Below are 67,591 nucleotides of genomic sequence, written 5' to 3'. Positions count from 1 at the left end.
TTACCCCTATGATCTATTTTTAGCCATGATGGCCATCTTGGTTGGTTGGCTGGGTCACTGAAGTTTGGTTTAATTTGACCCAGTAGTTTCAGAGGAGAAGATTTTTGTAAAAGTTAACGACAACGTACACAAAGTGATGGGAAAAGCTCACTTGGCCCTTTGGGCCAGGTGAGCTAATAAACAATCAAAAACAACAAAATTTCCTTAAAAATTCTAGTTCAGAGGAAGCAACCTAATAAGTTTGTTAGAATGATTTAAGGATACATATATCTTAGCTTAATGAACATTTCTGCCTATGTCAAATATGCTCTTAATGCTTTAGTTTCAGAGATATAAGCCTAAATTTACATTTTACCCCTATTTTCCTAAGGTGGCCATCTTGGTTGGTTAGCCAGGTCATTGGACACACTTTTTAAATTAATACCCAAATGATAATTGTGGCCAAGTTTGGTTAAATTTGGCTAATTAGTTTCAGTGGAGAAGATATTTGTAAAAGTTAAAAGACAACGAAAACAGACAAGTGATGAGAAAAGCTTTAGGGCCATGTGAGCTAAAAAAGTAAAAAAAGAGTTGCAGTGCATGATGTGCTGTTTGCACTATCATATCAAGGGTTCAGTTTAAAGTTTGATATTGAGACAGATAGTAATATTATATAAGGAAATTATGCACTAAATTTCAAACTATTCTGACTTTTTACTATGACCAAAACCTTTACCCTGAAAAATAACTGTTTTAACATTGATTAGTTTTTTATGATATGGTCCTAATCTGGCATACAATTTGATTTTTGTAAAAAATTGTGCAAGAAAAAAAATTGAATCATAATTTTCTGTTGATATGCACATCTGCATAGTATGTCCTTATTATCTACAAAGTTTCATGCAGATCTGTTGTGTAGTTTCAGAGGAGTTGCAAAGACACTTTTGCAGAAGTACATTAAAGCAAATAATTTCAAAGGGGTGTAACTCATAGAAAAAAAATGAATCTTAATTTCCTGTTGACACATGGTTGATATGCACATCTACATAGTATGTCCTTATTATCTACCGAGTATCATAAAATCATATTGAATATATATCAATATATGTTCTATGAATTAACTATATAATTATAGTATCACAAGTACGTCTGAGTCAGTGACAACCCTACAACAGATGTATCCATCGGATCGCCATCAATGATGGTGATACATGGCTGTGTACATAATTTATATACAACTCGTCTAAACATCAACCCAACAATGTTAGATCTGTAAATTTGCTTTCGCAAATTTTTGGTTCTTCCCTCGCCGGGATTCGAACCCATGCTACTGTGATATCGTGACACCAAATCGCCTGCACTACAGCCAGCTACCGAAAGCTCTTTTTTTGAGAGCCCAGTTGGTCGTGTGGTCTAGCGGGACGCTAGACCACACGACCAACTGGGCTCTCAAAAAAAGAGCTTTCGGTGGGCATGTGTTACCTTTCCACGTCAGTTTTAATCTAGCGGCGTACTACAGTACATGATATATAAGGCATGAAGATGTTATTGTTACAGATCAGCTAAATTATCTATAGTAAAGGATCCTACAAATTAATGTAAGATACAGTCACAGAAAATAATTATATTCATAAGTACGTCTGAGTCAGTGACAACCCTACAACAGATGTATCCATCGGATCGCCATCAATGATGGTGATACATGGCTGTGTACATAATGTATATACAACTCGATATTATAGTATCACAATATATACTTGAGGGGGGAGGGGGGGAGGTTCTGGGGTTGGAAGCCTCCTTTTTTTTTTGCCGATCAATACATTTGAATGAGGACATATAGTTGGGACCTCAGCCCCCTTATTGTCCTGGTTTGGAACCCCCCTTTTTAAAATGGCTGGATCTACCCCTGATGTGTATGTGAGCCTCAGCCTGTGACTCAAGTCTAACATTTTGAAATTATCATGTCAGATTTATTTGTGAAATGAAATTTACTTCTGAGATTCAGACTGTCTCTGAAATTGTGTATAGAACCAGATTTGCTTATTTTAACAGGGCACATTTAGTTCACAGTGGGTTTGTGTTGTACTTATGTTTACCTGTTCTAGAGTGAAGGGCAGTTTTCATATCAGCTGCTGTTACAATGTTTTTTCCAACTTGCAACCCAACTTTTCATCTTTTTGCGCATATTTGCCATCTTTGAATCACTGCATGGGCTTCAGACTTTCAATACCCCTGAATATTGATCCCTATAAAATATAAGATATGCATTACTCTGCAATTTAAAAATACAAAAAATAACTAAAAAGTATTGTGTATAAGTTTTATTACATTAGATTAAGGCAAACTACAGAAAGAGGAAGAAAACTAAAAATTTAGCAATTTTACCATTTGTAAAGGGGCATAACTTTAGAAAGGCTAAAGTGACGCCCCCAAAATTCAAACTTGATTGTGTTAAGTGGTAATACGCATTGTATTAAAGTTTACTAACATTTGGTTAAGGCAAACTGAAGGTTATCTATAGTTGTTAATTTCTGTGTCATTTTGGTCTCTTGTGGTAAGTTATCTCTGACATTGGCAATCATACCACATCTTCTTTTTTGTATAAATAGTTAGAGTACAGACATATAGTGGTTGTCGTTTGATTATGTGTTCCATATTTGTTTTTCGTTCCTTATTAGTTCATTTATCAGGCTATTAGTTTTCTCTTTTGAATTGATTTACATCGCCATTTCGAGGCTTTTTATAGGTGACTGTGCAGTTTGGGCCTTTGCTCATTGCTGTGACCTACAGTTGTTACTTTACGTGTCATTTGGTCCCTTGTTTAGAGTTGTCTTATTGGCAATCATACCACATCTTCTTTTTATGCAGGGGGCATAAAATAAGTTTATGAGTAACATTTGTACATCTAAAATAATATCAAGGTTATAACAAAATGCACTCAAATTTCCTTTCGAAAAAGGGCAATAACCCTTCAAATGTTGTCTGATTCATCAGAAAGTTTCTTGTTAGATAGCTTTTGACATGGTGAAAAATTTTACTACTTTAGTTTTCCCAAAATTATAATTTTATTATTTTATAGATATAAATTAAATGATATCTCTAGGTTTTTCTTTCCAAAGCAATGTCTCAAGAAACATATATGTGCTTTAATAAAAATAAAGATTATAGCTAATTTCCTAATGCATGTAGAGCAAGACTTTTTTTTACTTTGTTTGTATATTGTACATGTTGTACAATAGGAATTTAGATAACATTCAATTGCTTTAAACTATTATATTTACAGGTTTAAGGTTGCCTATATTTATTGTTTGAAGATTTCAGTCTTAATTACAAAGCTTGGGTAAACGTTTAAAATCAAAATGTTACTCTACAAGCATAAAGAAATAAGCTGTAAGATGAACATTAAACAACTGTCACTTAGGGAAAACATAAAAAAATCAATGAAGGATAATAAACTTAATTCAAATAGTTTGGGGTGGGGGTAAAGTTGCTGCAAGTTTTCTTTAATTGAAATGATTTTATACTTTCAATTTTCACCAAATTACGTTAAGAGGAGAGTAAGGGGGTCAGTGAACAAAAAATATGTACTAGTACATATATAAATAATTGTTTTTTATCCTACATTGAACTTTTGATGTTGTCCCTAATTCTGATATTGTTGTCTTCTGTTTTTACTTTATATTTACTTAGCCCAACTTTTTTTGTAATATACATTGTATCTTACCTGTTCTTTTACTTATTTCTTGTAAGCATAACCAGATATGTCCACAGTGGTACATGTCATTAGTCATTATAAAATTCTGAAGAAGTGAAGCCACACAAAACCAATTCAGCTTCACAGATTCTAAAACATTGGTGAAAATTCTATGCTGAAAAAGAAATGCACAAGACAATTTTTATAGATGTTGATACTGAATTCATTCCAAATAAAACACTACATGTACATTTATTTATATTTATTTCATCATGTTTATAAGAATCTATTCCATTAGGACATGTAGGAGCTTAAATCAAGGATTTTTTTGTTTGTTTATAGTCAGTGTGATACATGTAATTATAAGTACACAATGAAAAATTATATAAACAGTCTCAAACTCAGAACAACCTTATACATATTTTACAAATAAGCATATTTTGGTTTTCACGTTTGAATGTTTTTACACTAGTAATTTTGGGGCCCTTTATAGTTTGTTGTTCGGTGTGAGCCAAGGCTCCGTGTTGAAGGCCGTACATTTACCTATAATGGTTTACTTTTTTAAATTGTTATTTGGATGGAGAGTTGTCTCATTGACACTCACACCACATTTTCCTATATCTAAAGATTATATGTGGTATGATTGCAAATGAAGTAACTCAGGGTTCTCATTACAGACTTTTCAAATTCCCATGAGTCCAAAACTCACAGACAACTGAGAGTTACATGTATGAAATTTTCCAAAAGAGAGCAAATCTCTTAGAGGTTAATTATAGGTCAGGGATGAATAAATAAGCTTTATTTAGAGTCGGCAAGGTACATGTATATAAATATAGGGATCTCAGAATCAAGGATTTTGTACCTAATTTTAAAAATTATTAGGGGGGGCTTACCCTAGACCCCCTTTGAATGTTGCACAAGCTGATGTAACAATGTACAGTGTGCCCTTTGAATAACCAAATTAATATAGTTTCCTCAAAGCCAATTGCAACATTTCACAATTTAACTTTATTTCCAATTACATGGGCCCCTTCACCTAAACTCAAGGAAAATCACTGAATAGGTAAAGGGCGGTTAGTAATGAGCAAAAGATTTACTGCATCTATATAGTCAGAAATAAATGACCCTGAAATACTGACTGTGATATTTTCCATATCCTGAATCATATTTATCTTTTTAAAATTTATCAAAAAAATCTATACATGCTATACACTTATATCCAGATATAATTACTTGCCTTTTATTGTTGTATTCAATACATTGATACAAAATTTAAGAATAAAATATAATGGACAGAACCAGCCAATTCTAAAACATTTGGTGAATGAGCGATACAACAAAAGGTTGAACAGTTTCATGGTCTTAACATCTCTTAAGTACAACAAATTGTTGTATAAATTATATATACATTTTATATACTACAAATGTATAATACAAAAAGTAAAATTGCAAAGTAAATCTTTAAAGGTTTCTTATCCATTGTGGAAATTTGTCCCAAACTAGTTTTGACAGTGTTTGTTAGCCTAAGAGGACTCAGAACATATGGTACTACATGTACTTTGTGGATGGATGCAGTTTCTATAGTTTGAAGTTAGTTTCAGGTTTGTGTTCACTCACAATGTGGTCATGTCTTTTTTTTTAAAGTTTTTTTAGCTGGATAATTAGTTGTAAATCACTATCTATATTGTTCCTAATGTTTCATAGGAGCTACCATTTGATTTTTATTAGGGGCTAGGATGATATTTAAAAAAGGCAGGACAGGAGTTTTGATTATAAAAAAAATGCCAAAAATAAAGGCAGGATGACAATTTAAGTAAAAAAAAGATAACCCAATTAATATTGGCAAGACCTGTTGATGATAGAGTTGGGAAAAAAATGCAAGACAGAGATTACAAAAAAAACTAGAGGCTCTAAAGAGCCTGTGTCGCTCACCTTGGTCTATGTGCATATTAAACAAAGGACACAAATGGATTCATGACAAAATTGTATTTTGGTGATGGTGATGTGTTTGAAGTTCTTACTTTACTGAATGATTTTGCTTCTTACAATTATATCTATCATGAACTTTGCCCATTAGTAACAGAGAACTATATTTGGTAAAAATTTACATAAATTTACCAAATTAATGAAAATTGTTAAAAATTGACTATAAAGGGCAATAACTCCTTAAGGGGTCAATTGACCATTTAGGTCATGGTAACTTATTTGTAGATCTTACTTTGCTGAACATTATTGCTGTTTACAGTTTATCGCTATCTATAATAGTATTCAAGATAACCAAAAACGGCAAAATTTCTTTAAAAATTACCAATTGGAGGGCAGCAACCCAACAACCAGTTGTCCAATTCATCTGAAAAATTCAGGGCAGATAGATATTGACTTGATTAACAATTTAACTTCTTGTCAGATTTGCTCTAGATGCTTTGGTTTCATAGTTATAAGCAAAAAACTGCATTTTACCCCTATGTTCTATTTTTAGCCGTGGCGGCCATCTTGGTTGAATGGCCAGGTCATCGGACACATTTTTCAAACTAGATACCCCAAAGATGATTGTGGCCTAGTAGTTTCAGTGGAGATTTTGTAAAAGATTACTTAGATTTATGAAAAATGGTTAAAGATTGACTATAAAGGGCAATAACTCCTAAAGGGGTCAACTGACCATTTTGGTCATGTTGACTTATTTGTAGATCTTACTTTGCTGAACATTATTGCTGTTTACAATTTATCTCTATCTATAATAATATTCAAGATAATAACCCAAAACAGCAAAATTTCCTCAAAATTACCAATTCAGGGGCAGCAACCCAACAACCGATTGACCGATTCATCTGAAAATTTCAGGGCAGATAGTTCTTGACCTGATAAACATTTTTATCCCATGTCAGATTTCCTCAAAATGCTTTAGTTTTTGAGTTATAAGCCAAAAACTGCATTTTACCCCTATGTTCTATTTTTAGTGGTGGTGGCCATCTTGGTTGGTTGACCAGGTCACGCCACACATTTTTTAAACTAGATACCCCAAAGATGATTGTGGCCAAGTTTGGATTAATTTGGCCAAGTAGTTTCAGAGGAGAAGATTTTTGTAAAAGATTACTTTAATTTACGAAAAATGGTTAAAAATTGACTATAAAGGGCAATAACTCCTAAACGGGTCAACTGACCATTTTGGTTATGTTGACTTATTTGTAGATCTTACTTTGTTGAACATTATTGCTGTTTACAGTTTATCTCTATCTATAATAATATTCAAGATAATAACCAAAAACAGCAAAATTTCCTCAAAATTACCAATTCAGGGGCAGCAACCCAACAACCGATTGACCGATTCATCTGAAAATTTTAGGGCAGATAGATCTTGACCTGATAAACATTTTTATCCCATGTCAGATTTCCTCAAAATGCTTTGGTTTTTGAGTTATAAGCCAAAAACTGCATTTTACCCCTTTGTTCTATTTTTAGCCGTGGCGGCCATCTTGGTTGGTTGACCAGGTCACGCCACACATTTTTTAAACTAGATACCCCAAAGATGATTGTGGCCAAGTTTGGATTAATTTGGCCAAGTAGTTTCAGAGGAGAAGATTTTTGTAAAAGATTACTTTAATTAACGAAAAATGGTTAAAAATTGACTATAAAGGGCAATAACTCCTAAACGGGTCAACTGACCATTTTGGTCATGTTGACTTATTTGTAGATCTTACTTTGCTGAACATTATTGCTGTTTACAGTTTATCTCTAACTATAATAATATTCAAGATAATAACCAAAAACGGCAAAATTTCTTCAAAATTACCAATTCAGGGGCAGCAACCCAACAACCGATTGACCGATTCATCTGAAAATTTCAGGGCAGATAGATCTTGACGTGATAAACATTTTTACCCCCATGTCAGATTTGCTCTAAATGCTTTGGTTTTTGAGTTATAAGCCCAAAACTGCATTTTACCCCTATGTTCTATTTTTAGCCGTGGCGGCCATCTTGGTTGGGTCACGCCACACATTTTTTAAACTAGATACCCCAATGATGATTGTGGCCAAGTTTGGTTTGATTTGGCCCAGTAGTTTATGAGGAGAAGATTTTTGTAAAAGTTAATGACGACGGACGACGACGGACGACGGACGACGACGGACGACGGACGCCAAGTGATGAGAAAAACTCACTTGGCCCTTCGGGCAAGGTGAGCTAAAAATGCAGGGCAAAATTGATCATCCTTCCGCCCCCCCCCCCCCCCCCCCCCCCCTAAAAAAATTAAATGGTTAGCTCCCTTAACAGCTTGATGGATGGGTGGACTGCCTTTTTAGCAATAAGACTCCAGCTAAGAAACCCTGTAACTGTAGTTAGTCCTGTGGAACTGGAAACCTAACAAAATATACCACAAATAAAAGATATTCTATACCGGGCATACGAACATGATGTAATGTGTATCATGGGTGTTATCACTTGTTCTATCTTTGTTTGTATTAATGGTATTACTTATTGTGCAAACAGAGTGTTGGGACAGAGGCAGAATATTGATTTACCTGAAAATACCACATCTTAGTGCTATCAACTCTCCTTCATCATGTTCATTGGCATTGTCCACGGCTGGTTCGTATATTTAAAGCAAATTTTGGTTGTGAAAAATATCTTGATATTATTAAAAAATTTGAAGATAGACGTAGTCTAACAAGATTTCGCATATCTGCTCACCATTTACTTATAGAGAGAGGTAGATATAGTAATACTCCCCGACACAATAGAATATGTAAGAGATGTTGTAGTAATGAGGTCGAAGATGAAACACATTTTCTTTTTAACTGTGATAGTTTATCAGATCAAAGGAAAGACATGATAACAATGATAAATAATTGCTGCAAGAATTTTCAATATCTTGACCCTAAACAAAAACTGATATGGTTAATGGAATAATGAAGATGAAAATTTATTATCAAAATTATGCATGTTCATTAAGAAATATGAAAAGTTTTAATGGAATTTATTTCCCTCTACTACTTGTAATTTGAACTTTATATTTTTTCCATAGTGAGTTCTAGAGCACCGTCCCTTGATGAATATTGTCCAGTAGCAATGTTAACCCTTGCTATTGTGCATTAGTCATGAGGAGAATCACTATTGGAGTAATCTCATGTATCTGTAGCTAGTTCTGAAGGATCCCCCCTTGATGACCTTTGCATTGTTGTGATGAAGTCCCTCACTACTGTGCACTGGTCATGAGGAGAACTACTGCAGATTTAGATACTATATTCCCGGTTCTATTTTTGCTATTTTTTTAGTTTCCGTATTTTAAAATTAACTTAATATCATATCCTTTTAATATTAAATCGGCCTCATTGCACTCAATGTCTCTTACTATAATTATATCCTACATTGCTCATATTATCAATTTATTATTTGTGTATTACTTATTTTGTATTTCACTAATGTTTATATAATCATTGTATTATGATGTTTTTGTATCTTGCCTGACAAGGGCCCATGATTGGAAAAATAAAATAATGTCTAATGTCTAATGTCTAATGTCTATAGTCGGGCAACCTCCACGCAGTCTGAGATCTGTCAATGCCGCGGCGTTATGTCTTAATTCATTCAGCGAGCTTTCGTACACTTTTATCCTGATTACATACAGGATTAAACCCCACATTAATGGGTTAAAACAGACTTATACTGCCCTTCATGTCCGGCGGGACCATCTCGTCTGCCATTTGTTATTGTTGTTGTGCAGATTACGCGCCTGTTTTTAAAAGAGGTAACCAAGTGTAAAGATTGTTGCCAATCTTTAATTTCAAAACAATATCTTTGGTTTCTGGATATTAAATAATGACTAAACAACTTTTAAAAGTATAAGAGATTATCATTATCAATAATAATAAATACAGGTTAATGCAATACAATAGATCAAAACGTTTGAATGAGTTTTTTGTGTATGCAAAATTACCTCTTGGAATCTTTGAAGATCTGTTTAAATTCGTTTCGTTATAAGAAAGATCCGGTTTTTATGGACCTAAGCACGCCTTATCCTTGCGTGTAATAATATAGTCCGTTGCCGGTCAAGGTTAAATGTGTTTATAAAAGTTATCGAGAATGTAAACATAGAATTATACTGAAGGAATGGACAATTTCATCCGACTTTACGCCAAATTACGAATATAAAGCAGGTAAAATACAGTAACTAATGAAATGTAGTATTAATAACAACTGGAAAACAATTGATGTTTCCCGAATGCCACATGTTGGCGGAATTTCGTAACGCAAAATAGGAAACTGTCAATTTTGCCGGGAACAATATTTTCGGCTAAACAAAACTAGGAAACTATAATTAACGTTCATAACACTGCCCTCCGTCAAATTAAATTTCGTCTCGAAATTACAAAAAATATTAAAAGTGATATTTTCTCAAATTAAAATAAAGCGATTTTTACAAGCACCTGCCGTGGAGCTTATGAAAACATGTATACAAGTAAATTGCAAATTTTATATATGCATATAAATATTTCCGGTCATGTCTCGATTGATTGGATATCAGGATATCACGACACGTATTATTGGTTATGTTAACAATTATATCAATGAAAATAAACACAATTTATATACAAATAAATGTCAAGTATGAAGAAAATTAAAAATGTTCACATTTTCTTTTTGGTACCACAACCACACTTCGTATCCTTTTGTTAGGTTCCTGGTAACTCCTCTTTCTATCCTTTCTTCTTTCCTCCTTCTCGCTCGTCTGGTTTTCTTTATTTTTCTGGTTTTGTACATGTAGTTCTGCTTTAGTTTGGTTAAGTTCAGATTTTAAATTCTTTTTGGTTTCTTCCATCTTATTTAAATAATTTTCAAATTGATTTCTTTCTTTGACTAAAGTGTCTGTTAGATTTAAGATCTCTTCTTTAAGAGTAAAAATAGTTTTATCTTCTTCTGTACATGTCATTTCAACAATCACCACTTCCTCTGAATATTCAGGTACAGCTGGTTCAATATTCTCTTCTAAAGGTATGTCACTGGGTTGAACAGAAGTATATTCTATTGGTATGAGTTGACCATTGGGACTTATGTCCAACTCAAATTTCTTATCGGACTCTATACAATAAGCTTTATCGGATAAAATTGTATGACAGGAATTAACAGCACTAATATGCTTAGGGAAAGAGCTTAAATGTTTCTCCCATTTAAATTTGTTGATGGCTCTAAATTTACATAAAACACAAAAATATGGTACATCATTCTCTGGTAAATGTCTTTTTAAAAAATGATCCACAGCATTTTTCCTTTTTCCTTTAAATTTACAAAGGGAACACTGTAGGAAAACCATTTTACTGAAAATACATAAAACTAACAAAATTTTTATAAATCTTAAGCTATATTTCTATTATCATATTAACTTATAGTACATGAACATGTACAAGCTGATTAGTATTTTATGAAACTCTTGTCAATCAGAAGTACAGGAATTAAGTCTGTCAAAATGAACTATTTCAATTTTATTCTTATAAGATATTTCATATACCACAGGACTTAAAACTTTTGTAACCTTATATGGACCAACCCAAGGTGACTTAAATTTTTTATTAATGTTTTTATCAAATTTATAGACAAGGGACCCAACTTTATATTGACTGTGGAAAATCCTAGTATCGTGATCACGCTTCTGTCGTTCTGCATATGATTTCAAGTGATTGCGTGCAATACTGTAAACTTCCATCATCTTAGCTCGTAATCTGGTGATATACTGATCCTCGTTGTCGTAATCTTTTTCCTTTGGAAAAGGAAATAAAATGGAACTGGAAATGTTGATTTCCCTTCCCAGCATCATGAAATTAGGTGTGTGTCCAGTTGCAGGATGTGGACTACTTCTATAGGCTGATAAAAGAAGATTTATATACAAATCCCAATTATTAGCATTAGAATTTATGAAAATTTTTATCATTCCAGCTAATGTTCTATTAAATCTTTCTATCATTCCATTTGATGATGGATGATAGGCTGTGGTCCTAGTCTTGGAGATTTCTAGTAGTTTACATACTTCTGCAAATAACTGGCTCTCAAAATTCCTTCCCTGGTCAGTATGGATCTCCAGTGGTGCTCCAAATCTGGCTATAAATTCCTGAACTAATTTCTCTGCTATAATGTCAGCATTTTGATGAGGAATTGGGTAGACTTCCATCCATCTAGTAAAATAGTCGCCTATGACTAAAAGATATCTATTCTTGTTTTTGGTAATAGGCAAAGGTCCCATGGTATCAATTGCTATGCGATCCATTGGATTACCTACTCTGTAATCCACCAGAGGTGCAGTTGGCTTTCTTGAAGAATTTTTCAATCTGTTACAAATCTGGCACATTTTAATGTGAGATGTTACATCTTTTCCAATTCCATACCAGGTGAAATTTTGCCTCATCTTGTCTTTTGTCTTTGCAACTCCTAGATGTCCAGAAAATGGTGTATCATGACAATTTATCATGATTTCCTTTTGAAGAATGGCTGGAACTATTAGCTGTAAATTGTATTTGCCATCTTCGTCTAAAATCCATTTTTGGAATATTACACCCTCTACAAGTACTACATTCTGCCAATTCAACCAGTAACGCCGTACAGCAGGGTTCAAACTTGCCGTCTTATCTCTATCTGGTATAGAACCACTAATCATCCATTGGTGAAGAATTTTTAGATTTTCGTCCTCTTTTTGAAATACAGACATCTCCTGATTATTATACTTGGCTAACCACGTTCTGTTTGTACCTGGATTTTTGTAATGTTGTTGTCTGGTTGTGACCCTTATTTTACTCTCTGTGTCTTTACGATGATCTATCTTGCTGCTTAATTCTTTGATGTTGTCAATTTCCAACTTAAATTTCTGCCAGTCCTCCATTAGGCCTTTGCAACATTTGCAGTCTTCCTTATATTCATCTCTCTTCTGGTGTTCACATAGCTGATCATTGTAGTCTAACCTTGACAGTGCATCAGCGTTGCTATGTTTGATACCAGGGCGGACAGCAATATCAAAATCATACTGTGCCAAGGACTCAATCCACCTTGCTAATTGACCTTGAGGGTCCTTAAATGAATACAACCATTTTAGTGCAGCATGATCAGTTCTAATGGTAAACTTATTGCCTAACAAATAATGTTTGAAATGGTGTATAAAAGTCACCATTGCCAAAAGCTCCCTTCTTGTCACACTATATCTCTGTTGGGTTTGGTCTAACTTTTTAGAGGCATAAGCTATGACTTTTTCTTTTCCATCTTGTATCTGCTGAAGGACACCACCTATACCAATGTTTGAAGCATCTGTGTCCAAAATGAATTTTCCATCTGGCTTTGGATATGCAAGTATAGGGGCTGTGCATAGTGCTGTCCGAAGTAGGTCAAAACTCTTTTGTACTGCATCTGTCCATTCAAAAATTGAATCTTTCCTAGTCAAATGACTCAATGGGGCTGCAATATTACTGAATCCTCTGATAAATTGTCTATAATAATTACAGAGTCCCAGAAATTGTTGTATTTCTTTGGTGTTGCTAGGGGTTTTCCAATTTTGAACTATTTCTATTATCTGTGGGTTAGGTTTCACTCCATGCTTACCAACTATATGCCCTAAATACAAAATTTCATCCTTAATCAAATCACATTTGGATGGTTTTAACTTTAGTCCTGCTTTCTTCAATCTAGTCAGAACTTCCCCTAGGTGTTGAAAATGTTCATCTATATCAGAACTAAAGATAATGATGTCATCTAGATAAATCAATAAGGTTTGCCATTGTAATCCACGGAAAATGAGTTTCATGCACCGTTGGAATGCAGCTGGCGCATTACATAATCCAAATGGCATCTTGGTATACTCGAACAACCCATATTTGGTGATGAATGCTGTTTTTGGAATATCATTTTCTTCAACCTGCAGCTGCCAGTAACCACTCTGTAAATCGAAACAGGAGAATACGGAAGCTGAGTGAAGACAATCGATGCACATATCTATTCTCGGAATCGGGTAGGCGCATTTAATTGTTAGATCGTTCAAAAATCTGTAATCAAGACACCACCTAACAGTTTGATCTTTCTTCCGTACCAGGACAACATTTGATGCCCAAGGTGATGTGGAAGGTCTGATGACTCCGTTATCCAACTGGTCTTTTATATTTTTCATCTCTTCACCTTCAAATCTAATGGGAGTACGTCGTAATGGCTGTCTTATTGGTGCTGCTCCAGCAGTATCAATTTTATGCTTTACAAGGGTACATGTACCTAATTCTGTTCTATTCGAAGCAAATGCGTCCTTATTTGTCAGCAATAAATCTCTTAATTTCTGACGATTAACTTCATCTGTAAGATTCTTTGAGCTCCTTTCATACAGATCCTGCAAAAAGTCTGGCATCATTTGAATATCGACCTTATTCATCTGGTTACCATCATTTTCTGCACCACTGATCTTCCGTATATCTGAGCTTTCAGTCCATGACTCTGGAATTTTAACTGCTTCCTTATTTCCTTGATCTGTCAAAAAATCTTGAAGAGTTACACTGTGTTTACTATGTATACTGCAACTATTGGTTGATGTACCACATCTATTACTCTTCTTTTCTTCAAGGTCAATGACTTCTGATATATCTTGAACAGGATGAAGCTCCCCTAGCAGATATTTTTTTCTCAATTTGACAGGGTGTTCATCAAGGTTGATTAATCTAACAGGTACTTTACAACTGTGAGCATCGACTAATGTCCTTGCTACCATATTTTTTCTACTATCTTCAACAACTGGTTCCAGTATAGAATACCGGCTGGACAATCCTTCTGTATCATAACCCTCTCCAGCAATAATTATCTCAGAATTGGCTGGTATGGTAATTGCTTCTTTTATCCTAACTCTGGCTATACCATCTATTTGTCTTGTGGTTTGGCATTCTATCCATTCACCATTTAATTTGAGTCCCCTCTTGCAGTTGATAGTTATGTCCTTTTCATCAATCAGGTCACATCCTAACAATACATTATCTCCAATTGGGGCTACATACATGGGCCATGTGAAAATCTCATTTCCTAGTTTCATCTCTATCTGTGCTATTCCCCTTGTTGTCATATGCTTCCCAGTCTCTGCAACCACTAAATTCCTTGTTGCCTTCTTCAGTTCTGGTCGCATGTCTTTTGGAATTTTCGAATACAGTTCCTCACTCAAAACTGTCACCTCCGCTCCAGTGTCAATAACTGCCTTGGTTTCAACCTTGTTAATGACCAAAGGAACAGTAATGGTAGCTGCCCTCACCCGATCAATGACGATATTTTTCTCTATTGCCTGACTCGGTTCAGCACTGCCAATTACATCACTAGGTGTACTCTTCTGTAATTCATCAAATCCCTCAAACAACAAATTCAAGCTCAGATCATGAGTCAATGCATCAAATTCATCTCCACATGGTCCATTCCTGGTAGTTATATCCTTAACTTCAATAATTTTATCAATGGCTGATACTTGGTCGACAGTCTCAGCCCTTATTAGTTTAAAGAATCATCTTGTGTCTCATTGCTGTTGGAAAAATCTCTGTTTTCTGTACTGCTTTTACTTTTCTTTGTTTTTTTACAGTCTTTGATGTAATGTCCTTCTTCATTGCAATTAAAACATCTTGTGGTTCTTGTTTTTGTTCTATTGTCTTTGTTATACGGCTGGTTTTGCCTATAACCTTGGTTAACATTTGGTTTGTTAAATTTTGTCATTTCCTTCTGAATTATCTCCCCTAATGACTGCGTGATCCCTCTTTCAAATTGTGTAAGCCTCTCCTCAGTTACATATCTTTTCCCACCAACTTTCCTTATTTCGTTATCATCTTCACCTTCATCAAAATTAACAGTTTCCTGCATACTCAGCTGACGGATGTTTCTATCTTTATTTCCTCTTTTATATGTTTCATATAAAGTCACCTGATGGATAGCTTCAGTCATACTGGTAATTCTCTTTGTCAGTAACTCTACAGCAATGCTCTGGTCGGGTAATCCCCTTAGCATGTACTCTACACTCAATGTACTGTGAGTGGCTACGTCAATAGTTGGAAATGACCGTCTGACTAGCATTTCTACTCTGGAAGCATATTCATGGATGTTTTCTTTGCCCTGTTTCCTTAATGTATGCAATTCTTGTCTATATGTCTCTGGATAACCATGGTCACCAAATCTATTAGACATAGCTGCACATAGCCCAAAGAAAGATCTTTTGGTCTCTGGTGAGAGGTAGGAAGCATAAACCATTGCCTCATCTTTAAGTGCTGTTACTAAATCAATGGCTTTAGTATCAGTATCCCATCTGTTTATCTCTGCAATGAGCTCGAATTGCATAAAGTAGGCACTCCATGGATCTCTGCCGTTGTAAAATGGCACTCTGTTTCTTCTCCCATTGTCTATCTTGGAGTTTTCAATATTATGGTACTGTTGCTGTGGTCTGCCATATTGTTGCTGTGGTCTGCCAAACTGTTGCCTAGGTAACCAGTTTGATACTGAGGAATTGTTTGGATACTGCTGGTAATCTGTACGTTGCTGGATTTCAGGCATGATTGTACTTGTACCAGAATAGTTTGGACAATGCTGGATCTCAGGTGTTGTCATATCAGCATATGCATATGATGGTTGTTGCTGGGTCTCTGACAATGTTGTATCCATGTATGTATGTGTAGAGTGTTGCTGGGTGTCTGGCAATGTTATACTATTGCAGGAGTTTGTGGAACGTTGCTAGGTCTCTGGCAATGTAATATTGTTGCAGGAGTTTGCTGAACGTTGCTGGGTCTCTGCATAACTAATTGGACTTCTGATAACAGGGTCAGATTTACTCTGAGTGAAATGTTGAGCATTATTCTTCATCTGAAGGTTCTTAAAATTTCTAAATGCCTCTAACTCTTGTCTCATCTTTACCATTTCTTCACTCTCATATGATTTCTGAAGGTTTTCATTTCTTAATGCCTCTAATTCTTGTCTCATCTTTATTATTTCATCACTCTCACATGATTTTTCTCTTGTTATAGTCACTATAGCACTATCACTCTTACTTTGAGTTGGGAAAAGAAATGGATTTGTGCTTACTTCCCTTTGAATATTACTCGCAGTACTACTAAATGGCCTGGGGCTTGTATTTATTTCTCCCTGGTTTAAACTCATAGCCTGGTTTGAGGCTAAATAATTATGAGACGTGACATCCCCAAATGAGCAGGTATCAATATTTGTAGATGCAACAGACCAAGTGGGAATGGTTGGACTAGCTAATGTGGTTATTCCCCTACTAAATGAATTGGACCCCTGTGGTATACGAGATCTGTCTCTTAAATTATACATTTTACTTTTAACTGCTAAATGAAATCAAGAGTTTCAATTTTACTAATCAACTTGGATTAAACTTTATCCTTGTTAATCTTGTAGTTTTTCAGAATTATTCAACTTAGATTACTTTTTATCCTTGTTGAAATAGAAAAACAATTTACTATGTCTTACTTTTAAAACGCCTTTTAAATTATGAATATATCCTTATTTTGTGAAATAGACTATATAAATAACAAATTTGAAATAGACTATAAATTTTTCAACTTTGACCTTTTCCAAATATTATTATATTTACAACTTAGATTTATATTTATCCTTGTTGTAAAAGAAAACTTTTGAAATAGACTATTAAATATTTACTTTGAAATAGACTATAAATTTAATGACTGGACGGTCTGGACCTATTTGAAATATTATGGTCTTAATATTTAACTTGGATTCAGATTTATCCTTGTTAAAATAGACTCCTAAATTTAAACTCAACTTGGATTAGAATTTATCCTGGTTGAATAGGGTATTTACTTTTACTATATTTAAACTTTCAACTTAGATTAAAATTTATCTTTGTTGAATTGTTCCCCTTACATATTTAATTTCAACTTGGATTTATATTTATCCTTGTTGATATATATTCAATTTTAAATTATGACCTTTTCAACTTGGATTAGAATTTATCCTTGTTGATATAGATTCTGACTATCTATAATATTATATCCTTTTCAACTTGGATTAGAATTTATCCTTGTTGATATAGATTCTGACTAACTATTATATTATATCCTTTTCAACTTGGATTAGAATTTATCCTTGTTGATATAGATTTAACTAACTATATTATTACTTTTCAACTTGGATTAGTATTTATCCTTGTTGATATATATTTTAAACTAACTATAATATTTATTTCAACTTGGATTAGAATGTATCCTTGTTGAATTTAAAATTACTTAAATATATATACTATAATTTAATTATATTCACCAACTGTACTATCTATTTCTCAACCTTCGTTGAAGTGTCTTTTTTTATGTTTTGGGGTGTTTTTTTTTTATGTGTAACCAAATATCATAAAATATGGACAGAAACAGTGTATGTACTAAACAATTGCGTGCCTAATAAAATATTCACGTAGATTCTTAAAATTTTCTTAAGAAAGAAAACTAAATTCGCTGCCACCAGTGTAAAGATTGTTGCCAATCTTTAATTTCAAAACAATATCTTTGGTTTCTGGATATTAAATAATGACTAAACAACTTTTAAAAGTATAAGAGATTATTATTATCAATAATAATAAATACAGGTTAATGCAATACAATAGATCAAAACGTTTGAATGAGTTTTTTTGTGTATGCAAAATTACCTCTTGGAATCTTTGAAGATCTGTTTAAATTCGTTTCGTTATAAGAAAGATCCGGTTTATATAAACCTAAGCACGCCTTATCCTTGCGTGTAATAATATAGTCCGTTGCCGGTCAAGGTTAAATGTGTTTATAAAAGTTATCGAGAATGTAAACATAGAATTATACTGAAGGAATGGACAATTTCATCCGACTTTACGCCAAATTACGAATATAAAGCAGGTAAAATACAGTAACTAATGAAATGTAGTATTAATAACAACTGGAAAACAATTGATGTTTCCCGAATGCCACATGTTGGCGGAATTTCGTAACGCAAAATAGGAAACTGTCAATTTTGCCGGGAACAATATTTTCGGCTAAACAAAACTATGAAACTATAATTAACGTTCATAACACCAAGCAAGGGAGATAAACAATAAGTCAATGACGCGTTTCGATGATTTTACTTTAGTGAATAACATTTTTCAAATAAAAATTTCCAAACGTTTTATTCATTGAAAGAGAAGATATGTATCAAAAGATTTCAAATATAAATAATTTGTGTGCTAGGCATCTGCTGTTAACAGAAAATCAATATCGAAGTTGACCTACTTTCAATGCATTGCACTGTTGTATATGCGGACGGTGAACGCATTCAATCTATTTTTTCTAGACAAATATGGCATACATCGATGTAATACTATGGTTTTGTCACTTTTATTAATGGATAACAAAGTTTCCAAAATTTCACCATATTCCGTGTATATGGACTTATCACTTTTTATTTGATTTGCCTGATTCTTACACGGACCTGTACTTAAGCAGCCGAACACTTGGCGCACAAAAAAAAAACAACAAAAAAACAAAAAAAAAAACCCCAAAAAAACCCCACCCGATTACTGAAGGATATTGAAGGTAACAACGGTACAGTTAGTGTTTCTACGTTGATATTTTGCAGAGAACATGCAGAGGAGGTTATTAAAGCTTACTGCGGTGACCACTGTAAGTCTTTATGCGCATTATGTGCCACTTTATCGCACAGGAAATGTGATGACGTAATCACAATCGAGAAGGCAGTTTCAGGCATAAAAATATCACCAAAACAAGGATTGTCATCGGAACTTAAAGAAACGAGAAAACAGCCGTTCGATTTATTATAGAACAGAAAAAACAATTTGACTGATTTTGAAAAAGAGGTCGAAGTCATTCTAACTAAAGTTTCATATCATAAAGGATAACATTGTTTTACTAAATGAAACTGAGGGAATCAAATTGAAAAATAGAAACTTTCGGAAAAGTCAACAGATATTAAAGTCTAAAAAGTACTATCGCCAACTGGATTACGTTAGTTTATTTCTGTCTACAACATGGGTCCGAACTTAAGTGTTTACTGGAAATTGACAAATTAATGAAAAACAAAAGTAAAAGTCGGTGGTCCATTTTCTATTTATAAGTTATTGGTGAAACTAACAATATATCCATGCTTCTAGAACCTAATGATATAGCTGAAGAATTTTCAAAAAGAGTTGCACTGATAGGTGTTGATAAAGTAATTGAAACCGACTTAAGTTGTCCGAAATTATTGTAATGGAAACCAGTAAATTTTCACATGGGAAATATCAATTTAGTAAAAGTAATCGACCTAACTTGAAATTATTTCTATTTAAGTGGCATTTTTATGAACAATGACCTTATCTTCACGCACCATAAGTTATCGAAAGTGTTGAAATATAACAACAACGGATGATGTCTCACAGATCTGAGTTTACCAGACAAACCTTTTAACATAGTTCATTGACTGACACCACGGCTGCTGTGTCAATAAATAATAAAAGCTTGTTCGTTGTTGATATACAGACAATGACACTGTGTCGTAAAATAGACGTTTTAAATAATGTTAATGGATTTTGCAATGTCAATGGGGAATTTACATCTGCACAGACGGGAAATCGGTATTTAAAATGGCAAATAATGCGAAAGTCTTTACTTACAAAAGCGATATTTTTTCAAATCCGAGAGGTATAGACATAGACCGAGATGGAAATGCTTATATATATGGGAATGGTACAAGTAATTTACACCAACTGGATAAGGATGGTAAGCTGGTAAAAATTATTCCAGTCGGTAGTATAGGAATAAAAAGACCATATGTTTAACGTTTCAAGAAAAACAGCAACCAGTTCCTTGTTATATGCTATTAAACTGGCAAAGTGTTTATATGCGAAATCGATTGAACACTGCATTGTTAACTTTTTACGTTTACTAACGTTATATCATATTGTGTAATTCATGAGAAAAGAAAAAAAACCGTGTCTTGTCAAATGGACTATAACATACTTCTGTGAATTTGATATTCAAGCTTCAATAAAGTATTGCATATTTACCCGCAGTTTGAACTTCAATGACGCAAGATTGACCCAGTGAATTATCTTAATATTATGCTTTCTGTTGATCAAAATGGAAATGACACTTTACTCACGATGTAATCAGAAAAAGTTAAATCACAATAATAATGAACTCTGAAGGAATTTTGAAACGGAATGTCCCTAATCAAATGGCAAAATCAAAAGCTCAAACACATCAAACAAATAGATAACAACTTTAATATACCTGTCTTTGTACAAGCATTGTTTTATCATCTTTATTTTAAGAGCTTTCTCCGACTAAATTTTTCATGCTTGTCCGAAATCTATGCAACGTTTGGTTTTTAATTGTTTGTTTGATGCTTAATGTGTGACCTTTGTGTTTTTTAGATAGCAGACAATGAAATAAAGAGGTTTTTTTTTTCGTTCGTTCAAAGCGCTTTCTGGATGAAAACGAATGAGGAACGCTCAAAACAACAATGTCAAAGCATTAAAATTAATCCAGAAACTCGGACTTAAACAATAATCGACCCTGTCCTTGTGAACGACATTAATACTTCATTAATTTCGCGCGTCTAAAGCGTTTTGTTCTGTATTCACTAAGTGGTATGCCATTTTAAATCATAATGACCCTAGAGTGGGGTGCTCATTTTCGCCATATCTTTCCATGTTTTCTACAGTTTATGTTCAGGTCTATATGTTTTTGAAGTATACTGATATTTCTATATGAAGATAACCTCAAATGCAAAACATGTTTATTTGAAAATAATCATCTGTAAAGTTAAATGATTAAAGGGTGTTTGAAATTTCCTGATATTTTGTCCATGGAGGACACATATTCGCCGTTTTTACACATCTTTTTAAAACCAAATAACTACAGCTTTATATAGTATTTATCAAATAGATTTCATTATAGATGAACAGCCGACATTTCAAAGGTGTAAAAACAGAATTTTGGGCCAATCAATCAAACGAAATTACGAAGAAAAATTCTTTGAAAAACCTGTTTTCTTTCTGTTTTTCGGCCCTTTTGAAGTTTTTACACCCCAAAATCAGGAAACGGCGAAATTGTGTCCCCGGCGAAAATGAGCCCCCCTCACTCTATTGAATTTACGTTATTTGCCCATTCGCTGCAAAACGAGACATATACATGTATCCAAGGTCACCGACATGTCCTTTATTAAACTGTTTATTGCTTCGGAAACTCGTCAGAAAAAAACATAACAGATGTCGACAACAATTGTTAAGCATTGCCCATAGCTTACCGGACAGCGCGAACGGATATCAAACGGATTTATTTTTCAATCCGTTCATGGCCATCCTTTTATTGGATTCTTAAGCTTTACAAGAACCCTTATAAGGAAAGGTATATTGCACGTTCTTCCAAGTGTTCCAATTAATCCCTTTCTTAAGTTCTTACTGCTATATTCACTGCAGTCAAAGAAGGACTTCAGAAATATTCCGAAACGGCAAATTCAAGAAGTGGTGTTAATCAGATGTGGATACTAAAAAAATCAAAAATTCAAAAGAGTTATTGGTGAATTTACAACCTCAAGCATTAAAATATTGTACCAACATTAAAGCCTTTGATTTTCCCACCCTTTTGCCACTTTATACCATTACTCCACATACTCAACTTAAAGCTCGACTGAAAGAACTCGTCAGCTTATTTTGTTTTAACAAAAAGGGTACTCCACGTTTAAATATCTAGTTTTAGGCAGGAATTAAGCTTACTTTGTGAAAAATCATTCAGAGTCAAGAAAAATATACACTGAAGAGGAATCACTGCAATGCTGGACTTTTTAATTGAGAACATATTTGTTGAATTTGGAAGTTTGATCTTCTATCATACTATTGGAATCCCTGATTGCGCTCCTCTACTTGCAAATTTGTTTTTTTTATTCCTGTGAAGCAGAATAAATTCAAGGGCTTGTACAGAAAGGAGGAAAGAAATGAGCCCATTCTTTAATTTCACTTTTCGGTATATTGATGATGTACTGTCTAATAATAATAATAGATTCAATAAATATAGTAAGATGTGGTGTGAGTACCAATGAGACACACTCTCCATCCAAATAACAGTTTATAAAAGTAAAACATTATAGGTTAATATACGGCCTTCAACACGGAGCCTTGGCTCACACCGAACAACAAGATATAAAGGGCCCAAAAATTAATAGTGTAAAACCATTCAAACGGGAATACCAACGATCTTATCTATATAAAAAATGACCACTTACATTTAATATATCCAAGTGAACTTGAAATTACAGATACTACCGATACAGATAAATCTGTTTCATATTTAGACCTTTTTTCTCGAATTGGTTACTGATGGTAGGTTAAATACCAAAATTGATGACAAACGCGATGATTTTAATTTTCCTACAGTCAACCTTCAATTTCTGTGTAGCAAAATCCCAGCGGCTCCAGTATATGGAGTATATGTGCCTGAATTGAGTCTAGAGCTAGCTAAAAGTACGCAGATTTTGTTGAACGAGGATTACAGCTATCTCAAAAGTTGTTTAGACAGAGCTATGAATCAAACAAATTAAGATCATCACTCAAGAAATTTTACGGTAGCTATCTTGGGCTGATTTGCCATTATGACAAAAGTGTGTCAGAAATCATACCTAATATTCTTCCTCAATCATAATAACCTTCTATCATCACCAAACTGAACAAAGAAATAACACGACGGGTGTCGTATACGGTGCAGGAAATGCTTACCCTTTCCGGAGAACCTGATTTCAATCCCGTGTTTTGGTGGAGTTCGTGTTGTTTCTTATTTATTATTTGTAACTGTTGAGGGAAATGTCTTTTGGTTTTATCAGTCTTTGTTGACTTCTTGGTTTTGATTGTTATTGTCTTCGATGTTTAAGAATTGTCGCCTTCAATTTTTCGCTTAACTCGTTCATCTGTTTTATCCGGAACGCATCCATTATGTATACGTTTAATAGTTACTCGTTCGTTTGATGTTCATTCAACATCCGTCCTGTCCGACACCTTTTCGATTCTCGTACTTAAATAAATAAAATATGTCGGAAACTTAATATTGTGATGTTTATCTGTCTATGATGAGTTCATAACAATTCCTACACAGGAATGGAAAATCAATAAACAGTAAAACGACCGGATAAAATATACACAATCGATTGTGCATCGATTTTTAAAATCTATTCTTTCTTTTCCATTTATTTAAGACAAAGGCCGACATAGATACACGTTCCGCGTTTTAGGGGCGATAATTCGGACTTTGTAAAATTCGAACTGTTTAAAAGAAAAATCTCAATGAAAACAATGCTTGATTTTTTGATTGTCAATATATTTGTTACATTTTGTTGACGTGTATTTCAACAAACCATCCGAATTACCTTGGGAAGTTGAAAGCATCCCTTCGCAGTGATGTCATCAGGAAATGGGTAACCGATATTGAATATCTGTGTCACAGATGACGAAATATGTATCAATAGTTGTAACAACAATTCCATCGTCTTTTCCTCGAATTATACTTATTATCAGGTTTGTATTTACATGAGCAACAAGACAGGTGGCAGAATCTGCTAACCCTTTCTGTCCAACTTTTGATGATATTTGTTTTTAGTTTTCTTTGTAGTGTTTGTGTACTGGTGTTTCTCTTTTCGTCGTCTTATGGTTTTTTACATCGACTTGTGAATTTTAATATTTTAATAATAGCTATGTTTTGCTGCTATTCAAGTTTTTAAAAATATAATTCAAATACGAAGTAACATGTGGTAAAAAAATGAACATTATTTCTTAGTAAAGTGGTGATCCCTTGCAATACCCCATTCCACTGTGCATTTAAGGCAGGGACTGTTAAAAGGCAAACATTCTGGTCAGAGTTTCAAGGAGCACGAATGTCCGTTATATTATTATTCACTAGTGTAGTAATTTCGCCGATTTGCAAAAATTATCTTCGAGCAAGTATAAAAGTGTGTATCTTCTGTGCTTGTTGCTGTTTTATTTACACTTTTGGTCTTTTACAAAAGTTTTCGGATTAGGTATTGTCGCTTTGACCGAGTCAAAAAGCGAGACTTATGTATGCTGTGTCCGACGGCGTCGTCGATGTCAACAATGTATACATTGATAACAAGTGGTATTTCAATTATTTGTTTTACCATAGCAATGGTACACCTAATGTCCATGGAGATGACTTGCTTCCGTTCCGTTTGTCTTTGTTTTTTTTTTTATCTTTGTTTGAGTTGTATTGTTTACATGTTAGAGTTTGCGATCCGATAAACTTTAAAAGAAAACACTAATGTTAATAGTCAATGGTATTTGGTATGCAGTTATAATAGTATTTACATGCCTTATTTTCCTTGGATATTAAATGGCGCCACTCTTTTATCATAGATCAATAACTTTCAAACTTTTGCATTGTCTGCAAGTTTAAGTTTGAGTTTAAATAAGTGTTAATTGAAACACAAATGATGCGTCAATGGTATTTGGTATGTAGTTTTGTAAGGCTGTTTTCTGTTGATGTTGTTCGGTCCAGGATCATAAATCATGTTTCATTGACTTTGAATGTTTTGAATAGTGGGAATAGTTTACATGTTTAATACTGCCAAGTTGGTTTTAATGTTGCCCTTGTATACTTTCAAGATTATAGAAAGGTGAGTCATATCTCTGCATCAACAGTTTACGTTACTCTGTTGATGTGATTCCTCTCCCCCATCAAAACAATTAAATTCAAAATTCAAATTAAAGATTTGACAAAAATAAACAAAACATATTTCCAACGCAAAATTCAACCGCTTAAAAAAAGGAGATGTAGAAAGGCAGAATTATTTCAACGACCATGTAATTCTAAATATTTAAATAAGTTTGCATTTTAACTGTCAAAAAAAGCACGACGGATGCCACATATGCAGCAGGATATACTTTGCCTTCCGGTGCACCTGTTATTTCACCCGTTGTTAAGCGTGGTTCGTGTTGCTCAGTCTGTAGCGTTTCAGTCTCATCCTGGTTTTTGACATGACTCTGTCAGTTTGTTTTCAACTTAGCTTGAACGTCCTTCGGTATTTTTCGTTTCTCTTTTATACTTCATTACTAATTAATAAATCTTATAAACGGCGATCATTCTTGATTGATTCATGATTTTAGCCCTGTCAATGTAAAATATTTGCCCAACAACAACGGACTAATTTAACTTACACAATAAGAAGCGAAATATTCCACATAAACACATCTTCTGTAATGAGATAATGGACGTTCATGTTTAAGATAAAACTATCCTGACGTTTTCTTTGAAGTTATGTGACTGCATTGTATACGATTTCAATCAAGTGTAATGGTTACAATGGTATAGTCTTAAAGGTGTTGTAATGCAAGTTTATTAATCAAACTTATATGTACATGATGGTTTATGCAATTTTACCTCAAGGAAATTAATGTAAATTTATCAAATTTAGTTAAACGAAAAGTATAGTTGACATAAGCAGGATACAAAACAGCATGCATCAAACTTTTTTCACGAATATATTTTTTTGATTAATGTTGAATTGTCAAAACCGCATACTTGATACATGTCAAAGTGCAGATTGTGATATGTAATAGTTTTGCATTCACTAGTGTCAATAATTAAACATGATGTTGAATTTAAAAACAAAGAATCCATTGCGTTCTTGTTCGAAAATAGACATTTCAAATTAAATGAAATACAGTTTGGATAAACTATAATAACAAGATGCCGATTTCTGGGGGAAGCCCAAAAGTAAAAAGAAATGCCAGTTTTTAACTGTTGCCAACTGTTTTGATCTAAAATCTTTATATTGGTAAATATTCATCCGTTAAAGGGATAATATTCAGTAGCAGGTGTATTTTAAGGGGATTTGAAACGGTAGCAGAAGCCTTATTAGTACATACGCTAGGTAGCAGGTGTTTCATTAGTGCATAAAATATGAAGCATGTGTCTTATAAACACATACGCTAGGTAGCAAGTGTCTCATACGTGCATACGAGTTGTAGCATGTGTCTCATTTGGGCATATGAATCAGTAAAAGGTTAATATTAAAACATATGATTCAATTGCAGGTACAAACAATACAGCAGGGGAGCATTTTAAGTAGGTGTTTTAGGGAAGCAATATACGGTAGCAGGTGCATTATGACAAACAATAAGCTATGTAGCAAACACCACAGTAACAGGTATCTTATGACAATTAAACGGGTAGCAAATGGCTTATGGCCAGCAAATCGGTAGCAGGTGTCTAAAAGTGAACAATACTGTAGCGGGTACCTGATTAGAGAATATGATACAGTAGTACGTGTCTTATGGATAAGAATACGGTAGCAGGTACCTTAAAACAAACTAAACAGAAGAAAATGCAGTAGGCAAACACAAAGGTAACAGGTGAGTCATATAGGATAGCAAGTACATTATGGCACACAATACAATAGAAGATCCCTAATGCCAAACAATTTTGTAACACGTGCCACGTGACAAATAAAACGGTATTGGACGCCTCATGTAAAACAATATTGTATCAGGTGCAATATGTAAAAATAAACCAGAAGCAAGTGCCTTATGATCAATGAACAGGCATCAAGTGTATTATGGCAAACAATACGTTGGGGAACATCATGGTGAACTGTAATAAGAGACTCATGATATGATACGATACAGTTGAAGGTGTCTCATGTCGGCATACGATACGATAGTACGCACAGACAATGATATATTTTGGATTTATTCAATTTACATTTGAATTTCGTTGGCCACGTTGACACTAGTAAATAAAAATGAATTATTAAAATCTTCAAAGAAATCAGACATTCAACTTTTTACATCAGACGTTAATTTTGTCTACATAAGAATAGATTACGTAGATGTGGATTATCAAAAGCCTAAGATTCGGTATGGGGATAAGGCAATATATACCTCGGTGTTAGAAATATTAGCTCTTTTAATACTATAAATGTGTGCACTCTACGATATCAATCGTCTCTGCAATTGGAAACACCAAAAACAAACATTTAACAGCCAGTGAAGTATAAACACATGGAATGGTAAGTTTAACAGGACGAAAATAATCAAAATCAGAATTCATCACAGGGAAAACTTCGATTGGAGAAGTAGTTGGAACCTTAGTGTCCTAGCTTTTTTTAATTAATCTAGAGAGTACGTTTTGACCAATATGTTATAAATCATGTCGAAGTACTGATCCCTACTGAGCTGATGACATTCTCGTGGACTAACAGAGAGATGAAAGATACCAGAGGGACAGTTAAACTCATAGATCGTAAATAAACTGACAAAACAATGGCTTAAAAAGAAAAGACAAATAATTAGTACACAGGAAATTAAACAACCCAGACAACTAAAGACTAAGCATCAAGAACACCACCAATTGGTTATTAAAGGTACCAGGCTTATGATTTGAAACGCCAGACGTGCGTTTCGTCAACATAAGACTCATCAGCGACGCTCTGATCAATATAGTTAGAAAGCTTAGACAAGTACATAGTTGAAGAGCAATGAGAATCCAAAAAGGATTGTGTCAAATACGGCTAAGGTAATTTATGCATGGGATAAGAAAAAACCTCAGTTATTGAATGATTCATACTTTAAATTTTGTAAACAGTAAATTTATAAAATTGACCATATTTCTGTGTCATTTTGATCCCTTGTGAGGAATTGTCCATTGTCAATCATATCACATCTTCTTATTTTTTTTATAATTAATATTCATGTCAACACCGGAATGCTGAATTCTGGACTCATGATGCCCTCGGGGAAGAAACATTCACCAACAGTGGCATCGACCCAGTGGTGTAAATAGTTACCAAAGGTACCAAAACTAGGGGTGATCTCAGGTGCTCCGGAAGAGTTAGCAGATTCTGCTCCATATGTGTGACAAACAGGTTACCAGTAGTGATACGATCCAAATTGTAATAAGTGAAATAAAAACTTCATATATTTGCCGGCCGATGGGACTATTGAAGGGCTTCCAAAACCTTTGGAAGATATTATGCCAAGTCGATCCATAGTCTGATTTTGAAAGCAGTCACAATTAAAAGGAGGATGTTGATATGTGCACTTTAGCTCTAATGCATATATCATTTATATCATCGTTTAGTCGCTGCTTATAGTTCAGCCACCGAAATGCTCTTCAACGGCATTTTCTATTTTGACTTTTTAATCTTTTTTATTCGAGCATCACTGATAAGTTTTTGTACACGAAACCCGCGTCTGTAATATACATTTTAGTTTGGTATTTGAACAACGACTTCAAATCCTCAGTTCCATCATGCCTCAACAAGACCACAAGGAATGTTCTAATGAATGTTATTAAACTTAAAAAAACAGAAAAGAAAGAAGCAATCCTTAGAAATGTAACCATATTTTATATCGGTGATTACTGTACTGGATACCTTTTGCAGACATACATTTTTATTGTCACCAGGCTGCGCATCGGCGTTTCGCAATTCTTATTAATTTCTTATTCAATTATTTATTTATTTACAAAATGTTAGTGTATCTGACACACATCAAAACTAAATATAGCATGCATGCGCATTAATTGTTTGTCAGTCACCAAGTGCAAAAAAGTTATGACGAACTACTTTAATTAACGTTTGAAACATTTACAACTTGCAACAATACAGTAAATCATAAGTGCACACGAACCTAACCCTCTTGACAATACTAATTTTAAACATTTCAAAATATTGTCACGCTAGTCCGTCTTTCATCACATTATGACAAAGTATAAAAGAAAAATCTAGAGAATTGGGCATCTATTCAAAATGGAACTTTCAACACTTGCTACGTGTGTTATTGTTCTTGTTGGATCCAATTTTGCCAGTGGTACAGGTAATTTGTGCCAATATCAAAAATTGAAATTTATTTTTTATCAATTTAATGTAATTGAAAAATGCATTTAAATTTGTAAGGAATTTTTAAAAGTAGAAATGTTACGAAACCTTATTATGGCGTATTTGGATGTTACCAATGTGTAACATTGTTACTTTCGGAAATATTACACCTTAACCGTCATCAAGTACTTTCACAGTTTCCTGGAAATCACGATACATTTTTTGGGTAATTTGGCACCATTAGTAATACATAATATCCTGTTTCATTGCAGGGCTGCATTTCAATTTCAATTTTGACATTCTTTAAGACGTTAATGATATGATGAACATTTACTATCTAAAAGAAAACGCCTCGATCACTAATTCCCTGTTTTATTCAGAACCAAATTATCATTGTGTCATCGATTTGTGCCTTTTAAACCACGCTCCATATATTGGGTTCATTATGTGAAACACTAAATTAGACACTGATATACATCTTCTTTTTTCTTCTTGGTTATTCGAGCATCACTGACAAGTCTTTTGTAGACGAAACGAGTTCATATGTTAATCGAATTTATATGGATGATCTACATATAGAGAAAACATCACATAAGATGTAATAATCTGCTTTCCCTATTTTTTTCATGATCATACTGACTAACATAAATGATATATGATAATCATATTTATTGATCTCCTTTTTTATGTTTTTAGTTCATGATCATTGGTGATACCATCAAGGCACCAGTAAGTATTTTAACATTAAAAATTGTTGGTATTTGCAACACTTTTTTTTTTTAATTGTGGTTAGATGACAAATCTTGAACATTAACGAGAACATTGATGAAACGTTCTGCTTCTGTTGTAGTTGATAAGTATTAACATACAGTGGTAAATATTACAAGCATAAATATATCATATATTTTATATTTCAATAATTTTGAAAATTTAAAGGTAAATTGCTTTTGTGCCGGAATATTTGTACACGAAAGTCCCTTTTTACCTTCTTTCTCAAAGTATTTACCAAAATTCATTTTTATTACTACGCATTATTATCTTGATAGCTAATGAACATTTAAATAACTTCGATTTTTGTAAACAAACCATTTCTATTAATATTCGCCTTGCATTTCTGAAAATTATTTAATACCCCCATATAGACAAGAACAAGATAAAAAAAAAAAGTAAAAAAAAAATAACCAACTGGTAAGCTAACTTTTTTTTCAAACTATTTATTGCTGAAAAAGAAATATAAATGAATTTCAAATAAGGAGGTATGAAAGCTCTTAATTTTTCATTGATATTAAAGATAATTAGAAAATAAAGCAATAAACATCTGTGCATTAAAACCCTTGAAATAATACATAGAAGAATTTCTCATGTTAAATATCGAAATAGATAGCTTTAATTAATGACTTCATATGTGTATTAAGGCTACACACATATCGAGTGTTCGGCAAACTATAATAACATATGAAAAGGTTTAATTCTCAGACAGTAATTAATATTCGTATATATAGCCAAACTTTATCCCAAACGATAGTTTGCTTATTTACTTTATTTTGTCATTAAAGTGTGTTTAAAATGGCAATTTATGTAACTTTAAATATAGAATAACCATACATTGTCTCGAAATATCAATGTTATTTGTACGAGGCTTAGAAACAGATGGAAAGCGAGGCTGTGCCGAGCATTTCTACCTGTTTCGAGCCGAGTACAAATATCCGATTGATATTTCGAGACAATGTATGGTTATACTTTATATACTGCAACTCTTATAAGTTTTCTAAATGAAGTATTTAGGGTAAAAACCATCATTTTTTTAATTTGGAGCAAACGACGTAAAATTTCCGCGAACCTGTATGTTTTATTGACGTCATAAATAAAACTCTACGGAAACGCATTGTCAACGTCATAAACAAGGTGATATACGGTCAGGGACTGTATATGACATATAAATATACAGTCAATGCAATTTGACTGCTCAAATAGCACAACTGCAGTATATATATAATTATTATGTCGTCTTACATGTCAAAGTTATAAAACAGCCAAATCTGTCTTGTCCAGTTTATGCCAGCCTGTTCGTTTATCAATACGATTATCATAATGGCGAAAGATTTCAATAATTTTTTAACTAGGTTTGCGATTTCATTTTTTTAACAATTAATCCTATCATACCTTCTCTTTTTCATTTTTATATTTTCTTCCCTCAATATAGGTTGTTCACGGTTACTTTAGCAATAAGATGGCTACACACATTAATAAGGTCAAATTATAAATGCAAAAGTAGAAAATTGATTGACTTTCATTTTGATTTTTCTGATGTTATTAAGTTTTTGATCTCTATAATAATTAATTTCCAATGCTGGATTTTAAACCTTCATTTTTTTAATAATTGCCAAATGTGTCTATTGAAGAAATGTATGCTATGTTTCTGTATTGCGTACGATCAGGTTTGCTCTATAAATAATACAGTCAAGGGTTTCTAAGAAACGAATTAAGGCCAACAGGACATTCTTATGCATTACCAGAAGATATACCACAACATTATTAAATCTATTTTTCTTACCCTTGAGCGCACTTACATGACATCTCAATTATTGTTTTTTGTGTTACCGAAGACTTGTCTTTAATGTTAGTCTTTACTTCGTTTCCAAATCTTATATTTAAATTCTTAAAATCGACAGTGATTGATAGATTGATTGATTAGATTTTCACATCACATTTAACACTTTTGCAATATATCGTGGCGGTCATTTTTATTGTTAAAAGACGCCGGAATGTCTGGAAATGATTGCCAGGAAATGATTGCATTTAACTTTAATGTCGTTATTGCGGTTTACATTGATATAAGGAGATTTAGTATGAGTTCCAATGAGATAACTCTCCATCAAAGTTACAATTTGTAAAGGAAAAGCATTATAGGTCTTGGCTCACCGAATGTACATTTTCTAACATCTACCTGCATGTATAATATTGATGCAAGCTTTATACAAAACATATTCACTATTTAAAAATTTAGAAAGATTAAGTGAAACTGATGTTTGATAAGTATAGTTATGATTTAACCTATCAAAGATTGAAAAATATTTGGTTTTATATTTCAACCTGGGTAAAAGTGGTAACCCGAACTACTGTTTCTTCATTTTTTCTATAATACCTGATTTCTTTAAGGACATCTCTGATTCCGGTGTCGAATATCATCTTCTATCATATTTAGACAAACAGTATCTTTTTCAAATTGTATCAAAACCATTCAATTTACCGAAATCAGGGGCAATTAAATCCGAACCCGAGAGCGACAACTCTTGAAAAGGAGTTTGATCAAAACCTATTCAGGAATTCTTCTTCCAAATTTTTATATGAGTTAGATATTTGTGTTTTATAGTTCTGCATCAATCAGTGATTATGTGTAGTAATTCTGTGAAAGACCCTACATGTTAGAGAAATGAATAAGTGAAGTGCGAAAGAGATAATCATTTTTTTTTTCGATTTTGTTTTATTGTTATGTATTAATTGAAATTACAATCTTATTTTTTAAAAGAATTTCATAGTACGCAAAAATAATTCCATAGAAATCACTTAGCCGTGAATTATAAAAAACAATAATTATTTTTTTAAGAATCCTACTCCATTATGTCATAGTACTACTGATTTATATCTAGTTATTGTGGAACTAAAATTGGAAGTAAGCGTAAGCGGTACAGGGATAAGTTATTATTAAGGTCTTTCCTTTTACAAAAGGGAAAGACCTTACTGTATTTCTTCTGTTTATTATTATTATTATTATTATTATTATTATTCTTCCGCCAAACTTTGACGAAGTTAGCCTCCGTAACCGTAAGACGTGTCGCTTTCATGTTCACACTTTGTATCGGTGTAATGAATACCTATCTGGAACTCACCCTGTGAGTCGAAATATTTTGTCGGTTCGGAGTAATCCCTCCGAAACCCAAAAACCTTGTTATCGTTCCAACACCGTAACCGTAATAGGTAGAAAAAAAACAAAGGGTGAAATTTGTTCTGGACCAGACACCGGTTCTTCGTTACATTTGGATCGAAAAGATTCAACGACTCATTGGTAGGGTTATGCCCCTATGAAAATTAACCGGTGTCGGTGGACCACCAAAACTCAGAAACCGTAAGTCGTAGAGACCTAGGATCTTCACCATTCATCATCAATTCATGTATCTTCGAAAAATATCTCAAGGTCAAATGTGTATGTTGACCTTGACCTTTGACCTAACACCTTGTTATGGTATAATCTCAGCAACCTTAATACTTACAGAGAATTCAAATAGTGGAAAATGTTTGGGTCATTACGGCGCAACTTTGTTACATTTTGACCGAAGAGATTTGACCTTTTTTTAAGGGGCATAAAGCCTGTTTTAGGTTTCTGAAAAGACAAAATTAGCTTTTACTATATAACCAAAGGTCCTAGACCCATGGGGTCTTCAGCAATGACATTGGGGACTAATGACCTTGACAAAGGTCAAAAGGTCAAAGGTCAAGGTCATGTCCCATATTGCGAATTATGTGTTTTTGACCTTATTTAAAGGATTTTTAGTGTGTTTTCAAGCTTTTTAAGGTTGACCTTGACCTTTTCAATACAATCTACGTCTGTTGGAACATGTATTTTACATTACAAAAGGAAAGACCTCTCAATTGTTCAAGAACAATTGACAGTTTAATTATTATTATTATTCTTCTTGTTCCGCCAAACTTTGACAAAATTTCCCTCCGTAACCGTAAGACGTGTCGCTTTCATGTTCACACTTTGTATCGGTGTCATGAATACCTATCCGGAACTCACCCTGTGAGTCGAAATATTTTGTCGGTTCGGAGTAATCCCTCCGAAACCCAAAAACCTTGTTATCGTTCCAACACCGTAACCGTAATAGGTAGAAAAAAAATGAAGGGTGAAATTTGTTCAGGACCAGACCCCGGTTCTTCGTTACATTTGGATCGAAAAGATTCAACGACTCATTGGTAGGGTTATGCCCCTATGAAAATTAACTGGTGTCGGTTGGCCACCAAAACTCAGAAACCGTAAGTCCTAGACACATAGGATCTTCACCAATCATCATCATTTCATGTATCTTTAAAAAATACCTCAAGGTCAAATTTGTATGTTGACCTTGACCTTTGACCTAACACCTTGTTATGGGATAATCTCAGAAACCATTATACTTACAGAAGTTTTAAATGGTGGAAAATGTTTGGGTCATTATGGCGCAACTTTGTTACATTTTGACCAAAGAGATTTGACCTTTCTATAAGGGGCATAACCCCTGTTTTATGTTTTTGAAAAGACAAAATCAGCTTTTACTATATAACCAAAGGTCCTAGACCCTTAAGGTCTTCAGTAATGGCATTGGGGCCCAATGACCTTGACAAAGGTCAAAAGGTCAAAGGTCAAGGTCATGTCCCAGATAGCGAATTTAGTGTTTTTAACCTTATTTAAAGGATTTTTAGTGTGTTTTCGAGCTTTTTAAGGTTGACCTTGACCTTTTCAATACATTCTACGTCTGTTGGAACATGTATTTTACATTAAAAAAGGAAAGACCTCTCAATTGTTCAAGAACAATTGACAGTTTAATTTTATCTGTGTCACGAATAAATGGATAAAGCATGTTAATTAATCACTCACTCCGTACGTCCTTTCGTCCACCCGTACAATCGTTTAACTTTTTCTTGACTGGCTTCTTTGAAAGGGAATGATTTTATATGTGTTCCAGCACTTCATTGTGTTGACTTGGTGCATGTAAGCAAATTTAACCTCATCCGTGCAGTCGTTTTCTGTTCTTGGATATTTCTTAAAAATATACCAAACTAGTTTTAAAATTTCGTATTGCTGTCGTTTTGTTTTTAAGATACAATGTATAAATCATTTACGTTCCTACTTCCTCTTTGGCTATTCTTTAATTCCTTTGTATATTATACATGTATTTTTATTTGCAAAATGCAACATTGGTCTTTAGATATAATGCCTGTTCTAAGTCAGAAATATGAAAGTTGTTATCAATTTGTTTGATATGTTTTAAGGTATTTTTTTACCATTTGATTAGGGACTTTCCATTTTTGATTTTCACCGGAGTTCAGTAATTTTGTAGTTTTACTTTTTTTTAGATTGATGATCGATTGAGTAAATATATTTTTGATGTCTTAATATAATGCAAATAATTACGCACAGAAACATGTAGTAAATAGTTATCAAAGGTACCAGGATTATAATTAAGTACGCCAGACGCGCGTTTTGTCTACATCAGACTCATCACTGACGCTCATTTCAAAATATTTATGAAGCCAAACAAGTACAAAGTTGAAGAGCATTGAGGATCTAAAATTCCAAAAAGTTGTGTCAAATACGTTTAAGGTAATCTGTGCCTGGGATAAGAAAATCCTTAGTTTTTCGATAAATTCAAAATTTTGTAAACAGAAAATTTACAAAAATTACCACATTAATGATATTCATGTCAAATCCGAAGTGTTGACTACTTGGCTGGTGATCCCCGTGTGGTAATGTTTTTTTTGGGTTTTCGTAATATATTTTTAAAACTTGCAAAAGCAACTTTTGGTCTCACAGGTTAATCCAGTAATCATATAAGACATTAAAAAAGAACACGCTAGATCTCGAATGTTGAAAATAAAATAAAACTATCGTTTAAATATATATTTTAAGAAAGAATAAGGGTGAATATCTTTCTAATTATTATTCTTATCTTGTATATTCCTATATAAAGTTGTTAAACATTTTGTAAAAACAAAAAATGTCAAAAACCATAAAAATAAACTAACAAACACAATCATAAAATATAGGCTGAGTTTGTTCACTTCAACTCTATATATCTACAATGGTTGTCCGAAGTAATGGTCCGGATTTGTTATAGGCCGAGGTTTGCAGCTGCGATATAACAAATCCTAAATATTTGAAATAAAACTTGTCCCCCTTTCTGGTTCATTCTTCTTCTTTTTTTGGAATATCCACGACAGCATATTTTCCGAAAGGTTTTTATTATAATATGAATTATTTGTATATTCAGGACATAAAATGAGAGAGCGAATTATAACACTTGAACCGAGTTTGAAATTATTATACCAAAAGGTTATCTTTATTAGTGATTTTAGAAGACAAACCGATAAAATAAAACATAAAGAACATATATATATGTAAATAAACCGGCTAATTCCAGTTTTGGTTCGACTTCGAAATGAGAAACGTAATGCGCAAAATCATTACACAGATATGCAATCATTGGGCTACAGAAACACCACCCAAAAACCTGGGATGAACTCGGATGTTCATGAAGTGTATCGGTTTACAGATGTTCATTTACCGTTGCTCAGAAATCAGTTAAATCAATCAAATCAAACTGGTACTCTAGGAAACATTTAGCGAAGGTTACACTCATAAATACTGATTTAAAAGTCAGAAAAAGAAATGTCGATAGTAAAATTATTATATGAGGTACTTTGAAATCGTCTACCTATTGTGTTCTATGTGTTTAAAACGATGATAACGGGTATTTTGCATTCTTTATATTATTTTTTTAATATTCATTGAATTTTGTTATCGCTGCTGCATTTCACTTCAATTACTAATACTGCTAATATTTTTGCGTGAAACAGGGTTGTATTTACCATACCCAAAATTTTGAGGGTACTTTATTTCACAACGAACCCTTTGAGCAAACTATACAGCAATGTAGTGTCGAATTTTTCAAAATGTTCTGATGTATTTTCCTAATTATTTTAACGTTGACCGCAAAAGAACTGACATTTTATTTGTTAAGCCTCAAAATCATCTTTTTTTTTCTAAATTAGAACCAGAAGAATGGAAGAAGGAAATCCCCACATGTGGTGGAGAGCAACAGTCTCCTATAGATATTAAAACAGATAATGTCAAGTTTGACCAAAGACTACGAAAATTCAACTTTACTGACCTCGAATTGCATAGAGATGTTAAAGTAACAATCCATAACAACGGACATACTGGTAAGTATGAAAATAAATAAGAAAAAAGTAAAATCACAAAATACCGAGCTCTGAGGAAAATTCAAAACAAGAAAGTCCCTTATCTAAAGGCAGCATCATAAGATAAAACACATCAAACGAATTGACAAAAACTGTATAATTCCTGACTTAGTACAAATATAGATAATTGTGGATTGAACCTGGTTTTATAGCCCCTCTCACTTGTACGACAGGCGCATCAAAATGTTGCGTTTTTTCTTTAGCATAAACATTAACATCAATGAATAATTTGTGTCATGTTTACGCATTAATTGTAAAAAATCGACTCGATTGTTTTTAGCGTCAAAATATTCGCATCCATCCATTAAACTGTAAATTTTAGATTAAAAAGAAGTGAAAAAGATGTACGATAAACATAAATTTGGCCAAACACTAGACCCATCCGAAATTTCCACCTTATAGAAACTGTTACCACACTAAACAATTTAGTTGAGGTCTGCAGCTGATATACTAGTAACCACTTAATAAATTTATGTTGATCATTGTCATTTTTTCTTTGTTTTATCTATTGCTGATTGTTTGTTTATTCCACATTTACTTCATGTATAGGAAAAGGTTGAGATCGTTCGATCACTGTCTTAAGTCAGGAGACTCTAGCCTTCATAAGTATTGAGTGGTCATGTTATTTTTTAAAAGTATGGGTAATTGATAAGTTGTAGAGTTTAGGGTGTCGTTCATTTCGCTAAACTATATATTGATTCTTTTATTCATTATTGTCCAACGGCCAGCTGAAGCCTGCCTCTGATGAGGATCTTTCCCCATATTGACAACCCATTGCCTGCATATAAAGTCTGTTTTCTGCTCTTTGGTCGGATTATTGTCTCTTTGACACATTCCCCGTTTCCATTCTCTATAATAAATGCACACCTACCAATCATTAATGACACAAGATAAAATAACTAATTATATCTGAAAAACTGACATAATCAAAAACACCCAACGTTGACGAAATAGCAATGGTAAAAATGTCCAGGTAAGACGAACCTTGTCCCACATGTTCACCGTACAATTATTCTAAAAATCAATTATAGTTCACCTTTTTCTTTTCAAGGGATGAGATAATGATTGTTTTGCATAAACAATACGCTGAACGATTAATCTAGCAAAAAAAGCATTTATACAAGTCGGACGTAATTATTTCATACACCAAAGCACTCATCGTATCAACGAAACTAGAATTTAACAAACAAGAACGTTGATCACTATTGAACAAACTAATAGGGTGCATGGGCAACTATATATCTTTCTATTCTGGTATCACCTCAGTTGGACAAAGGTATACAGAAAAAACACGTTAGTTTACATTACATTGGATATAAGTACATTTGTCGAGGAAGCATTAAATATGAGTTTGTTTTTACAACGGTATGATCAGTATAGCCGACAGGTTAACATCAGAGAGAATCCAGTTTGTCATTTATAATTCTAATAAATTGGCACAATTTTCGAAGTTTAGATTTCTGTTTTTGGTTCATAATAGCATTAAATTCTAAAACATTACAGTTCATTAGGTATTTCTTGAAACATTTTGTGACAGACATGATTATCCACACTAAATATCTGGTTGGTTTGTTTCTCATTTATTCTTAAAACTGACATAACCATGAAACATTTACATTCATCAATGAACCTTGAACATTACATGAAGGTCAGATGTTAGGACTACAGATGGATATGTACGTTTTTTAATATTAAGGGGGCTCGCGGGTCTTAATCAAAATCAAATTTTAATATAGGATTTTGCTTTTTTTTTCTATAAATTAACTTAATCTTATACTAATAAGAAAAATGACATAAAAAATGGTTTCACCGTTCATTAATTTTACGCTAACAATCTGCCTTGAAGCATACATTTTTGTAAAGGTACCTTTTTCTGATGAACTAATAGGAGAAATATAGTTAATATCGAAATAAAAAAAGAACTAAATTACAAAAATCGCTCAAACTTTACAATAGTTCAGTTTCAGTACAGCTTATTTGAAAATTATAATAAAAAATATAGTCGAAATGAGTTAAAAGAGATATTTCAATTTTATAGCCAAAAAAAGATATATTTCACCAAAGGGAGATAATTTGGAGGTTTTTCAATGACACATACATTTTAAAAGTCATCTGTGGCCAACACGAATTGATGATTATTATTATCAATGATTTTTGTACAATATGATAAAGTTACAACTAATAAAGGCAATAAATAAAATTTGTAATGAAAAATAAATGTTAGTTTTTTCCCGAAATTTTTCTACTCTCTAACCTTCTTTTAAATAGCATCTCATAAACTGATCATGCTTATAGCGAAAAACGAACCAAGGCCACAGCCAATGGATGGATGACAGGCGAAAATTTCAGACTATAAAGCACCTCTTTATTTAATACAACAGATGATGGTGGGATATAAAACTATTTGTCAAGAATAAAATAAGGCGAATGTAAATCGTCTCGAAATTGTTAAAAACCGAAACCCTTTCATGAAGATATCAATAATTGTTTTAAAAATTTCACAATTTCGGCTAGAATGGGCTTTGCGCGAAATAAAATAAAATATCGGTAGATAATAAAGTTGGTTTCTAGTTATATGATAATTATTTCAGTACAAGTTGACATGGATGATCATACGATAAAGGTAACAGGGGGTGGACTGCCGGGAACGTATATTGTAGACCAGTTTCATTTCCACTGGGGATCAGATGGTAGAAGAGGATCAGAACATGAAATTAATGGAAAACATTTTGCAATGGAAGTGAGTAACAACATCATGAGCAATTACCTTGTGTACAACGGTGCCTTAAAAAGGTTTACATACCATAAATATAAATTTGTATACATACAATATTTAATATATGTGTCCGAACTTGCAATCGCTGGATAACATCAAAACGGTTTCTAGATAATTGGAACAACGGTCAATCGAAAAGAATATTGATGTGCAACTTTTTAGAGAGTTACCCATATATTGCGTTACTGTCAAAAAGCATTTACTTTTTCCTCAGATATTTGAAAATTTATTGAAATTATAAAACAATTTTGAATTCTGTTTTATGAGTACGTTATTCTTTTTTCATTTTTCTCTTTTCTTTATCTAGTTTGTCCTTTATTTGAGTCTACGTAGTAAATTCTGTAAACCACGTCATGATCTTCAATTGCTGCCGATTTAAGTGGGCACAAATATTTATCTAATAAAAAGTTAATCTGGTATACCCAACACTCAAAAAGCCTGGAAATTTTTTGATGATGCCAATTAGTATTAAAACCGCTATCTACACTTGTTTCTACTGTAATATGCATTTTTGACGTATTTATTACACAAACAAGTTTTGATTATGCCAATCGAAAAAAAAAATATGTCAGCATTAATTTCACATATATTTAAACTATTTTCTACTTTTAGATGCATATTGTAATGCACTCTGACAGATTCTCTGACTTCGATAAAGCTATGAGCAGTACACGTGGTCTGGCTGTCCTTGGCTTCCTGGTCGATGTAAGTTTAATTAAAAAGTAAAATCACAAAAATACTGTACTTCAAGGAAAAATCAAAACGGAAAATTCCTAATCAAATGGCAAAATCAAATGATAAATAAAACCACTGAAGGGAAATAAACTCATAAAAGATACCATGATTGAAATTTTATATCTACGCCAGATGCTCTTTTCGTCTACAAAATACTCACCAGTGACGCTCGAACCTAAAAAAATTTGAAAGGCCAAATAAAGTTCGAAGCTGAAAAGCATTGAAGACCAAATATTTCTAAAAGTTTTGCCAAATACAGCTAAGGAAATCTATTCCTGAGGTAGAAAAGCCTTAGAACACCACGACTAAAACAAAGCAGTCCCTGCGTATCAAAAATGTGTAAACGTTGAAAAAGATAATTATCTGAAATCTGCATTCACAAATGAAAGCATCGTATGCTTTTATTGGCGTTTGTTTATTATATACTAAATTTTCTGGCAACTTTAGTTTACCGCATTTGACATCTAACAGATCAATTGAGACAGTTATCATCATACATCCTTGCAAGTCTCTAATTGGTAGTCAAAAGAATCAAAAGCTTCCCTCGTCGATCCACCATACGAATTAATGACATTGGTTTAGTCTGAATCTGCACAAACTTAAATGGGGTTCGTGTTGTTTATTCTTTAGTTTTCTATGTTGTGTCATGTGTACTATTGTTTTTCTGTTTGTCTTTTTCATTTGTAGCCATGGCGTTGTCGGTTTGTTTTAGATTTTACGAGTTTGACTGTCCCTTTGGTATCTTTCGTCCCTCTTTTACAGTATCAAATAGAAATATGTAAACGACATAAGGTTAGGCAGAGGATATTGTACTCATTACAAATCACTAAAAATTAAAATCACAAAAACACTGAACTCCCAGGAAAATTCAATCGGAAAGTCCCTAGTCATGTGGCGAATTCAAATGACATAATTGACGTGCCAGATCTAAAACACAAAGTCCACACAAAAACAATAACTACGGAGACATAAATCTTATAACAATCCTAAAATTTCTTCCTCGCAATCTTACATATCAATTGCTACCATATAAGAAAGAAATAACTATTAGTAAAAAATTGGGTTAAACTTGCCGACAATTGAAACAAAATATCATGCACTCAATGTTATTAAGCTAGCACAAGACTACAGAGAAGGCTTTACAATTAATTAAATTAAAAGCCATCAATGAATCTTTTGGTAGAATTTTGAAGTCCGTTATAGACATAAAGTAGAAACGTTTAAAGTGATTGAGGTTTATGTTTACTTTGATTTTCCTTTCTTCTTCTTTTATTTAAAGTTGTTATTATGTTCAAAAACCAAAATAAGGATATGGTTGAGTACATTTTGTTTGAATTATTTTGTTGTTCCAGGTTGGTCAACATAATCCACATTTTGAAAAGATCATCAGTCATCTAAACGAAATTGGGCATATAAGTAATTATGAACATATTTGATTATATTCATTCTAAAAAAAATCATGTTGATACAATGGTATACAGAAATACATAGACATACCTTTCAGAAAATATTGCGAGCATTAATTATTGTGATCTTGTTATTTTAGAGTAAAATGCGAGGTTAAATTTTTGCGATTATGACCTTGTCGCATTTTTCGCAATTATTAAAACATTGCAATAATTTCTGAATTCACATAATAATATTATAAGACATATGATGAGGTAACAGCAAATAGAGATTTCTTATAGAGAAGAAAAAAATGTATAGGTGTGAAGTCTTACATTTTAGCAGAGATAATTCTTGTTTTTATTTACGATTCTTATGAACTTACACACATATTTAAGTTTTTCTTGTTTTTGAAATATTCATATGTTCTTTAAACTATAGAGTATTAATGTTGGTACATAATTTTTCATCTATGTAGATATCGGAATATGTGGTATGAGTGCCAATGAGACAACTCTCCATAAAAAAAGGGCTATAAAGGGCCCAAAATTACTAGTGTAAAACCATTCAACCAGAAAATCAACGGTCATTATTTCCTTTCTTCTGAAAATTATGTATATCATAAAAGTCAGAGAAATTCAAGCATCCATAATTAGTCATGCTTGAGATGCCTTAAAAAAAAGACTTTAAGGAATCATAACCTATCTTATGACATAAAAAAATCCTTTGAAATTATGAAAAAAAACCATTACTTAATATTTGCATCGACAGCATGTGTCATAATGTCAGCCTCGTGGGACCAGCAGGAGTACTTTTTAGACTTACATATCATTCAGTACATATCTAACATCATGGGCAATTAGTGACGAGATTTCTGATTTCCGACAATCATATGGAAATGGTTTGGTATTAAAAATCGTATTTGGAGATCTCAATTCTTTAGAAAACATATAATGTGGTTTCCCTCAGATCCGTTTAGATTTCGACTAGGAAGTAATTATTAACAATAACAAGGGACAGTGTTCTGGTCATACCCGTATTTCGATACCAAGCAGTGCAATTTGAGCGAAAAACAGAATAATTGATGATTTTAAGTTGAAAGATTCTTACTTTAAAAGGAAAAAAAAACTTATGTCCTGCTTTAAATTATAAAAATACTAATTGAGGGACCTTTGTTAGTTCATATGTTAAATATTGTTCTTTTTTAAGCCTATATTTGATTTTAAATACTGTGATTTTTCTTTCTCAGTGATAAGACACTCATGTGTGTAGTAGAGAGAGACACTTCAGCATCATACGTTCAGAATTGCATCCATTTTTGGAAGCTGACGCTTCTGCTAAAATCAAATCTTGCAAATGTCTACTTTCCGCCATATTTTCGAGCAGTATGAAAGAGTTTTGATTTTGATTTCTATCCTTCGCTAGCATGTTCATACGTACAAAATAGAAGATAAGAATTGATTTCACTTCTAAAAGCAGCTTATTATGATTTTCATGCACTTTTCATAGTTATATCACCCACCCTTAAAAATAGACGTATTTTAGGCATATTGCATTCTGCAATCAAATTAAACAATAAATCAAAAGTTTAGTAATGCAAAATGTATAAAAAAACGGGTAGATTCTTTATTATACTGCAATCTATATTTGGGGAAAAAATCATCATAGATACCAGGATGAGAAGGATTTTGCTAAGATTAATCAACTAATTCCCGGTGTGTTTAATAAAATGATTATCCAACAGGTTAGAACCTGGTAAACTGAAAATCATTCTCTGTATTTGCATATTTTAAACAGAAGACAATGTCACTCTGGAAAAATTTCAATTGGCATCGCTGTTTCCACGAACAGACTGCTACTACAGGTACTATGGAAGTTTGACAACACCACCCTGCTTTGAAAGTGTTATCTGGACAATATTTAAAGAACACGTCCATATTTCTGAGGATCAGGTTTGTAGTAATATATTTACTATCATATGAATAAAAAGTAAAATCACAAAAATACAGATCTCCGAGAAAAATTCAATCGGTAAGTCCCTAATCACATGGCAAAATCAAATGACAAAACACATCAAAAACGAATGGACAACAACTGTCATATTCCTGACTTCAAGTGTAGAAAATGGTGGATTGGACATGGTTTTATAGCGCTCAACCTCTCACTTTGTACGACAATGTAATCAAATTCAGTTATATTTACAACGATGCGTGAACAAAACAGACATGATACGTAAAATAGTCAAAATATGGGTACAGCAAACTAAAGACACCTTCATTTTTTTGGGCGTCTGACGTCAGATAATTTATACGTTACTTAGCTAGGAAGAAATAACAGACAGCAATGTGTTACAATTGTAAAAGAAATAATTTTACAAAAAAACACAAAATAATCTATCAAATTAAAGACAAATTCGTTGCTTTGGGTGTCTGACGTCAGAAAATTTAAACGTTAAATAGGAAGAAATAAAAGATGTAGTTTATACATCAATTAGACTGTCTCAACACGTTTTACAAAAAAGACGTATAACGATACACAAACAGTCTACATCAATAGTATTCACTTTTAACATATGGGAATCTAGAGCAAGACAAAGAAAAGATTTAAATAAAATTTGAAAAATGTAGCTATAATCTGCTATCAACAACCAAGTCCCAAAATAAGAAAAAAAAAGAAATGCAAAGCACAATGTCATTGTCATTTATTTGATATGTAATTACATTAGATGTATACTTTATTATAATGCGTAGCTAAAAAATGTTAATTATGAGTAGTGAATGCTTCTTCTTGTAACTTCATAGGGTTGTAAAAGCGTTGACCATGCGCACATTTTTAAAATGAAGCGCTTCCTCGCTTTATACAAAATGTGCATCGGTCAACGCTTTTACATCCCAACACCGATGAGGTTCCTAATTTCAGAAAGGCTAAATCAATTCTTTCAATATTATATGAATAGATTTGTTTTGCAAAATTAACACATAATATGGGTTTGAAATGCGTTACCGGATAAATCATACCAGATATTCTGAATTCTTTTAAAATTAAAGTGTAAATATGTCAATGTACCACCACTTAACCCTTAATCCTTGAACATTGCGCATCCGACTATGAATTTCAATGCTATGGATGTGTATGCAATTACTGCCCCACATTTGACACCAATACAGGGAATAGTATAGGTCGCTGTCATTGAACCTGTCTATGATAAAAGACATAACGGAACTACATTCTGTGTAATAAATATTTTATAATTGCCTTCCAAATTATGTAAACCTCCTTTTAACATTATGCAAAAAATGGTTTGAATCGTTTAAACACGATATTGACCGGTTAAGCTCATGTTATAACTTAAAACCAGTTTAAATTTATTTTACAGCTTAACAAATTCCGAGATCTAGGGAAAATATATGGAAACGTGGATCTGATTAACAACTTTAGAAATCCTCAGCCACTTAATCATAGAGTTGTTACCACCAACTGTATTGAACCCATTCCATCTGATTGTGGTGTTGGTTGGAAGACTGGAAGACAACGACGTCGTTGCTTAAATCTATTCAAAAAGTACATAAAGGATATTCTCTCGATTTTGAGACCGATCATCACACCGATTTTGAGACCGATAATCAAAACCGATTTTGAGACCGATTAACCAAAATCATGATAATGACGATGATTAATGTGTTCAAATAAAATACGATTCATTAAGACCTTACAAAATTAATGTGTTTTCGAATACATAAAAAAGTGAACTTACCATTGGTTTTGTTTTTATTAAAAAAATTAATGATATCTATCTTATGAATAAACGAAATGAACAAAAACTACAATAAACAGTTTTAAAACACTTAAGGAATGACTGTTTTATTTTTCTGTCTATGAAGAAATAACATCAAAGTGTGTTGTACACAGAATAGCGCGCGTAGCGGGTTATTGAAAAGTGTTCACCACATTGTTTATGTTATTTCAAATAGACCGAAAATATATTACTATCATTTCTTATCATTAATTCTAAATTTCATTTTTAGCCGAAGTAAATCATGGATAAACGTTGATGACGTCACGATCACAAGACAAATTCATGTCTATCAGCTTATAAGCAAACCAATGTCAGCCAATCAGTAGACGCGTTACATTCAAAATTGAATTATGTCCGGATAACAACATATCAGTTCCTGAATTGATCGATTGTTTATACATGCAGTGTCCAGATCTTCCCTATGTCTTTGTAAGACATTTTGGGGGTAGCTAGTATTTGTCATTTTATTGGTTAAGTCGATTTTGCATACTCTTTACTCGTTGTTTTGTTTTTAATTTTTGAAGGCTGTTTTGATTCCTGTAGTATTCCCTGTATTTCCTTTTGGTAAATATAAGAAGAAATTAAGAACTTAAACGGGGATTGTGTCAAAGACATCGGAACATAACCAAAAAGTAACAAACATCCCAATGCCACCAAGGATATCTAATTCATTTTTTATTATACAATATCTTGATAAAGTCAATATGTATTAATTAAATTGTCTCTATCTATTGGATATATCATCTAATTTCTTGATGTTTTCTCATTAATTGATGGGTTTTTTAAGTTTGTTTTGAAAATTATTTTAAAAATCATATTTGCTAGTGCATTTTTTTTTACAAACTTTAGTCAATATCCGTGCTTCATTGCTCAAAGCTTAACTTTGCTAATTAATGGATCTGTTACGGACCATATGAGTATTTGGACCATACGCGTATGTTCATGACCATATGCGTATACTCATATGGTCCGACCATACGCGTATGGTCCGACCGTACGCATATGTTCGGACCATATGAGTATAATACTCGTTTAGTTATTAACAGGGCGGGCCATATGAGTATTTGGACCATATAGGTATTGTAACGTTTTCGCTAACCGGTGAGAGAACCTTTCAAACCAACCAAACCAAATCAACCAACAGAACAGACAGACACCAACAACAAACCAAAAGAAATAAACAGGAAATATGAATGCTCAGAATTACTACTGCTACCGCTACTGCATACTGCATATCACACAAATATAGTTTCTAGGTCGGCAAACGGTCTCCTTTTTTATGTGTGTGTGTAAAACGATGGTATTTTTATATGAATTGTAATTAAGTATTAGATCAGTCTTAGTTTGATGTTCTGAATGTAAACACAAAGTCGCTTCAAATGTATAACAAGTTTTATTCACCAGACATAATAGTAATAACAACAGGAACAAGAATGGACAGATATAAATCTCTTAAAGCAGCGATCAATAATTAACAATATTTCGTATATATTAGACAAACAGAGAATTCTTTAAAACAGCTACACCAAAATCAGCATTCAACAAACACAGATACTATCAGCAACTCTGTAAATACAAGTAAAATACTACACAAATAAATAAGTCACAATGTTCCAAACCCCTTAACAACAACCCTGACTATTTAAAACAAACGGACACTATTACCGACTTTACGCACCTTTCTCCTATTTAAAGTTAAAATTCATTATCAAACTTTATTCTCTTTAAAACTATTAAATTTCTGCCTCCGTTAAAAACTGCAAACTGGAACAATTAAATGAACTGCATAAATAATTATATTGCATAAATATTGCAATATTCTGGAACTTAAAAGATATTAAAACTTCTGCTTTAGAAAGACAACTGTACCTTGAAATCTATGAGACAAGAAAATAAAGCTGCTAGCCGGCGGCAGGGACAAGCTGGAACTGACGTAAAATACTATAAATCTTACGCTAGTGTTGTTAATTCGCGTGAGAAATATTCCAAATATGGGGTGAAATCAATGACCTAATAAGGAGACTTCCTTTTAAGGTACATATCTTTGCACTTAACGTCTGGTCAAATGACGTCGATACAGCCCAATAACTACGAAAAGGTGCGCAAAGTCGGTGCAAAAATAGTTCATAAGAACTTATTACAATAATCGAAATAAAGCTCTCTTCTAAATAAACTTTACATAAAATACTCTAACATGTGTCCCTAATTTGAAAAAACATACAAAAATATAACTACAACATGTTCAGGACAGTCTACATATTATACGATTTCTAGGGTCACTATATTTATAATAATACTCGTGACTTCCGGTAACAGAGAAAGTGAAAGTAACGTTCCATTAATCAGAAGCTGGTAGGAAAACAGACTTTTTCTATCGTTCTGGAACATACAATATTAAAACGATTAAACAATATATAGGTAATAATGAAATAGAATACACACATTTACTGCCTTAATAAAATAATCCAAAGTACGGTTGGCAGAAATAAAGAGAAAACTATGTAGACAGTATCAATAAAAATCTAGGCACTGCTATCTGTCAAAAACGTCACATTACCCCCTCATTATAATACATGTAAACTACAATTTTCTTTCTTATTTCCTCCCCTGTTTTAAATTCAGTTTTACAATTCCGAACAATAAATAATAAGTTTACATTAAGTCCATAGTGGTTTCATGATAACATATCACTACTAGAGAGTCCACTAAATATCTTCTTCATTGGGATTATCTTTGTAGACGAGATCTTGAAAGTTCTTGTGACTAACTAACATACATTAAACATGATGTACTAGTATACAAATAAAATATTACATGTACCTATACTGTTACACTTGCATTTTTTCAAATTTGGATAAAGTTAATACTTATACAATTACAATTTTATAATATGAACTATACCTAAAAGAAAAACATTTGAATTCTAAATTCTAAACTTCTATTTTAAAAATACCATTTAAAAAAACGTACTATCTATCGTTGCTATCTTACCAAATGTTACTAGATAATTGTAAGCTTGGAATACAACCAACACCAATCTCACAGGTGCAGGTGAGCAAGATATAGACCAAACAGGAGACATGACAGGAACTAAACAGGATACAGTCGGCACTAGAGATGACAGGAACTAAACAGGATACAGACGGAACATCGGCAAAATAACAAATTTAATTTATATCATCCTCGTGAGAGTAAATAGAACCTACATACTCGTACACGGCTGCAAGCACATTGTTTTCAATAAAACTTGCTAACTTATATCAAAAAGTCTTAGAGGAACAAAAAACTTTTTTTCGACTTAGCTATATAGGGAGAGCTGCAATGAGACCCTGTTCACTCATACAGGTTCAATGAGAACAAGACAATCAATAAATAAATCACGCTCTAGAAAAGATTGAATTACGATTTCAGAATCCGCTGGAACAAAAACAATTTCAGCAACTCGGATTCTGCAAACTGATTGCTCTACACTTTAGCTTCCCACGCGTAAAATTTCCCTTTCCAAGTCTAAGCTACATTTATGCTTGCACAAAATAATATAAAAATCAAATCTTAATATTACTTGTGACTTAATATCAGCCACAGTTATTTCATGTTTTATAATTTATAACCAATATCAAAAATAAATTCAGCCTTTCCTAGGGGCGTACAATACTACCATCGGTCATTTTTCACCGATTTGTAAATTCAGGTCCATCTGTCTCAGGAATCTGATGAAATTTCCAAGAGTTTTAAACATTTATAAAAGAACCTGTATCGATCACACAAGTAGAAGGGATACTTGCCGCCCGAGAATATAATAATATAAAGAATTATAAAATTTATTACATATTTTTATTAATGAGGAGGAGGTGCACAATTCGGCACTGATGTAAATTTCACCGCTACCAGCTTACAAAATCTGGTACCTGCCCCGTAGCCCCGCCGGTCCCTGCAGAAGTCCGGTCGAAGTCTAACCCCTTGGATGCACAGGCCCAAGTACTCTCCCGGGTTACTGGAACTCCTCTGTGGACCCCTCAGCAGCATTAGCACAACCCTGATCTGAGTAGGGCCCAAAGATCAGTACTACTAATGTGGTGTAGCCCCTTGTTGGCCGATGCCGCCAGTTCGCGATTACTCCGCCCCTGCACCTGCCTAGGCTGTGAAGGCGGATATAGAATATCCACAGAGTCCGGACCATCTGTCTCTACCCTAAACTCCTCGCGCTCAGCTTTTAAATATCTGACGTAAGTCTGCATTTTCCCTTAATTGAATATCCCTTTAATCTCATGAGAGGGGTTGAGTTCCAGTCGGCCCTACCACCAGCAGCGGTATAACGCTAAAGCCGCTGAGGTGTTCTGTCTGTCATATCTTTACTGATATGCCACTGCCCTCTCACCAATAATGAATCACAAAATCAAAATAAAACAACATATTTATAAAGGATCTTTTAATTCCACTTTGAAACTGTAGAATCCTGTCGACGACGCCAGATGTAACGTTTTCGCTAACCGGTGAGAGAACCTTTCTAACCAACCAAACCAAACCAACCAACAGACCAGACAGACACCAACAACAAACCAAAAGAAATAAACAGGAAATATGAATGCTCAGAATTACTACTGCTACCGCTACTGCATACTGCATATCACACAAATAAGGTTTTTAGGTCGGCAAACGGTCTCCCTTTTTATGTGTGTGTGTAAAACGATGGTATTTTTATATGTATTGTAATTAAGTATCAGATCAGTCTTAGTTTGATGTTCTGAATGTAAACACAAAGTCGCTTCAAATGTATAACAAGTTTTATTCACCAGACATAATATTAATAACAACAGGAACAAGAATGGACAGATATAAATCTCTTAAAGCAGCGATCAATAATTAACAATATTTCGTATAGATTAGACAAACAGAGAATTCTTTAAAACAGCTACACCAAAATCAGCATTCAACAAACACAGATACTATCAGCAACTCTGTAAATACAAGTAAAATACTACACAAATAAATAAGTCACAATGTTCCTAACCCCTTAACAACAACCCTGACTATTTAAAACAAACGGACACTATTGCCGACTTTACGCACCTTTCTTCTATTTAAAGTTAAAATGCATTATCAAACTTTATTCTCTTTAAAATTATTAAATTTCTGCCTCCGTTCAAAACTGCAAACTGGAACAATTAAATGAACTGCATAAATAATTATATTGCATAAATATTGCAATATTCTGGAACTTAAAAGATATTAAAACTTCTGCTTTAGAAAGACAACTGTACCTTGAAATCTATGAGACAAGAAAATAAAGCTGCTAGCCCGCGGCAGGGACAAGCTGGAACTGACGTAAAATACTATAAATCTTACGCTAGTGTTGTTAATTCGCGTGAGAAATATTCCAAATATGGGGTGAAATCAATGACCTAATAAGGAGACTTCCTTATAAGGTACATATCTTTGCACTTAACGTCTGGTCAAATGACGTCGATACAGCCCAATAACTACGAAAAGGTGCGCAACGTCGGTGCAAAAATAGTTCATAAGAACTTATTACAATAATCGAAATAAAGCTCTCTGCTAAATAAACTTTACATAAAATACTCTAACATGTGTCCCTAATTTGAAAAACATACAAAAATATAACTACAACATGTTCAGGACAGTCTACATATTATACGATTTCTAGGGTCACTATATTTATAATAATACTCGTGACTTCCGGTAACAGAGAAAGTGAAAGTAACGTACCATTATTCAAAAGCTGCCGGTAGGAAAACAGACGTTTTCTATCGTTCTGGAACATACAATATTAAAACGATTAAACAATATATAGGTAATAATGAAATAGAATACACACATTTACTGCCTTAATAAAATAATACAAAGTACGGTTGGCAGAAATAAAGAGAAAACTATGTAGACAGTATCAATAAAAATCTAGGCACTGCTATCTGTCAAAAACGTCACATTACCCCCTCATTACAAAAAGAGGTCGCCCCGACCGCGGGTTATACACAACCAAATACGGTAACTGTCGCTACCTGATTTCACATATGTGATTGGTTCCAAGTTATATATACATATAGAAGCTAACATAATGACAATATCCATAGATAATAAAACAACACTATTTGAGCTTTAAAGTTGTAATGGTGTCCAATATAAATTATACCCACACATTTACCCGTATTCATTTTAACAACCCATATACATGTAAACTACAATTTTCTTTCTTATTTCCTCCCCTGTTTTAAATTTAGTTTTACAATTCCGAACAATAAATAATAAGTATACATTAAGTCCATAGTGGTTTCATGATAACATATCACTACTAGAGAGTCCACTAAATATCTTCTTCATTGGGATTATCTTTGTAGACGAGATCTTGAAAGTTCTTGTGACTAACTAACATACATTAAACATGATGTACTAGTATACAAATGAAATATTACATGTACCTATACTGTTACACTTGCATTTTTTCAAATTTGGATAAAGTTAATACTTAAACAATTACAATTTTATAATATGAACTATACCTAAAAGAAAAACATTTGAATTCTAAATTCTAAACTTCTATTTTAAAAATACCATTTAAAAAAACGTACTATCTATCGTTGCTATCTTACCAAATGTTACTAGATAATTGTAAGCTTGGAATACAACCAACACCAATCTCACAGGTGCAGGTGAGCAAGATATAGACCAAACAGGAGACATGACAGGAACTAAACAGGATACAGTCGGCACTAGAGATGACAGGAACTAAACAGGATACAGACGGAACATCGGCAAAATAACAAATTTAATTTATATCATCCTCGTGAGAGTAAATAGAACCTACATACTCGTACACGGCTGCAAGCACATTGTTTTCAATAAAACTTGCTAACTTATATCAAAAAGTCTTAGAGGAACAAAACACTTTTTTTCGACTTAGCTATATAGGAAGAGCTGCAATGAGACCCTGTTCACTCATACAGGTTCAATGAGAACAAGACAATCAATAAATAAATCACCCTCTAGAAAAGATTGAATTACGATTTCAGAATCCGCTGGAACAAAAACAATTTCAGCAACTCGGATTCTGCAAACTGATTGCTCTACACTTTAGCTTCCCACGCGTAAAATTTCCCTTTCCAAGTCTAAGCTACATTTATGCTTGCACAAAATAATATAAAAATCAAATCTTAATATTACTTGTGACTTAATATCAGCCACAGTTATTTCATGTTTTATAATTTATAACCAATATCAAAAATAAATTCAGCCTTTCCTAGGGGCGTACAATACTACCATCGGTCATTTTTCACCGATTTGTAAATTCAAGTCCATCTGTCTCAGGAATCTGATGAAATTTCCAAGAGTTTTAAACATTTATAAAAGAACCTGTATCGATCACACAAGTAGAAGGGATACTTGCCGCCCGAGAATATAATAATATAAAGAATTATAAAATTTATTACATATTTTTATTAATGAGGAGGAGGTGCACAATTCGGCACTGATGTAAATTTCACCGCTACCAGCTTACAAAATCTGGTACCTGCCCCGTAGCCCCGCCGGTCCCTGCAGAAGTCCGGTCGAAGTCTAACCCCTTGGATGCACAGGCCCAAGTACTCTCCCGGGTTACTGGAACTCCTCTGTGGACCCCTCAGCAGCATTAGCACAACCCTGATCTGAGTAGGGCCCAAAGATCAGTACTACTAATGTGGTGTAGCCCCTTGTTGCCCGATGCCGCCAGTTCGCGATTACTCCGCCCCTGCACCTGCCTAGGCTGTGAAGGCGGATATAGAATATCCACAGAGTCCGGACCATCTGTCTCTACCCTAAACTCCTCGCGCTCAGCTTTTAAATATCTGACGTAAGTCTGCATTTTCCCTTAATTGAATATCCCTTTAATCTCATGAGAGGGGTTGAGTTCCAGTCGGCCCTACCACCAGCACCGGTATAACGCTAAGGCCGCTGAGGTGTTCTGTCTGTCATATCTTTACTGATATGCCACTGCCCTCTCACCAATAATGAATCACAAAATCAAAATAAAACAACATATTTATAAAGGATCTTTTAATTCCACTTTGAAACTGTAGAATCCTGTCGACGACGCCAGATGTAACGTTTTCGCTAACCGGTGAGAGAACCTTTCTAACCAACCAAACCAAACCCACCAACAGACCAGACAGACACCAACAACAAACCAAAAGAAATAAACAGGAAATATGAATGCTCAGAATTACTACTGCTTCCGCTACTGCATACTGCATATCACACAAATAAAGTTTTTAGGTCGGCAAACGGTCTCCCTTTTTATGTGTGTGTGTAAAACGATGGTATTTTTATATGTATTGTAATTAAGTATCAGATCAGTCTTAGTTTGATGTTCTGAATGTAAACACAAAGTCGCTTCAAATGTATAACCAGTTTTATTCACCAGACATAATATTAATAACAACAGGAACAAGAATGGACAGATATAAATCTCTTAAAGCAGCGATCAATAATTAACAATATTTCGTATAGATTAGACAAACAGAGAATTCTTTAAAACAGCTACACCAAAATCAGCATTCAACAAACACAGATACTATCAGCAACTCTGTAAATACAAGTAAAATACTACACAAATAAATAAGTCACAATGTTCCTAACCCCTTAACAACAACCCTGACTATTTAAAACAAACGGACACTATTGCCGACTTCACGCACCTTTCTTCTATTTAAAGTTAAAATTCATTATCAAACTTTATTCTCTTTAAAATTATTAAATTTCTGCCTCCGTTAAAAACTGCAAACTGGAACAATTAAATGAACTGCATAAATAATTATATTGCATAAATATTGCAATATTCTGGAACTTAAAAGATATTAAAACTTCTGCTTTAGAAAGACAACTGTACCTTGAAATCTATGAGACAAGAAAATAAAGCTGCTAGCCCGCGGCAGGGACAAGCTGGAACTGACGTAAAATACTATAAATCTTACGCTAGTGTTGTTAATTCGCGTGAGAAATATTCCAAATATGGGGTGAAATCAATGACCTAATAAGGAGACTTCCTTATAAGGTACATATCTTTGCACTTAACGTCTGGTCAAATGACGTCGATACAGCCCAATAACTACGAAAAGGTGCGCAACGTCGGTGCAAAAATAGTTCATAAGAACTTATTACAATAATCGAAATAAAGCTCTCTTCTAAATAAACTTTACATAAAATACTCTAACATGTGTCCCTAATTTGAAAAACATACAAAAATATAACTACAACATGTTCAGGACAGTCTACATATTATACGATTTCTAGGGTCACTATATTTATAATAATACTCGTGACTTCCGGTAACAGAGAAAGTGAAAGTAACGTACCATTATTCAAAAGCTGCCGGTAGGAAAACAGACGTTTTCTATCGTTCTGGAACATACAATATTAAAACGATTAAACAATATATAGGTAATAATGAAATAGAATACACACATTTACTGCCTTAATAAAATAATACAAAGTACGGTTGGCAGAAATAAAGAGAAAACTATGTAGACAGTATCAATAAAAATCTAGGCACTGCTATCTGTCAAAAACGTCACATTACCCCCTCATTACAAAAAGAGGTCGCCCCGACCGCGGGTTATACACAACCAAATACGGTAACTGTCGCTACCTGATTTCACATATGTGATTGGTTCCAAGTTATATATACATATAGAAGCTAACATAATGACAATATCCATAGATAATAAAACAACACTATTTGAGCTTTAAAGTTGTAATGGTGTCCAATATAAATTATACCCACACATTTACCCGTATTCATTTTAACAACCCATATACATGTAAACTACAATTTTCTTTCTTATTTCCTCCCCTGTTTTAAATTTAGTTTTACAATTCCGAACAATAAATAATAAGTATACATTAAGTCCATAGTGGTTTCATGATAACATATCACTACTAGAGAGTCCACTAAATATCTTCTTCATTGCCGGTCATCAGGATTATCTTTGTAGACGAGATCTTGAAAGTTCTTGTGACTAACTAACATACATTAAACATGATGTACTAGTATACAAATAAAATATTACATGTACCTATACTGTTACACTTGCATTTTTTCAAATTTGGATAAAGTTAATACTTAAACAATTACAATTTTATAATATGAACTATACCTAAAAGAAAAACATTTGAATTCTAAATTCTAAACTTCTATTTTAAAAATACCATTTAAAAAAAACGTACTATCTATCGTTGCTATCTTACCAAATGTTACTAGATAATTGTAAGCTTGGAATACAACCAACACCAATCTCACAGGTGCAGGTGAGCAAGATATAGACCAAACAGGAGACATGACAGGAACTAAACAGGATACAGTCGGCACTTGAGATGACAGGAACTAAACAGGATACAGACGGAACATCGGCAAAATAACAAATTTAATTTATATCATCCTCGTGAGAGTAAATAGAACCTACATACTCGTACACGGCTGCAAGCACATTGTTTTCAATAAAACTTGCTAACTTATATCAAAAAGTCTTAGAGGAACAAAACACTTTTTTTCGACTTAGCTATATAGGAAGAGCTGCAATGAGACCCTGTTCACTCATACAGGTTCAATGAGAACAAGACAATCAATAAATAAAGCACCCTCTAGAAAAGATTGAATTACGATTTCAGAATCCGCTGGAACAAAAACAATTTCAGCAACTCGGATTCTGCAAACTGATTGCTCTACACTTTAGCTTCCCACGCGTAAAATTTCCCTCTCCAAGTCTAAGCTACATTTATGCTTGCACAAAATAATATAAAATCAAATCTTAATATTACTTGTGACTTAATATCAGCCACAGTCATTTCATGTTTTATAATTTATAACCAATATCAAAAATAAATTTAGCCTTTCCTAGGGGCGAACAATACTACCATCGGTCATTTTTCACCGATTTGTAAATTCAGGTCCATCTGTCTCAGGAATCTGATGAAATTTCCAAGAGTTTTAAACATTTATAAAAGAACCTGTATCGATCACACAAGTAAAAGGGATACTTGCCGCCCGAGAATATAAAAATATAAAGCATTATAAAATTTATTACATCTTTTTATTAATGAGGAGGAGGTGCACTATTCGGCACTGATGTAAATTTCACCGCCACCAGCTTACAAAATCTGGTACCTGCCCCGTAGCCCCGCCGGTCCCTGCAGAAGTCCGGTTGAAGTCTAACCCCTTGGATGTACAGGCCCAAGTACTCTCCCGGGTTACTGGAACTCCTCTGTGGACCCCTCAGAAGCATTAGCACAACCCTGATCTGAGTAGGGCCCAAAGATCAGTACTACTAATGTGGTGTAGCCCCTTGTTGTCCGATGCCGCCAGTTCGCGATTACTCCGCCCCTGCACCTGCCTAGGCTGTGAAGGCGGATATAGAATATCCACAGAGTCTGAACCATCTGTCTCTACCCTAAACTCCTCGCGCTCAGCTTTTAAACATCTGACGTAAGTCTGCATTTTCCCTTAATTGAATATCCCCTCAATCTCATGAGAGGGGTTGAGTTCCAGTCGGCCCTACCACCAGCACCGGTATAACGCTAAAGCCGCTGAGGTGTTCTGTCTGTCATATCTTAACTGATATGCCACTGCCCTCTAACCAATAATGAATCACAAAATCAAAATAAAACAACATATTTATAAAGGATCTTTTAATTCCACTTTGAAACTGTAGAATCCTGTCGACGACGCCAAAATGTAACGTTTTCGCTAACCGGTGAGAGAACCTTTCTAACCAACCAAACCAACCAACAGACCAGACAGACACCAACAACAAACCAAAAGAAATAAACAGGAAATATGAATGCTCAGAATTACTACTGCTACCGCTACTGCATACTGCATATCACACAAATATAGTTTCTAGGTCGGCAAACGGTCTCCTTTTTTATGTGTGTGTGTAAAACGATGGTATTTTTATATGTATTGTAATTAAGTATCAGATCAGTCTTAGTTTGATGTTCTGAATGTAAACACAAAGTCGCTTCAAATGTATAACAAGTTTTATTCACCAGACATAATATTAATAACAACAGGAACAAGAATGGACAGATATAAATCTCTTAAAGCAGCGATCAATAATTAACAATATTTCGTATAGATTAGACAAACAGAGAATTCTTTAAAACAGCTACACCAAAATCAGCATTCAACAAACACAGATACTATCAGCAACTCTGTAAATACAAGTAAAATACTACACAAATAAATAAGTCACAATGTTCCTAACCCCTTAACAACAACCCTGACTATTTAAAACAAACGGACACTATTGCAGACTTTACGCACCTTTCTCCTATTTAAAGTTAAAATTCATTATCAAACTTTATTCTCTTTAACACTATTTAATTTCTGCCTCCGTTAAAAACTGCAAACTGGAACAATTAAATGAACTGCATAAATAATTATATTGCATAAATATTGCAATATTCTGGAACTTAAAAGATATTAAAACTTCTGCTTTAGAAAGACAACTGTACCTTGAAATCTATGAGACAAGAAAATAAAGCTGCTAGCCGGCGGCAGGGACAAGCTGGAACTGACGTAAAATACTATAAATCTTACGCTAGTGTTGTTAATTCGCGTGAGAAATATTCCAAATATGGGGTGAAATCAATGACCTAATAAGGAGACTTCCTTATAAGGTACATATCTTTGCACTTAACGTCTGGTCAAATGACGTCGATACAGCCCAATAACTACGAAAAGGTGCGCAACGTCGGTGCAAAAAAAGTTCATAAGAACTTATTACAATAATCGAAATAAAGCTCTCTTCTAAATAAACTTTACATAAAATACTCTAACATGTGTCCCTAGTTTGAAAAACATACAAAAATATAACTACAACATGTTCAGGACAGTCTACATATTATACGATTTCTAGGGTCACTATATTTATAATAATACTCGTGACTTCCGGTAACAGAGAAAGTGAAAGTAACGTACCATTAATCAAAAGCTGCCGGTAGGAAAACAGACGTTTTCTATCGTTCTGGAACATACACTATTAAAACGATTAAACAATATATAGGTAATAATGAAATAGAATACACACATTTACTGCTTTAATAAAATAATACAAAGTACGGTTGGCAGAAATATAGAGAAAACTATGTAGACAATATCAATAAAAATCTAGGCACTGCTATCTGTCAAACACGTCACAGTATAAAAAAAAATTCAAATTACATTATAAACGTTCAATAATTTTTGATTTTATTATCCAAAAACTACGCAAAAATTCAATATTGATGCCATAGTTAGTTTTTATCGCTAGTTACATTCGTGCATGAAGGCTTGGATGACATTCACTTCCACACGGTATCATAGTTTTTTGCATTTTCAAGAAATTTGTGCACGATCCTTTTCATTTACACATTTTGTTTGCCAGTGAAAACAAGCCTTTTTTGGAGATGTGTACAGTGATACCAAGGTCTTTGGCCACTCTGATGTCTATGGTGTTTTTAAGAAGCTCTAGATCTCAAATATTGTAAAATGACTGCAATACACCATCTTCACAATACAACTATAAGAAACTAATAGTATGTTACTTTCCAATTACTTCTCATGTAACAGTTCATTCAGAAATTTTTTGGAATTTATTTTTTTTAGTCGACATATTGCCATTAACTCGTTATAACAAATCGGTAATGACCATCGGTAATGACCATCGGTATAAAATGTGTTTACTTTAAATTTGACAATTAAGTAAAATTAACTATGTGAAACTTCCTATTTTTATTTAGCTTATCTTTTTATTATAATATAAAAATGAAATTACCTATTAGTATGATAATTTTTTTATCGGTTTTTAATGAACGGTCATACCATATGAAGAGTTTAGAAGTATTAAAAGTAAACTGTAACAGAGTGTTAATTACCCCGACCATACGCGTACGGTCGGACCATACGCGTATGGTCGGACCATATGAGTATATACCAATATGTTCATGACCATATGCGTATGGTCCAAATACTCATATGGTCCGGAACAGATCTACTAAATAATGAACGAAAAACAAATCTGATATAGAGCAACAAATGAAAACACTGAATACAGGCTCCTGACTTTTGAAAGGCACGTACATTATGTGGCGGGGTTACAGGCTCCTGACTTTTGAAAGGCACATACATTATGTGGCGGGGTTACAGGCTCCTGACTTTTGAAAGACACATACATTATGTGGCGGGGTTACAGGCTCCTGACTTTTGAAAGGCACATACATTATGTGGCGGGGTTACAGGCTCCTGACTTTTGAAAGGCACATACATTATGTGGCGGGGTTACAGGCTCCTGACTTTTGAAAGGCACATACATTATGTGGCGGGGTTACAGGCTCCTGACTTTTGAAAGGCACATACATTATGTGGCGGGGTTACAGGCTCCTGACTTTTGAAAGGCACATACATTATGTGGCGGGGTTACAGGCTCCTGACTTTTGAAAGGCACATACATTATGTGGCGGGGTTACAGGCTCCTGACTTTTGAAAGGCACATACATTATGTGGCGGGGTTACAGGCTCCTGACTTTTGAAAGGCACATACATTATGTGGCGGGGTTACAGGCTCCTGACTTTTGAAAGGCACATACATTATGTGGCGGGGTTACAGGCTCCTGACTTTTGAAAGGCACATACATTATGTGGCGGGGTAACAGGCTCCTGACTTTTGAAAGGCACATACATTATGTGGCGGGGTTACAGGCTCCTGACTTTTGAAAGGCACATACATTATGTGGCGGGGTTACAGGCTCCTGACTTTTGAAAGGCACATACATTATGTGGCGGGGTTACAGGCTCCTGACTTTTGAAAGGCACATACATTATGTGGCGGGGTTACAGGCTCCTGACTTTTGAAAAGCACATACATTATGTGGGGGGGGGGTAAACATGTTTGCAAGCTCTCTACCCTTTTCTTAACTTTGGACATTGCTTCAATAGGATACTTAGTTGTGTAAGGTACCATGAATATAATTTAATACGACAGACGCGCGATTCGTATACATAAGACTCATCAGTGACGCTCAAAATAAGAACGATGCAGAGTACAGATCTACGAGTGATCGCAGTTATCGACATTTAGTTCAAACACGATAAAAACTTGTGAGAAATTATTATCTTAGACAAAATATCAATCAGGTTACATCCAATATCTATTAGGTTTATTGTTCATTTGTCAGTAGCATTCAGAGAAAAAATTGTCTTGTTAAATGCTTTAAAATACAGATATCGACAGATTGTATAACCGTTAAAGCACGTACTATATCAAAATCATTGACTCCAAATGTAATCATTGACTCCTACTATTTCCTTTGTGAAATTGCAAAGTTTAATGATAAGATCTTTGACAGTGAAATAGTCAAGGAACTAGTACTGAGATATAAGAAGTAGATCACCATAGGCCGACATCAAACTCAAAACGGCAATACATATTAAAAAGATAACAACTAAAACAATGGTCACAAACACTTTACAAAATCAAAGAAATATTGATTCAATGAAGTTCATGTGCTGATTCATTTTAAAATTCCAATAAGTAATGTGTATTTAATAAGAAAAAAACTTTGCAGTTCTGATTATCATTAAACCAGATATATCTGCATTAATTGATTTTGATTAGATGTTAGAAAAATCAATTAAGCTTGCAGTAGAATGATTTTAACGTTCATTAAATAATACTTGAATTACCGTTAAAGTGCCAATACCTTTTATTTGAATGTAGTGCAATTACCTAGCCAGTGACACCAGCATATGGAGTATATATGTCTCAGTTGATACGTCACTCTAGACCTATCAAAGTACGATGATTTTGTTGAACGAGGAATACTGCTTTCTCAAAAAAAAGTTGCTAAGACAGGGCTATGAATCAATCAAATTAAGATCATCACTCAAGAAATTTTACGGTCGCTATCATGAGCTGATTGGCCATTATGACAAAAATGTGTCAGAAATCATATCTGATATTCTTCCTCAGTCATAATAGCCTCCATCATTACCGAACTGAACATAAAAATACCACGACGGGTGCCGTAAACGGTGCAGGAAATGCTTACCCTTCCGAAACACCTGATTTCACTACCGGTTTTTAGTGGAGTTGGTGTTGTTTCTAATCTTTTATTTATAACTGTTGGTGTAAATGTCCTTTGGTTTTGTTTACTCCTTGGTTTTGATTGTTATTGTCTTATGTTTTGAAATATTCCCTTGATATCTATAGCCTATATCTTAGCTTGCAATAAAACCAAGTTTAACCCATAATTTTCAATGTATCAAGTAAATGATATGAACGCTGCTGATTTAACTTGGTAATACATGTAAAACTATCAGAGAAAAGAGTAATGTCCCTTGATATGTCAAGACGTATCGCACAATACTCCGTATAAAAAGTGATAAATTCCGTAGTTGAAGCTGAAATGAACGCAGAAGTGGACGCGTTGTGTACGAAAATGACTCAAGATCGCCATTTGAGGCTTATAGAAGGTTTACAAGGTACAGAACCATATACAATTAAGAAAGAAGCGACCGTTCATCAAGATGTAAACAAAGAAAAAAATGGCGATCTATGCCGAAGTAACTTCAGATACTCATTTAAGTCAGACATGTCAGATATCACACAATCTGAGCAATCTAACATTGAAAAAAGCACTCACTACAGTAAACAAAAGGAATCTAATGACCCTAGTGATCATATCAAGCAGGTTTTTTTTAAAAGATCAAGATGTGCATGGCTCGGTTAAACCTCCTCTGGCGCAATGGCTAACAAATGTTGAAATTTTCAAATCAATTAGTGCCAACGTCCCTAAACAGTGCATAAAAGGAATACAGAGAATCAGAGAGATTTGGCGAAATTATATGAACAATGGGGGTGACAGACTGTCCTTGTTAGTACAGGGGTTAAACTTACGTGGCAGGCAAGTACCTCTTCTCTCACAAAACCCTTACAACCCGCATACGCTGCAAAAAGACACAATACGCATAAAGGTGAAAAACATCCCCCTTTTTGCGGCTGATGGGCAAATACATCTAACCCTTCGAGGCTGTGAAATTCAAGGTTTATTCAGAGAGTACCTTAGATTAGCAGACAGCTTGTGAAACAGCGGACAGGTTTGTTATAAGTAAGACACTGGAGAAACAAATTGCTAGAAACCTTCCGTTTGAAAATATTTTTGGAGAATTTTTCATGCTGGGCAGCCATAATTCCAAAACATTAACACTGAAACAATGTCAGAGAGGACATTTCACAAATGCCTGAAGCCATGTCATATGCTTTTTTCAATGTCCCAATAAATGCGTTTGCCAAAAATGTAAAGAAACGGACACAAAATGAGACTGCAAACAACATTTTCAGGATGTTTATGAAAGTAGACAGCAACCTGAGAATGACAACAATGCACCCATGGACAACAAAGACCAATATGAAAATCATGTAGATCATACTGTATTAGAAGCTCCTGTAAAACCAAGTGCTAAAAACAAATCTGTAAAAAGAAATAGCAACAGTAAAACATCAACCAACAAGACAGTTGCTCCAAAAAATGGTAAAGATGTAAATACTGACAATGTAGACAAAGCAAAACCATCAATAGATATATTTGTTAGAACACCACGTAGGAGATCAGTAAATGCTAGTGACAGATCACCTCCAACACCTACAGAAGCTCTACAAGACAAAACTAGTGGAAACATTGGAATTTAAAAAGGTAAAGGATAATTCAAATGTAATGAAATCACAAAACAGTGCCAATTATTGTACAATAGTTTGATCATACAAAAATTAAAAAAATATATACTAAAATGACAAATAAATTACAGTTCAGATCAAGAGTCTACCAATCAAGTAGACAAAAACAAATATAATTGTTTAAGGGGGTACCCAACACTATACCTCAAAAAAATCTGCTTCAGTATTGTTTTTGTTTTGCTGAAATTTTATCTAATTTCAAATTTATATGAAAAAAATGAAATTATATAACAGTTTAAAGCTCTTTGAAAGAGATAAACTTTGCTATGAAGAAGTGTTTTGCAAACCTCAAGTTGTATACGAATGTGATATATGTATTAACAAAACTGTGAAAATGGCAAATATTTACATGTGTTTCATATGTGAAATTATACTAAAAGATTATATTTGGAAAGAAACTGAAATTACCATACGTTAACTAAATAAAATTTATATCCGTCAATCAATCTAAGCAGCTGATTATTCCCTGGGTAGTCATTGGAGTGTAACAGGGTACATAAAGAGAAGCTTGGAATCTTGATAGGTTTTGTAACAAGCAATATTTGATGAATAGAATTATTATGTTGTTAAAAAAAATATCAGAGATCACTCTGCCAGCCTTAAATCAAAAATTAAAGTAGAAGTTTTGCAAGCGTTGTTGTTCGATCTCTTATTTCAAATATATATAAAAATTAGAAGACGTGGTATGATAAAGTTAAAAAAAAACAACCAAAAAAACTGATTTATGTAAGAAATAATGAACGAAAAACAAATCTGATACACAGTAACAAACGACAACTTCTGAATTAGAAGCTCCTGGCGTTTGAAAAGGCGTTACACATGTTTGCAAGCGCCAAAAACGTCTCTTAACTTGGGACATTTTGTTTCTGGATACTTAAACATCCATACAACAAAAAAGATACATAGTACATATCTACGACTAATCGCATTAACTTACAGCTAGTTAAAAACCAATAACAACTTATAAGACATTATGTATATGAGACAAAATATCAATTCGTACACATCAAACATCTATTAGATTTATTGTTTATATGTCAGTACCATTCAGAGAAAACATTGCCTTGTTCGATGCTTAAATACAGATATCGACAGATTGTATAACCGTTGAAGCAAGTACTGTATAAAAATCATTGACTCCAAATAAACTGCTACTATTTCCTTTGTTGCGTTGCAAACTTTAATGATAAGATCTTTGACAGTTAAATAGTCAAGGAACTAGAACTGAGAGATAAGAAGTAGATCACCAGCGGCCGAGATCAAACTAAATTTTACGGTAATGTTTGTTTAGTCTTGTGTAAATGAACTTTTGCGTAATAGTATTAACAGTAACAGTACCTTAAGGGGGTAGACCTTGGTCCAGGGAGATAACTCTTTAATTCAGTGATGCGTTTGTAATAGTCAAGTTTTATTAATGTATTTTAAGCATTTACCTGAAACAGATTGAAAATAATCTATGTATCCTAGAAGCTTAGAACGTATTTATGAAAATGGCTGACACAAACGTACTGATGATTTTAAGAGTTATTTCCCTTAACCTAGGACTACCACCTTAATTCGGGTTATTGCTGGTCATCAATAAAAAGAAAGAGCTACAAACAATTTAATAGTTCGAAGAAATAGAAACTTACAAATTGAATGTGTACGTATTCAAAACGACAATACATGTTAAAAAGATAACAACAAAAATAATGGTCACAAACACTTTACAAAATCAAAGAAATATTGATTCAATGATTTCATGTGCTGATTCATTTTACAATTCCAATAAGTAATGTTCATTTGATAAGAAAAAAAACTTTGAAGTTCTGAATATCATCTAACCAGTTATATCTGCATTAATTGATTTGGATTAGATGTTAGAAGTCAATTAAGCTTGCAGTAGAATGATTTTAACATTCATAAAATAATAATACTGGAATTACCGTAATAAAAGTGACAATACCTTTTTATTCGAATGTAGTGTAATTACTTAGTCACAATTTCAACAAAAAAGTCAAAAGGATAATATCAATACTTACTTTACTTACATGGTAGTTCTAGAAACTTTTCAATCTCGTTAACATGCGCAGGATATTTATCTTAATAATTTTGTTAGGCGAATTTCACATTTCTTCATCCTATAAGGAAGGTTTTTATCATCTATTAAATGGGCTAAGTGGAATTGCTACGCCAATTTGGACAATAAATGGAACAACACATATTCGTTGTTCATATTTATGCATGGAGACTTCCTTATGTAGTTCTTTGGAATATAATACTTTAACTTTTGATTGTAAGATGTATAATGCGTTTGGAGTTAATCCATCTACAAATGATCATACATCGATGTTTGGTGGTACGTATACATTTGATTAAAATTAGATTAATACATACAATCGACAATTCAAAAACTTATTTTACAATAATTTTACAGAAATCAAAACTTAAGAAAAACTAAGATAGGTTCCACATGTGGAACAGAATATGCTTACCATTGCGGTGTTCATGTTGCTGTGTCTTGTGTTCTTTTATTTGTCTGTGTTTAAGTTTTTTTCTGTTTAGCCATGACATATTAGTTTGAAAGTTCCTCTGGTACCGTTCACCTCTCTTTTAAAAATTGAATTGTAGATGTCTTCATTGACTTACACTGATTGTTTTAATACTCATTGATTGACTTCAGTACCTTTCGAGTGAACACTGTACTTTAATACCACAAATTTTCTTAGGTAGAAAAATACTTTTAGTAAAATAAATCTACATATAGTTTATCTATTGAATTACATTGTTGTTTGAAAAATCTGACTAGAAATTTATTGTTTACAACTCAAATAAGCCTTCTGTATAAGAAGGACAAATATAATAGGTATACATTTTGGAGTTGTGATGAAATTTCCTCCTTGGAAACATCTCTGTACATTTCGACAACAAAGTTAAACGACGGGTTGTACCCCAACTGGCACCAATTGTACCCCTTTACTAGATTTGTTCCTGTTCAAGAGTATATGGTTAATTTCTGTAAAGACATGTCTTATATCTTTTATCGTTATGATATTTATTTGTTGAATATTCACGAATTCTCTTGATATTCTGCCGAAATTTACGAACGGAACAAACACAAAATAAATCTATAAAGAACAGCAATAACCGTCCTGTCCTGTGTTTATATATTTAAGTTGTACACGGGAAATAAAGTAACAAAAAAGAGACGACTTTTGTTCCCTTAATCTTTTTTTCTTTTTTTTGGACGGTGATGTTCCATAAGCATCATTGTATGGTACTAATGTATCCCATTGCCTTCGTCTTACCCGGTTTTTTTTTGCAGTTTCTTCTGGATTTTGAAGAACATTATCGTTGTTTTACTGGCAAATTATTAAGTCAAGGATTTCATTAAGAGAAAAAACTTAAAACCTTTTCTGAAATCTTTCATAGATATTCCGATTTCGTTTGAAAGTTTAACCGAGTAAATAAACTCATCATAGATACCAGGATAAAAATTTGCATATACGCCAGACGCGCGTTTCGGCTACAAAAGACTCTCGAATCGAATCCAAAACAGTTAAAAAGGCCAAATAAAGTACGAAGTTGAAGAGCTTTGAGGACCAAAATTCCTAAAAGTGTTGCTAAATACAGCTAGGGTAAT

General features: G+C 33.5%; 1 protein-coding gene across 1 annotated transcript; it reads left to right on the top strand.

Annotated features, from left to right (window-relative positions):
- Positions 1-29,429: 29,429 nt before the first annotated feature.
- Positions 29,430-46,114, top strand: LOC134692472 (carbonic anhydrase 1-like). Its single transcript, XM_063552925.1, has 7 exons — positions 29,430-29,496; positions 37,308-37,478; positions 40,109-40,257; positions 40,906-40,998; positions 42,381-42,444; positions 44,212-44,366; positions 45,791-46,114. The coding sequence occupies exons 1-7, from the start codon at positions 29,430-29,432 to the stop codon at positions 46,061-46,063; spliced, it is 972 nt and encodes a 323-aa protein (XP_063408995.1). The 3' UTR covers positions 46,064-46,114.
- The last annotated feature ends 21,477 nt before the right edge of the window (positions 46,115-67,591 follow it).

This window comes from Mytilus trossulus, chromosome 12 (assembly GCF_036588685.1).
Source record: "Mytilus trossulus isolate FHL-02 chromosome 12, PNRI_Mtr1.1.1.hap1, whole genome shotgun sequence".
In the NCBI taxonomy this organism is placed as follows: Eukaryota; Metazoa; Mollusca; class Bivalvia; order Mytilida; family Mytilidae; genus Mytilus; species Mytilus trossulus.
The sequence above is the reverse complement of the archived record's forward strand: the minus strand, read 5'-3'. Positions and strand labels throughout refer to the sequence as shown.

Excerpts from the sequence above, each read along its gene's own strand:
- LOC134692472 (XM_063552925.1), top strand. The coding sequence starts at position 29,430 with ATGGAACTTTCAACACTTGCTACGTGTGTTATTGTTCTTGTTGGATCC. Across the intron at positions 40,999-42,380 it reads TCCTTGGCTTCCTGGTCGAT|GTTGGTCAACATAATCCACA; the intron begins GTAAGTTTAATT and ends TTGTTGTTCCAG. Across the intron at positions 42,445-44,211 it reads AAACGAAATTGGGCATATAA|AAGACAATGTCACTCTGGAA; the intron begins GTAATTATGAAC and ends TATTTTAAACAG.